This window comes from Salvelinus fontinalis, chromosome 2 (genome assembly GCF_029448725.1).
Source record: "Salvelinus fontinalis isolate EN_2023a chromosome 2, ASM2944872v1, whole genome shotgun sequence".
NCBI classification, from domain to species: domain Eukaryota; kingdom Metazoa; phylum Chordata; class Actinopteri; order Salmoniformes; family Salmonidae; genus Salvelinus; species Salvelinus fontinalis.
In genome coordinates this window covers 47,513,560-47,574,507 of record NC_074666.1, presented here as the reverse complement: position 1 = coordinate 47,574,507, position 60,948 = coordinate 47,513,560, and the positions used below count along the sequence as shown (strand labels likewise).

General features: G+C 42.1%; 2 protein-coding genes across 3 annotated transcripts; both read right to left on the bottom strand.

The window, feature by feature from the left end:
- Window positions 1-336: 336 nt before the first annotated feature.
- Window positions 337-24,034, bottom strand: LOC129820001 (glucose-6-phosphate exchanger SLC37A2-like). Its single transcript, XM_055876787.1, has 18 exons — window positions 23,320-24,034; window positions 19,378-19,459; window positions 18,974-19,064; window positions 18,694-18,772; window positions 18,456-18,591; window positions 17,720-17,796; window positions 17,121-17,287; window positions 16,631-16,668; window positions 16,162-16,308; window positions 14,089-14,179; window positions 13,863-13,925; window positions 13,396-13,481; window positions 12,533-12,581; window positions 12,185-12,258; window positions 11,770-11,848; window positions 9,499-9,596; window positions 8,216-8,280; window positions 337-6,574 (listed from the first exon to the last, which is right to left on the bottom strand). The coding sequence occupies exons 1-18, from the start codon at window positions 23,376-23,378 to the stop codon at window positions 6,559-6,561; spliced, it is 1,497 nt and encodes a 498-aa protein (XP_055732762.1). The 5' UTR covers window positions 23,379-24,034; the 3' UTR covers window positions 337-6,558.
- Window positions 24,035-47,333: 23,299 nt separating this feature from the next.
- Window positions 47,334-56,651, bottom strand: LOC129819991 (hepatocyte cell adhesion molecule-like). Of its 2 annotated transcripts, none has more exons than XM_055876766.1 (7): window positions 56,426-56,651; window positions 52,992-53,336; window positions 52,015-52,311; window positions 51,175-51,268; window positions 49,039-49,133; window positions 48,848-48,918; window positions 47,334-48,432 (listed from the first exon to the last, which is right to left on the bottom strand). In XM_055876766.1, the coding sequence occupies exons 1-7, from the start codon at window positions 56,511-56,513 to the stop codon at window positions 48,097-48,099; spliced, it is 1,326 nt and encodes a 441-aa protein (XP_055732741.1). In that variant the 5' UTR covers window positions 56,514-56,651; the 3' UTR covers window positions 47,334-48,096. The 2 variants fall into 2 exon arrangements, with proteins under 2 accessions (XP_055732741.1, XP_055732749.1); XM_055876774.1 differs by having other exon boundaries at window positions 52,030-52,311; window positions 56,426-56,650.
- Window positions 56,652-60,948: the final 4,297 nt, after the last annotated feature.

Genomic DNA, 60,948 nt, shown 5'->3' with positions numbered 1-60,948 from the left:
CCCTGGTCAAAAGTTGTGCACTATAAAAGGGAGTAGTGCACATTTGTGATGGACACATGGGTGCTGTGGTACCAGAATATATGTTCATGAGTGTTTTTATATTTAGATAACTGAGTATAGTTTCTGTGTAGCCATTTCCTATCTTCTACATTATATAAAATATGAGATAAAAACATCCTAGAACAAGTTTACACCAGTTATCCTAACTGTTATGGTGAGGAGTTGCATTTTACATATTAGGTAGACTTCCCCTGTAATCAATCATTCCCATTGAATATAAATGTTATATGAAGCAAAACATGCCCTTTAAATGAAATAAAGTTGCCCAAACTCATATTCATCTGATGTTCATACACTAAATTCACATATTTATTTTTTTACATTTTAGTCATTTTTTGGAGACGCTCTTATCCAGGGTGACTTACAGTAGTAGTGCATACATTTTCGTACTGGTTCCCCATGGGAATCAAACCCTCAACCCTGGCGTTGCAAACGCCATCCTCTACTTACTGAGCCACACATGTAAATCATATAAAAAAATACATCTACTTTGAATAAACACTGAACAAAAATAAACAACATGTAAAGTGTTGGTCCCATGTTTGATTTGAAATAAAAGACCCCAGACATTTTCCATACGCAAAAAAGCTTATTTCTCTGAACTTTCGTGCACAAATTATTGAACAAAAATATAAAATGCAACAGTTTCCAAGATTTACAGTTCATATAAGGAAAGTCAATTGAAAAAAAATCCTTAGGCCCTAATCTATGGATTTCCCATGACTGCGAATAGAGATTACACATCTGTTGGTAACAGATAGCTTAAATAAAATAAATAAAAAGTAGGGGTGTGGATCAGAAAACCAGTCAGTATCTGGTGTGACCACCATTTGCCACATATAGCGCGACATCTCCTTCACATAGAGTTGGTCAGGCTGTTGATTGTGGCCTGTGGAATGTTGTTCTACTCCAGTTGAACGGCTTTTATTTCAGCTCTTTAAATGTTGCGTTTATATTTTTGTTCAGTAAAGAAGAGTGTACCTCAAACTGAGTGTACAGTGCATTCGGAAAGTATTCAGACCCCTTCACTTTTTCCACATTGTTACGTTACAGCCTTATTTTAAAATGGATTAAATAAAACATGTTCTATATCAATCTACACACAATACCCCATAATGACAAAGTGAAAACAGGTTAAGAAATGTTTGCAAATGTATTACAAATAAAAAACAGAAATTATTTTTTTACATAAGTATTTCAGACACTTTGCTATGAGACTCGAAATTGAGCTCAGGTGCATCCTGTTTCCATTGATCATATTTGAGATGTTTCTACAACTTGTAGTCCACCTGTGGTAAATTAAATTGTTTGGACATGATTTGGAAAGGCACAACCCAGTCTATATAAGGGCCCACAGTTGACAGTGCATGTCAGAGCAAAAACTAAGCCATGAGGTCGAAGGAATTCTCCGTAGAGCGCCGAGGCAGGATTGTGTCGAGGCACAGATCTGGTGAAGGGTACCCCCAAAAAATCTGCAGCATTGAAGGTCCACAAGAACACAGTAGCCTCCCTCGTTCTTAAATGGAAGAAATTTGGAGCCACCAAGACTCTTCCTAGAGCTGGCCGCCCAGCCAAACTGAGCAATTGGGGGAGAAGGGCCTTGGTCAGGAAGGTGACAAAGAACCCAATGGTCACTCAGAGAGCTCCAGAGTTCCTCTGTGGAGATGGGAGAACCTTCCAGAAGGACGACCATCTCTGCATCTCTGGAAGCCACTCCTCAGTAAAAAGGCACATAACAGCCAGTTTGGAGTTTGCCAAAAGGCAGCTAAAGGACTCAGACCATGAGAAACAAAATTCTCTGGTCTGATGAAACCAAGATTGAACTCTTTGGTATGAATGCCAAGCATCATGTCTGGAGAAAACCAGTCACCGCTTATCACCTGGCCAATACCACCCCTACGGTGAAGCATGGTGGTGGCAGCATTATGGGGATGTTGGGGGATGTTCTTCAGCGACCGGGACTGGGAGACTAGTCAGGATCGAGGGAAAGATGAACGGAGCAAAGTAAAGTGAGATCCTTTATGAAAACCTGCTTCAGACCTGACTGGGGCGAAGGTTCAACTTCCAAAAGGACAACGACCCTAAGCACATAGCCAAGACCACGCAGGAGTGGCTTCGGGACAAGTCTCTGAATGTCCTTGAGTGGTCCTGCCAGAACCCAGACTTGAACACGATCAAACATCTCTGGAGAGACCTGAAAATAGCTGTGCAGCGACACTCCCCATCCAACCTAACAGAGCTATAGAAGATCTGCAGACTAGCTTTAGCCACGGCAGGAGCAGGCCTGCCTAGGCAAGTGCAGGGGGGTGGCCTAGCAATACGTGCCTCGGAGGGAGACAACGTCTGCATAGCATGACAATTTCCAATGATTTGTGAATCTGTTCAGACCAAACTAGCGCAACAGCTAAAATGGCTTTGAAAAAATATTATTTCAGCTACTAGGGAGAAGTATCTTACCAAGTAACTACACTATGGCATTCACTAATCAAACTGTTTACGTTTTATAGAAATGTGGGTATATTTGTGGATTTTTTTGTTTGTTTACTAACTCAACCTTAAATGTTTACTATATTTTGCTACTTCACTCAAGTAAACCTTTTTTAAAGTCAACTAACTATTTTTTTTAACACTAATGAAATTCTAAATTTCTTGCACCCGATGCACCATAATATTTCTCTCCCCAAATGATAAAACTTTTTCTAATTTATTATGAGTGTATTAGTCTGAGTGTAGTTATTTCTGATTAAATATGTGCTCTAACTTCCCCATAGTCCAAAGTAATAAGGTTAATATAGTCAAAGTAATCAGACCAGATATTTTTACATTTTGAACTGACTACATTTCACCACTTCACTTAAGTAAAACGATTTAAACTTCTTCCACTTCCACAAACATACTGGAAGAGCTGACGCAAGTCCTGACATTTATCTTCATGGAACCCCCCCCCCCCCCACCAAAAAAAAATCGATCTTAAGGGGGTTAGCCATCCGTGACAGACTTGACAAGCCACTGATGGAGTTAAAAACAAATACTAGAAATGTGAGCCATATTAAAAGTAACATATTTTAACCAAAATGTATATTCTATCAGGCAGATGGAGTTGACAGTTTACGGTTGTGACCATGGTGATTCCAATATTGTTTGTTTAAATCTATCAAAAGTGCAGCACTTTACAGACCATGAGTGGTCTTGTTGCACTACATGTGCATGTAATGAGGACACAAATGTTAAAACGGCGCCAGAGTAGAAGGCAGACGTTTTACATGCCGCCAACCGATTGTTTTTTTGTTTGTTAATAACTTATTTTTTGAACTATTTTTGTACATAATGTTGCTGCTGCTGTCTCTTATGACCGAACATAACTTCTAGACATCAGGACTGCGATTACTCACCATGGACTAGCAGAATCCTTTTTCTTCCTTCACGACTCTGACAAGCCCAGGGCGGAGGATATACGGCTCCCTCGGGAACAGGCCCGACCCAAATGATCTGCGTGAAGAGAAGGCGGTGAAAGAGAGGCCGGAGGGTGGGCTGCCTTCTGAGGAGTAGGCGGCGATCAAATCGAGGACCGAGCATGCCCCCATTCTCATCGACGGAGCTGCAGTGGAGCAGGTTGAGAGCTTCAGGTTCCTTGGTGTCCACATCACCAACAAACTAACATGGTCCAAGCACACCATGACAATCGTGAAGCGGGCACGACAAAACCTATTCCCCCTCAGGAGACTGAAAAGGTTTAGAATGGGTCCTCAGATCCTCAAAAGGTTCTACAGCTGCACCATCGAGAGCATCCAGACTGGTTATATCACTGTCTGGTATGGCAACTGCTCGGCCTCCGACCGCAAGGCACTACAGAGGGTAGTGCGAATGGCCCAGTACATCACTGGGGCCAAGCTTCCAGCCACCCAGGACCTCTATACCAGGCGGTGTCAGAGGAAGGCCCTGAAAATTGAAAAGACTCCAGCAACCCTAGTCATAGACTGTTCTCTCTGCTCCCACACGGCAAGCGGTACCGGAGCACCAAGTCTAGGTCCAAGAGGCTTCTAAACAGCTTCTACCCCCAAGCCATAAGACTCCTGAACATATAGTCAAATGGCTACCCAGACTATTCACATTGCCACGCCCCCCCCCCCCCCCCTCACCACAGCCACTCTGTCATCCATGCATAGTCACTTTAATTAACTCTACCTACTTGTACATACTACAACAACTAACCAGTGCCGGCGCACATTGACTCTGTACCAACACCCCCCTGTATATATTGTTATTTTTTACTGCTCCTCTTTAATTACTTGTTACTTTTATCTCTTATTCTTATCTGTATTTATTTTTTAAACTGCATTGTCGGTTAGGGGCTCGTAAGTAAGCATTCACTGTAAGGTCTTTACCTGTTGTATTTGGCGCATGTGACTAATACAATTTGATTTGACATGAGGGTTCTTAATGGTATAGCTGACACAGAGCATTCCTGATTAATTTAGGATTTTAGACAAATCTGACAGAGTTGACCAAATCTCTGGATTGTTTAGGAATCACAGTTGAGAGAAGTATTCTTTAAAGTCAGAGGGCTATAGCAAGAAACTATATAAAGATAATTTCAGTTAATATCCAATATTGCCACACTTTTTGGAGCGCTTGAAATTGGGATCCTTAGCTTCGGACAAGAACATTTTCAGGCACAGAGCCGACATGGAAATGAACAAATATTTAAAGTATTTTCAAAAATTCCCAAAACTAATCTTTTCCCTTATAAAATTCCGCTAAGTGTCATTGTTATGCTCAAATAACAACATCAAAATAATTTCTACTCTAAAATTTATGTTGGGGGGGATTGTCCCAACTTTCAAAAATCCCTCTACAACATAATACAGCCTGCCCTCTGCATACACTTATGCATGTCATCATCTGGGGAATTACAACTACCGGTAACTGCATCCCTCCCCCTCAATTCAAAATTTATTTTCTGCCACCTATAGCAACGCCTCTCACTACAACAAAGCAGAGGGTCCACAAAGTAAAATGATCACCTTAATAACATGGGCCACTAGCGAGGATGGGACCAATGTGTGAAATGTAGATCAAAAGGAATGGAAGACCAATTCATTGAAAAAAATAAAATATTAAAAAAAACGTGTCAAAAATGTGTGACCTGCCTGTTGTTGGTCAGAGGGCATAGTTGTCATGTGCCATTGAAATGTTTACAAATCAAAGTCACGTGAAAACATTGAGTGAGCTTGTTTTGCATGGCCCAAAGTTCTACTATAACAGGGTGATCAGATTAAGAGCTTACATCTGTAGAACTCAACTTGCAATTTGGGAGCCCGGGGACAAAAGTCAAATCCCCCTGTTATGATACTAATGGGTGGCAGGAAGCCTAGTGGTTAGAGCATTGGGCTAGTAACCCAAAAGTTGCTGGATCGAATCCCCAAGCTGACAAGGTAAAAATCTGTTGTTCTTCCCCTGATCAAGGTGGTTAACCCATTATTCCCCAGGCGCTGAAGATGTGGATGTCAATTAAGGTAGCCCCCTGCGCCTCTCTGATTCAAAAGGGGTTGGGTTAAATGTGGAAGACACATTTCAGTTGAAGGCATCCAGTTGTACAACTAGGTATTTCCCTTTCCCTAATGGTTTGTCAGGTCTGGTGGTTTCTACGGTTGTGGCTAGATGGAGTTATTGCATCTGGGAAAATAGTTGTTTTAACCTAGCCTAATCCTTTTCCTAACCTTAACCTCATTCTCCTATGTTAATACTTCTAACCTGCGATGTAAAGTCACTTCTGGCCACAGCCGTAGAAACCATCAGTATCGTCAAAAACAAAACAACAACAAAATGCATGTGGTGGATACAAACACATTTCTAATAATTGATCAACAAACATTTCCATCAGAGACAAATGGAAGGATGTGATGGTACTGTCTGAGAAATGATTATTTTGATCGGTCAGACAATTTATCCTTATCTGTACTGGTTTAGTTAGTGACAACATTTGCCCCCACAGCACTTGATTACAACTGCAAATTCCTCCTTCGCTGCATATGTAGTTCGGCGTTCTCCAGGCTGTGCAAAACATGCGCGCCCAATGTAGCTTGCCCAATACTAGCATGTGATTTTAACTGTTAGTAACCATTGAGGAGAGATTGGGGAAATGCAGTGTGCACATCATTTTAATAATAAGATGAGATGCACACAGCCCCGAGAGGGGCTAACAGAGAAGAAAATAAACATACAAAATAATCATAAAAAAGGTATAAGAGAGAAAGTGCTTTGCGACCATTTGAAGAAAGGACATGTTCTCTCTCGCCGTCAGATTGTCCCAAAATATCAATGGCCCCTTCCTCCTTTTCCAGATCCTTTCACCCGCTGGTGACAGGGTCTGGGTCCATTAAGGATGAAAGGATCGGCACCCTATAAATCGTCATGCACCTCAGGGGTTAGTCCTTGGTCCTTTTTCCTGCGTCCTTCCTTGCATGTGTGATATGGTCTCTTGTCCCAGGCACCCACTCATATTTCTTTGAACCTGACAACACAAGGCGAGATTAGCCCGTTTCAGAATGGACGAAATACAAACCTATTCTGGTCATTAACATAGGTACCAGATCATTGGATCTGATTCATTCAATGTCATTTTATATTTGAGGACTAGAGGAGAAGCAACCACCACATAATCTTCAACTGAGTATCCTCCCTGAAACTTTTGCAAGTAAACACGGTCCCTAGCACTTTCTCAACCTTGCTGGAGAGAGGCTAATGCTATGGAGGCAGTTTGGGAAGTGGAATAAATGAGGGGCAGTATAGAGCCATGAGGTGCACAATTGTTGTTGGGGATGGAGCATTGCTTTATTTGGCAGCATTATTTGACAGGATGTGAGGTTTATTTTGGGACTTGGAATAAACGGGACGGTGTGAGAGTGGCCGGTGCCTTGCACAGTTGTGGATATTGGGGTGGATACAGCTTCCTTTTAGCTTTGACACTTACGTAGCTCAAAGAAAGACACCTTGGACTGTAGTGTAACTCCATTATGACAAACCAGACATGTTACATGGTGAATTATGGGTAATGTAGTACTGCTATAGTTTCCAAAACAGCCTACAATGACATGTTAAACTTGATGTCACAATGGCTCTTAAATCGCAGTTGCCCAGTGTATATAGATTTGCAGAACATGGAAAGGTGCTTGTAATCAAGAAACCGTTACTTGATGCTGTGAAAGAATAAAGAAGCCTGAGTGCTCAGTGAACAGAGAAGATTCCGTGTCACATTTGATTGAGCGTCTAAGACCGAACTCAAGTCATCCATTCAAAGACAATCATGTCTCGAATTCTATGGGAACCTGTTGGAAATATAGAATTCTCAAGATGCAGGTTGTCCCAGGTTGATAGTGATTGATTACCTATGATGCCTAAAAATAGCCTGAGGTGTAACTGCAATTTTTCTCATAAACTGTCCAATGAAAATCTCACTTTTAAAAGTTAATATTCTGTTAACGCATACCCAAATATTATTGTCAATTCATTCTATACTCGTATAAATTGGGGGGGAAAAAATGAAGTAAAAGAAAACATTTTAAAAAACGAAACTTGTATTAAACAGAATGTTTAAAATAATGCTTGATATTTCCTCATAGAGGATGAGCTGGCCAATCAGAGGTCTACTCGCATGAATATTTTTTATGGACGGAATATGCCCACACCATTCCAAAACAGAAAATATACTTTTTAACATACTTAATTACCATGTTTTGGAAGAAAACTATTTCACTGATATTATAATTAATTTCAGGTAATATTTCATAGAAATGTGGAAATACTGGACAGTTACTTTAAAGCTGGCCAATTAATAAGCAGCCTGGAGGCCCCTTTGGAGTAGAATAATGGGCACCCTTAACCTCCAGGGAGAGGCTAATGTACAACAGCCCTACGGAGTAGCTATTTGTGGCTTTGACCTGTATTTCAAGGAAGAGCCATTTTTGTGCACATGCAAGTTCAATTGCAAAAAAAAAGGTAACCTTAAGGAGCCAGTATTTTTTTCACTCATTAGATACACAAATGTATGATTTTATGACTTATTGCACTTAGAAGCCTCTTCATCTTAAGAAAATGAAACCAGCTTTTGGTTTCCTGATTGGTGATATAAGTGGTGTATTCATGAGTGGCTCACCCTCTTTGTCTGGGGCTGTGTCCACACCAGCCCCTCACCTCCTTATACACCAGCCTGGACAGCAGCTGGAAAACAGGAAGACAGCACATTCAACAGTTTACCAATCACCCGACTTCAACCCAATTGAGATGGCTTGGGATGAGTTGGACCGCAGCGTGAAGGAAAAGCAGCCAACAAATGCTCAGCATACGTGTGAACTCCTTCAAGACTGTTGGAAAAGCATTCCTCATGAAGCTGGTTGAGAGAATGCCAAGCGTGTGCAAAGCTGTCATCAAGGCAAAGGGTGGCTACTTTGAAGAATCTCAAATAGAAAATAGATTATGATTTGTTTAACACTTTTATTATTATTCCATATGCTTTATTTCATAGTTTTTAGGTCTTCACTATTATTCTACAATGTAGAAAATAAAGCAACACCCTGGAATGAGTAGGTGTGTCCAAACTTTTGACTGGTACTGTATATCTATATGTTTTTATATATATATAAAAAACCATTTTCCACATATTTATAACACAAATGTTTTTATAAGAAAGTATTCAGACCACTTCCCTTTTTCCACATTGTTACTTTAACAGCCTTATTCTAAAATGGATTAAATAAAAAAAATCCTCATCAATCTACACACAATAACCCATAATGACAAAGCAAAAAAACAGGTTTAGACATTTGCAGAAATGTTTTGGTACCGCTCTCCAGATCTGTGTCTCAACACAATCCTGTCTCAGAGCTCTACGGACAATTCCTTCGCCTATCATGGCTTGGTTTTTGCTCTGACAAGCACTATCAACTGTGTATATAGACAGGTGTGTGCCTTTCCAAATCATGTCCAATCAATTGACTTTACCACAGGTGGACTCCAAGTTGTAGAAACATCTCAAATATGATCAATTGAAACAGGATGCACCTGAGCTCAATTTCGAGTCTCATAACAAAGGGTCTGAATACTTATGTAAATAAGTTTTTTCTGTTTTTCTTTCTAAAAAACAGATTTATGCTTTGTCTTTATGGGGTATTGTGTGCAGATTGATGAGGGAAAAAACTATTGAATCAATTTTAGAATAAGGCTTTAACGGGGTCTGAATACTTTCCAAATGCACTGTACAAGCTCCCAGTAATGTATTGGGTAAATTAGTAGCTTGCGACATAAATATATTTTTTAAAGTAGCTCTCATGGTAGAAAAGGTTGGAGACCGCTGTTGTACCCAATCCACAGGTATAGCACCTTCTTTGTACATGTGGCTCAAATATTGCAGTGATTTATAAAACAAGACTAAAAACTAACCAAACAGGCGAGGATATCAGCAGTGATCAGCATGAAGAAGACATTGTTCCACCCCGTCGGAGAGAGCAGTCCTGCTAACAGAGGACCTAGGGCAGCACCTACAGGACAGTCAGAATAACAGTCAAACACTTGAGCAGGGGAAACCAAGCACCTGAAACCAGGGGCCACATTTATCAACCGTGCGTAAATGTCTCACTAAATTCTGTCGATTCTAGGATTTGCATGAAACAACAAATTGGGATTTATCAAACTGGCGCACGTAACATATGTTTTCATTGATAAATCAGAGCCATATTATATTTGTGCGCTCGTGAACGAGCGTTACAAACCCGCCTGGAAAACACCCCCCATTCACCTTATGGTAACAAAAACACCCTCATTTGCTGTATGATTTGGAGATGTTGGAACTGGGCCATGACAGTTTGTAAAGTAAAGCGCAATGGCACATTTGATCACATTTATGTAGAGATATGCACAGAATGTTTTGTAGTGACTTTTTCAAAACAAATGCACGCCGCCTATAGCGAGTGCCCAACACTAGCAGCACATTCTGGAAGTATGATTTTCTATTCGAACAATGTAAAAGTAGGACTAAATGCTATAGCACACTTCTATTGAAAATATAACCATTTTCAATATTTTGTTTATCAATAGATGATTGTGTTTCTATCTGCTGCCTTGGTATAGGATCTGAATTTATATATTAGCTATGATGTTGTGCTCCTATCGCACAGCTATACTGTAGCCTAATATATACCCATACTATCAAATATATTAAATTGGCTACCGGTCTATTTAATTTCTAGCATGTTGGCTATTAAATGAGCGATGAATAAATGGTACACTAATATATGTTGTGTAGCGGGAATAAACCAGTCATGTCAGAAAAGGACAGTCATGTCCTGCAATATGATCATGATTTAGGCCTATATACCATAAAACCTCAATTAAAAGCTCAGTCTCAAATAGTCACCTGCCCCTTTAAATAGCTGGGCAACGGCACACATTTCAGCAAATAAACGCTGGGTTTGAATTGTTTACAAGGTTACCATGGTTTACCAGGAACTGTTTACAAGGTTTAATGTTTGATTTGTTACATTAAATAATTCAGTAATGACTCAAAAAAAAATCTTCCGCTTTTTATCACCAGTAAGAAACTGCACGCCACTGGCTGCTAACAGCTGAGAACTGCTAGCTAACGATCAAGCGCAAAAACAGTCAACAACTTTGGGGGTACAGACCCCTAGAAATCATCTGAAAGTAAGAACTGCTGAAAATGCAGTCAGAGGAGAATAATTATTCCGTAAAGGAATGTTTTTTTCTTTCTAAATTGAGACATACTACGACAATTGAAATGTGACAGAATGTGTAAATGATAACACAGTGTATGAAATTAATAAATAGCTTAAAATGTTGGAAGTGAATGCTGGATCCAAGCAATTGACTATGCAAATGAGAAAAAAGCTGTGTGCATTAAGGAAATAGATGCCTGGTTCAAATAGAAACCTGGCTCTAATAAGCGCCTGTTGTGTTCAGTGATTTAAGCAAATAAATGCCAAAGTTATTAATTCAAGTTTTACGGTAACAAAAGAAACACATTAGGCTACATGCTACCATGCGATCTCCTTACCCACGGCAAATGCATCCGTTTTATCATTAGGCCTAAGTTGTGTTTTTATTAGTCTACTATTATTCAAATTCTGATGTATCAAACACCCACATTTCCCTCAAAAGAACAATATTTGCTTGCAATACAATTGATCAACCACTAGAAGTGAGATATGCGTGGAGATACCCCCACTTTCACATCATGTTCAACATGGATAAATACCAACCTTTGGGGTAAAACTGGCGCACGCAATGTTTAAGAGGCTTTTTTTGTGCGCATGCAGCTTTGATAAATAAGGCCCCAGGTCTGGATATACAATTTGATTTGGGACAACAATCATGAAAAGTCTGCCTTTAGAACACTACAAGATTTACAATGGAAAATAATTATGCATGGCAATTAGCAATGGACCTTGTACATAAACTGTATAAAACAGTTTGTAAATTGCCACATTACACTGCAATAGGTGAGCATTGAAGTGAATCTCAAAACATAGGTGACCTCAAATAAATAAATAAAAACCTCCCTTCATGCATTGACACAGGCGCACATAAATGCACCATAGCCCCACTAACCCATTACTAGTCACCATTACAAGCGTCAAAACTAAAACAACAAAATCAGCACCAATACCCCATGTGACCCAGACATTCCCCACATACCTATTGACCCTGTGCCGTCAATTATGGCCGTGACCGTTGACAACGCTCTAGAGTTTCCCCTCAGGCTCTCATGTGTCCCCTATGAAAGGAAAAACACTTATTATGAACCAACATTCAATCCTATTTCCCAATTTGTCTCCTCGATTCCTTGCGTCCTCTCTCCTCACCTCTCTCCTCAAAATGCATTGAAGGTGATTGTCTGACGGGAGGCACCTTGAATCGGTTTGAGAAAGAGGCAAGGGAGACAGAATGCAGGGAATCGAGGAAAGACGCATTAAGACAGAGCCGTGGGCTAACAGGGGATGTGGGGGGAGTTAGGGCAATGAGGAGCTTATCTCCTCCTTGTGACTTCGGGAGAGCTGAGGACCTCATGTTAGAGGCATGAAGTGGTCTATTCTGGAATGGATATGCTTACCAGGTCAGCAGACACAGCGGTGGTGATGAGGGCATAGGGTCCATTCACCAGGGCTCCACACACCAACAGCATCCCTACGGTGCAGAGGTACACAACAACACAGTGAGAGAATCAGGCATGCACAGTACGCTAGCTAGCAGATAGCAAGGGTCTTTTTTAGGGAGATTTTCATTGTGATATGTGGTTATGTTGATTGCCTACTTCAGTTGAATGCACCGATTGTAACTCGCCCTACAATGTGTTAAAATGGAGCATTGATGTAGTTGTTAGCAGGAGGGGTTGAGACTAAAAATGGCTCTATGTTTTGAAAGTCAAATGCCATACAAAAAAAACAAATGTATCTCTTACCGATTGTGGTTGCTAGGCTATGCTGTCCAATGTGGTTGTACAGGAACAGCTAGGAAAGCAAAACAAACATTTGGACTGGATTTTGGATAAAAGGTGGCACTTTTGAAGGATTTGCTCATGATTTAATAGCCCACATGTAAACCCAAAGGAAAACATTTAGCTATGCTGAAAAACAGATTGACACAATAGTGTCAAGGACCTTGCAACCTATCACGAAATGTTTCTTGGGCAGCGGGTGAAATTCACTGCCAATTCCAGAGCTACAAAGCACAGCCAAATTCCTTTTTTCAGAGTCCATCAGGCAGTAATATTTACATGACATATACAGTACCAGTCAAAAGTTTGGAAACACCTACTCATTCAAGGGTTTTTCTTTATTTGTACTATTTTCGACATTGTAGAATAAAACATCAAAACTATGAAATAACACATATGGAATCATATAGTAAGCAAAAACGTGTTAAACAAATCAAAATATATTTTATATTTGAGATTCTTCAAAGTAGCCACCCTTTGCCTTGATGACAGCTTTGCACAATGAGTAGGTGCATCCAAACTTTTGACTCGTACTGTACGTGATCAATACATTTACTGAGAGAATTTCCTCTTGTCATTAGTGAATATAAAGTGTCCAGTCAACATTTGCAATTCAGGCCTTTGTGCAGGCCTTTCCTTTCATGATATACAGTATATTTTTGCCCAGCACCGGTTTTCTAAAGAATGGAATGTGCATATTACTCTCAAATGCCACATTTACAATTCAAAGAGGAGTCATAAGTGTACTATAATAAAAACACTAGAAATGTCCATGGTGTTACACATGGTAAAAGCCAGTGATGTCTTTTGTGTGAATGCACACTCACCATAGGAGCAGCCACGATTAACATGACACAGCAGGTTGAGGCTCTGCCCCCAGTTTGGTCCGACACCAGACCAGCCACGACGCCCCCTGCAGACACACAACACACGCTTAACATACACGCTTAACACAGACTTAACACGTAGGGGAAGATAGCAGTCCTACAACATCTGAAAATATTCAGCCTTTGAGGAGCTGCATTGAAGATCAATAGTAAGTGCTCAGACACCAATACAGTAGGAGCCAATCATTGGCCAATTCTAATGAGAACTCTTCTGACTGCAGACATCACTTGGTATGTCTATGTTCGGTTTTGTTATGACTGCAGAAACACCTTGTTATGTCTATGACTTGTTATAACTACAGTGTAGACAAAACATCCAGGTCAATCAGAGAAGAGCTTCCTCATATGATCTCTATAAAGGTTACATAATTCCATATAAAGTCAGTCACATGACAGTTAAGGCTTACCCACAATTCCTCCTACATCAAATAGTGTTGACATGTCCCCAGCTTCTTTGGGGTCAAAATGGGCTGAGGAAATAAACATTAGGAATTTTAAGCGACACAGTATATGCCAAATTAACTAATGGCGCATCTCACAATGCAAAGCAAATCATTATTAGCTTATAAGCATTGTTAGCATTTGAACCCTCAGGTGAACTGTCAACAAATAGGAACTAAACTGAGTACGTACCAACATTAGAGATGTAGAGAGGAAGCCAGTAGAGAAAGGTGTAGCTAACAAGCTTAGCGAACAGCAGACAGAGGGAGAACTCCATTACACCCTGTAAGATAATATATCACACAAACTCAGCAAAAAAAGAAACATCCCCTTTTCAGGACCCTGTCTTTCAAAGATAATTTGTAAAAATCCCAATAACTTCACAGATCTTAATTGTAAAGGGTTTAAACATGGTGTCCAGTGCTTGTTCAATGAACCACAAACAATTACTGAACATGCACCTGTGGAACAGTCGGTTAAGTCACTAACAGCTTACAGACGGTAGGCAATTAAGGTCACAGTTATGAAAACTTAGGACACTAAAGAGGCCTTTCTACTGACTCTGAAAAACACCAAAAGAAAGATGCCCAGGGTCCCTGCTCATCTGCGTGAACGTGCCTTAGGCATTCTGCAAGGAGGCATGAGGACTGCAGATGTGGCCAGGGCAATAAATTGCAATGTTCGTACTGTGAGACGCCTAAGACATCGATACAGGGAGACAGGACGGACAGCTGATCGTCCTCGCAGCGGCAGACCACGTGTAACAACACCTGCACAGGATCGGTATATCTGAACATCACACCTGCGGGACAGGTACAGGATGGCAACAACTGCCCGAGTTACACCAGGAACGCACAATCCCTCCATCAGTGCTCAGACTGTCCGCAATAGGCTGAGAGAGGCTGGACTGAGGGCTTGTAGGCCTGTTGTAAGGCAGGTCCTCACCAGACATCACCGGCAACAACGGGCATACGTTGTTATGGGCCTAAACCCAGCGTCGCTGGACCAGACAGGCCTGATAAAAAGTGCTCTTCATTGAAGGAATGAGCGTTACACCGAGGCCTGTACTCTGGAGCGGGATCGATTTGGAGGTGGAGGGTCCATCATGGTCTGGGGCTGTGTGTCACAGCATCAACGGACTGAGCTTATTGTCATTGCAGGCAATCTCAACGCTGTGCGTTACAGGGAAGACACCCTCCTCCCTCATGTGGTAGCCATCCTGCAGGCTTATCCTGACATGACCCTCCAGCATGACAATGCCACCAGCCATACTGCTCTTTCTGTGCATGATTACCTACAAAACAGGAATGTCAGTGTTCTGCCATCGCCAGCGAAGAGCCAGGATCTCAATCCCATTGAGCACGTCTAGGACCTGTTGGATCGGAGGGCTAGAGCCATTCCCCCCAGAAATGTCTGGGAACTTGCAGGTGCCTTGTTGGAAGAGTGGGGTAACATCTCATAGCAATAACTTTCAAATCTGGTGCAGTCCATGAGGAGGAGATGCACTGCAGTACTTAATGCAGCGGGTGGCCACACCAAATACTGACTGTTACTTTTGATTTTGACCAACCCTTTATTCAGGGACACATTACTCAATTTATGTTAGTCACATGTCTGTGGAACTTGTTCAGTTTATGTCACAGTTGTTGAATCTTATGTTCATACAAATATTTACACATGTTACGTTTGCTGAAAATAAACGCAGTTGACAGTGAGAGGGCTTTTCTTTTTTTGCTGAGTTTATAACACACTAGTCATAGAGCAGTCATAGCAACTGTCATAACAATAAATCAAAACTGAATGGTCTTCAGAGATATATGGAAGGGGTTGAGGGTAGCTGAAGGCTGGGACTAAAAACAAACAAAAGATAACAAATGTAAAATATACTGTACATGAAATATATGCAATATGTTTATAATGGACGTGGAAGCCTAAGTATTGTTGTCTATTAGTTTACTCCAATTAGGGGAGGGGTGGTAGGGTTAAGGGGAAAAAATTAAGGAAAATGTATTTAAAATAATATACATATTTACCCCAAAAATATATATGAGGGATTGGAAATGATGCAGACAATTACAGTGATAGATTGTGGCTTCTATCTGCAACACTAAACCTGGTCTACCACCTTTTAGAAATAAAATAAAATGTCATTACAACAGTCTACAGCATTTCCAGTTTATAAATATAATAAATGATCAACCATGAGTCACAACAGAAGACAAATGAAACAGCTTGGAATTAAAGTAGATAGTGATCCGCACTCACAGGTATCCTGAGGGCCCCACAGAAGCTGATGGCCTCGGTGTGCTCCTCTGTCGACTCGGAGGAGATAGAGTTCGACAGGCCAGGACTGCTGAAGATCTCCTCGTTAGTAGATGAGTTTTGTAAGAGAGGCTCCTTCTCGTTGTCCTCCTGCTCATACACAGCAATTAGCAGTGTTCTAACCAGGGCTACAACTATGGACTATGTTTTATGTATAGTTTAACATGTCTTCTATTACTCTACAATATCAAGTCTTTCCAAAGAAAGGGAAATAATAGAATGACAAAACATTGGTCAAAACAAAACAAAAATCAGGCCATAATCTAGGGGTAGCTGGTAGCCTAGAGGTTACAAAAGCAGGGCTGATATCATATCTCAGGTGCCACCGACATCGACTGCCCTTGAGCAAGGCAGCCCTTCTCTATAATACTAAGGGCACCCATTACTTCATATGTTCTTTGGTTATACTTACATGGTGCTGCGGAGGGCTGCAGCCGACATCTTCTGGTTCTGTGACAACAACAAAAAAGAAGGTTGTGCTCACAAATCCATTTTCATGTCAAAATACAGTCTTGGGACGAGCCATTTACATGTCTAAATGAAAACAGTCTAGGTTGAATATGAAATGCTTGCAGAGTAAAAACTCTCGGATAAATCCTGTCGGGGGAACGCAACATGATCCATTTTCAAACTAGGTTAATAAAAATAACTTTCTAATGGCAATGAATATTGTATACCATTTCATTTGGATTCTATGATCTACTGTATCAAGCTTCAATAGGTTGCAGTGGTTTATGCAGTCAGCACTGTGGTCCTGTTGACAATCTCAAAAGTAAGAACAGTGATCTAGGATCAGGCCCCCTCTGTCCATTCATTATAATCTAAAAAGGCAAAACTGATCCTAGATTAGCACTCCTACTTTCTCTATGAATACAGACCCAGAGGTCAAAGGTCACACTCACTCTCCACCAGGAAGAAGAAGCAGAGTATGCCCGTGGATGCGATAATGATGCCGGGCACGATGAAGGACATGCCCCAAGCCGAGGATACAAAGATGCCGGCGATGAGCGAACCCAGGATGTTGCCTACCGAGGTGTGTGAGTTCCACACGCCCATGATGAACCCTCGTCTGGAGGGAAAAGGACAGACACACACAGATGGGATGGACACGAAAGAAGTGGGTTTAGAAACATTGTATAGCGAGACATTGAGCCTGTTTACATTAACTTATAGGGACACTTGAACATAGGGAATTTATTGGAGTGAATTCAATATATACTTAAAACATTCAACATACCGGTACTAAATACAGAGGACAGCTTTCGGCAGTAAAATGCTGAATTGGAAACTGGATATCTGTAAATTGTTCCTATTTTGAATTTCCAAACACTCATTACACTCAAACAAAGGAACTGACCAGAGAGTTCTGTTTTTAATTTCACATAATGTGACTGACCTTGAACAAACAAAAAAAATACCCTACACAATATGGAAAAGAGGTACTGATACTGTGCACTCAGCATTGCTGAACCAGTCAAGAGTAAGAATATGTCTCACTCACTTCCCCTTTCCAAACCAGTTCCCAACGCAGGCCACCACTGCAGGCCAGCCCGTTGTCTGCACTAGTCCATTCATTGCCTAGGGAAGTAAGAGAGGGAGATTTAGATTTTTTTAGATGCTTTTAAATTTCAACATTAAATATGCCCCTATACCCAACACGATGAGAGAGGGGAAAAAAGAGAGATGTTTTGTATCCCCATGAGAGAGATACAAACAAAGACACAGAAAAGAGAAGGGGGCTGGGCCAGTTACCCACACCATTATATTATCACACACATAGCCTTGAGAAAAGGCATGGAAACAACTGGCATGGAAACAATCCCTCAGCCTCGCTCACACACTCTACATCATATGATACTGCTGGTCTGTCATGTGATAGTGCCTAAAGCCCCCATGCCAACGTTTACCTGACTTTCCTTTTACAACCCAAGTTGTTTTGTTGCTGAGTATGCTCTGATAGGGAAAACTCATGATTGTGCATGCATACACAAGGCCCTGTATACACAGTGTGGACAAAAATTTACTTTAAACTGTTGTTTTTCAGTACCAGGCTGTGTTCATTAGGCACGAAACACAAGACAACTGACTGAAACAGAGGGACTCCCAGGACGTCCCGTTGCAAAGGTTTACGCTGCAAACTCTTATGAACATGCCCCAGGTCGGGCCTGAACTCAAAGGTAACTATGGGGCGGGGTGTGAGCGAGTGACAATGGTTTTAGAGGAGATTTAACCCTTACCTGGACGAAGGCGTAGTACCAGATGGAGTGGATGTTCCAGTAGAAGCCCAGGCCAAACAGACATGTGAAGAGACCACTGAGAAGCATCCCGGTGGTCAGGTAGTAGCGCAAGGGTACACGCTCACCAAATATCCCACTGTCAAAAACACACAACACATCATCTGGTTAACTCCTTGTAGTGAGGTTTAACACACACACAAAAACAAAACAATCATAGAATTTACATCGTTCTGCCTACCTGAAAAACATGCCAATGGCATAAGCAACGAGGAAAGAGTTGTCCACGGCTCCAAACAGTGTCTGGTAGTTGTCCCGGTCTGGAGAAAACGAGTTGGCACAGAAAATGTCCGAATGAAATCTGCTGGCGTAATGCTTAAACAGCAACATAAAAACTGATTCATTCTACTGACATGGTGTGCTTTCTATATTCTCAGAAACACTTTGGAAATGTTTTGGAAGCATTTTTATTATTTTTTTAAAAAAATGAACGAAGAAGTCAAGTCAAACAGAGGACTCACCAAATGGCGCCCAATCACACCAGGTTCCATTGTCAGTTCCGTTGAGGTTTGGTGGCCGAATGAGGGTGGAACAATTTTTGTGCAGCTCACTCTGTATATACATGGGGCAATAACCAGAGATTACACACATGGACACAAAACACTAGGCCTTCAAGACGCAACCAGCTTAAACGTCTCAAAAATAAAAACAGCCATTACCATATAACTATCTAAAAAATGACTATGTTAACTATTGTAGTGCAACTTGAGTGTTCTAGGGCTTTTGTGGCCTAGAACACTTAGATATGTTAGTATATAGAGCTGAACAGTGTGGCCTTACATTAAGATGCCTGGTTAAATAAAGGTTACATTTAAAAAATAAATAAGATAACGTTTCATACAGGTTTGTGAAGTCAGTGTATCACCTTGACGATGCTGATGGGTTTCCGGGAGAGATGGTAGCTGGTATAGAAGAGAAAGGTGAGGAAGAGGGTGAAACCTCTGTACCTGCACAGAGAGTAGAAAAAGAGCTCATTCTAATGTTGTCCAAAGCAAATACCATTTTTTGGACAGTCTCTTATACATTATCTAGAGGTCTACAGGGTTTGGGTATTATGGGATGTTAGTCTCATAAGACCGGGAGGGGGAGAGGGAAAAAGATAAAGAGAGAGAGCGAGAGGGGAGAGAAGGAGAGAGAATGGCTTCAAACTACCATCCTGGAGAGGGATCTGAGGAGAAGAGAAAACAAAACAATTGTTCACATGGTCTTGTCTGTACAGTAGGCAGTACACATAGGCCTGTTTTTTAGTGTGAACCAAACAGGATATTCAGAAGAGTTCATCACTGCTGAGAGCAGTAGAGGAACTTAGCTGACACGAGGTGTACACTGCACAGGAAGGCAGCTAGCTACACCACACACGCTCTGTATTGACCTGTTTACATTTCCTGGAGTGGAAAGGAAGGTTTAACCACATTTAGATTTTAGTAACAGTTAACACCTCACTCAGAACCTGGTGTAAACTCCTCATCCTCAAGCTAATTGCACACAACACATAAGATGCATCCAAAAAGACACCCTATTACTGCACTACTTTTGTCCATAGCGCTATGGACCCTGGTCAAAAGCAGTACACTAGGGCCTTGGTCAAATGTAGTGAATACTGGGATGCCATTTCGGACACAAACATTCAGGAGAAAGTGTTGTGCACAAGACTCAACCTGCAGTGACCTTTACAGTTTGACTGACTAAATCTAGGACAAAGTGTGACTATTTCGTCAGGTTTATGGAACAACCTGGATCAGTGACAGCAATAATCCAGAAAGTATTGTGGATTGATGAAATGTTGTAGAAATCCAACAGTGTAGATGGCCTTCACCTGGGATGTTTTCACGTAAAATTCGATGCTTCTATTTGCACAAGACATCTTTGAATATGTGGTTTGAAGTGAAAATAACGCAATTGTGGCCCACAATTCGTGGCGTTCCAACATGTGGGCATCCCGGCATCTGCAGGAACCCCTCTTTATACCTCTACTGGTCCATTTTTAAGATAGGACTCCAGTACACAGGCGGGAATAGGTGGCGGTAATGAACCATAACATTGGATACCAAAGACAGATAAACCCCACAGAAGAAGAATAGGCGGGGGAGACAACGCTAGCTAGTACACCGGTAGACAGTGTTCTTCACCCCCGCCCTAGCGCACATAGAACAGATATATCGCTTCTTATACTTCCTTTCAATGAGAAAACAGATCTATAACTAACATTTCTATGTGATTTTGGTCGGGTCGCCCAAAAATCTACATATTGCCAGCCTAATCTCAGGAGTTGATAGGCTTGAAGTCATAAACAGTGCTGTGAAGCAAGCATTGCTAATAGCTGCTGGCAAATGCAGTAACGTTTGAATGAATGCTTACGAGCCTGCTGCCGCCTACCACCGCTCAAACTGCTTTATCAAATCATAGACTTAATTATAATAAACACAGAAATACGAGCCGTTGGTCATTAATATGGTTAAATCCGGAAACTATCATTTTGAAAACAAAACGTTTATTCTTTCAGTGAAATACGGAACCGTTCCGTATTTTATTGAACGGGTGGCATCCATAAGTCTAAATATTCCTGTTACATTGCACAACCTTCAATGTTATGTAAAAATTATGTAAAATTCTGGCAAATTAGTTCGCAATGAGCCAGGTGGCCCAAACTGTTGCATATACCCTGACTCTGCGTGCAATGAATGCAAGAGAAGTGACACAATTTCCCGAGTTAATATTGCCTGTTAACATGAATTTTTTTAAACTAAATATGCAAGTTTAAAAATATATACTTCTGTGTATTGATTTTAAGACTGGCATTGATGTTTATGGTTAGGTACATTCGTGCAACAATTGTGCTTTTTTCACAAATGCGCTTTTGTTAAATCCTCCCCCGTTTTGCGAAGTAGGCTGTGATTCGATGATAAATTAACAGGCACCACATTGATTATATGCAACGCAGGACAAGCTAGTTAACCTAGTAATATCATCAACCATGTGTAGTTAACTAGTGATTATGTTAAGATTGATTGTTTTTTATAGATAAGTTTAATGCTAGCTAGCAACTTACCTTGGCTCCTTGCTGCACTTGCGTAACAGCTGGTCAGCCTGCCACGCAGTTTCCTTTTGGAATGCAAGGTAATTGGCATCCAAAAATGACGATTACCGATTGTATTAAAAAACGGCCCTAATAAATCGGCCATTGAGATTAAATCGGTCGACCTCAACTATACGTAATGAATAGTTGCGATTTTAGCATGTAAATCTTGGTGGGGCAAACACCCCAAAAAATAGCAAATATGCATGCCAGCAAAGGCACTACACAACACTAAACAATACATTAATTGCACTATAACAGTAACAAACGGTGCCCACAAACTGTTAGGGCCTACATAAAGCTGTTCCAACCCCTTACCACTGCTACACCTGGCTATCAGCGGAGCCTTGTCTGGCAGAGAAACAGTTCATTCAGCCTCATTTACTGCCTTTAAAAAAAGGTTGACTTGCTTAAACAAAATGTGGTTTCTCCTGACAATTGAGATGTACAAACTGTGGCATAAGGGGATGACGATAAGGGCAATCTGTCATTTCAATTAAGACATTAATGAGCGAGCTAGGACAGACGCAGTCAATATAACTATTTGTTCAGCACTTTTGAAATGTAGAGCGACAGAATTCAGAATATGGGCCGTTCTTACCCCGAGGTCCCGACTTGGAATTCCGAGATGGATGACAGTTCAAAACGTCCCCCCCCCCCCCCCAGAGTTCCCAGTTGCTTTGAACTCACTGAAGTCTGAGATTTCCCAGTTCTGAGTCTCCAGTTGTTTTGAACGAGGCAGAAGTCATGCTGGATTGACAACATGGCTAATGTGTATCTTTTAAGCTTGGGAAAGAGACCCTTAAACCTAGACTTGGACCACACACCCATTCCACTGAATAACAGGCTAGTGTAGTTAGCCACTGATTCCTTCCACACCACTCATTGTTGGATTTGTGATTTCCAACATAAACTAATGTTTTTGTCCAATGGCCGATGAGCACCGATACATTTTATCTATAATTTATCTTCATATGACAAGGATTGAAAATGATTTGCCAGTAGATTGTCAACTTGATTCATGATGATGACTGCTAGGTAAGATTTTGAAAGTATGATGTTGACATTATCAGTCCAATAAAAGCTACGGTAGATATAACGTGATTTTACGTCATTTTATCTGTGTCCAATGACCTTGTGCTTTCTTGGATGGGCACTTCTAATGTAACTTTTTGCCATGATGCTCCTGAACCCTAACCTAGCTAACGTTAGCCACAACAAATTAGAATCTGTAACATATCATACGTTTCGCAAATTCGTTACATATTGCATGTTTGCAAATTCGTAACATATTGTGGATATGTCCACAAATTATGACATATCATAGAAAACGTAACATGTCATACTAAATGGAGTGTCTCAAATGTATGTACAGAATAATACAACATGCTTTGAAACCAGGTTACAGCCTCATGTCTAGCCAATAATTGACTTCTATCTGATTAGGGACAAAACAGCTGCCCCCCCCCCATCATCAACCTACATACTATAAAATGCAATAGTTGTGTTTGCATAAAGGGTGTCACACACACACACACACACACACACACACACACACACACACACACACACACACACACACACACACACACACACACACACACCACACACCACACACACACACACACACACTCGCTCTCCCTCACACACCTCCCCACAAAACAGCATTTGTCTCTCTTCATTCCTTCTCTTTTCTCCTCTGAATAGAATTCAAAGATAGTAGAAGCTTACCCGCTATCTCTTGAGAAGGAATTGATCAGTCTAATGCCGGGAGCCAAAGACGACCTCATATTGGGTGGAGGTCTTCTACCTTCGAATAACTTGTTAAAACCGCTTACACTTTTCTCTCAGACATGGCATCAAAAGTTAGTTCGTTCGTCTTGTATACATCCAATTGATATTGTCTGTTAAAAAAATAGGACTACAAAAATATCTAAAAACAGCACAAAAGCAAGCTGAATGTCTATACATGGGACTTCAAAACAGCTTCACACACAGGTTCGAGCTCCGGTGACTTTGAATTTTTAGTTACAATATTCCATCGATATTTTTCCCACTTTCATTATAAAACACTGGTTTATTTCTTAGATTTTTTGTTTAAAGTGTAATAATTTAAAAGATAAACAAAACAAAAAAACAGCGCACTAATCAAAACAGCTTCAGTCGCTTGGCTATTCCTACTTCCTGTTAATGGGTGAATCTCCGCCAACAATGAATTCCCATAGATTTCCATGCATGCTTGAGCAAGCTGATAGCGTTATAAAAGCCGGTTCCTATAAATACTCTATGCACTTCTCTACCGTGTCACATGCACATTAGTCCACATGTTTACGGATTCTGTCCATAATAGTTTAAGGGTAGCCATTTCCCAATATTTTCCAAGCCCAAACGCCGTACAAAAACAAATCTTCCCGAAGTGTGTGGACATGTGATTCCCGTATCTGACGTCACGGCATTAAAGGAGCAATGACTAATTTACTCTTCAAGTACTATACCACCACCACACAAAATTATGCTTTGTCTTCTGTCAATCAAATGTGGTACAGCCTACCTACAGCAGAAAATGAAAAGACATCAATGTGTTTGAAATGTAAATTATGCTCCTCTAAAATTACAGATTGAAAAGTTTCTAGGGTCATGAGTGGAGCAAGCCACAGCAGCTCCTGAGTGGTGTGGTGGTCTGAGGCACTGCAGCTCAATGCAAGACTGTAGTCTCTGGTTCAAATCCAAGTATCACTGTAGTCCCTGATTTAAATCCAGGCTGAGTTGCATCTGGCTGTGATTGGGAGACCTATAGTGTGGTGCACAATTAGCCCAGCATCATCTGGGTTAGGCTGTCATTGAAAATAAGATTTTATTCTTAATTAACTGACTTGCCTAGTTACAGTGAGAGTGGGAAAGCACACCAGAATTTCAAATAAAGCATTGAGAAAATCTGTCATTATTAGGTATCTTAAATTAGAACTACACACAAGCAATTTGTAAAAAAAATATGTGCACTCATAGTAATAGTTAATTACGGTAGGTGCTCTCGTTTCTCAGGATTGTGGCATTGATTCATTTGTTTTAATGTTACTACATGGATGCAAACTCAAAGGCTTTTTAAGTGCGCTTTTCTGATAAGAGTGCCTTGGTATTTTTGGATGGTCTTTATCAGGGTTCCTCAATAAGCGGCAAGCAGGTGATTATATTTGTCCCCCAAGATGAGAATTTTGATATAAAAATATATATATAATTAATTTTTGCACATAAGACAAAAACGACCCGGAAATCAGTTCAAAGTGATTTAAATTTAGGATATCTGTTCCCAAATACTCCCATGCATTACTAGAGGCATATGTGCTAACTATTCCCACACACAACTAGAGGCATATGTGCTCATATCCAGTGCTGTAAAGTACTTAGGTAGAAATACTTTAAAGTACTACTTAAGTAGTTTTTTTTAGTATCTGTACTTTACTACTCATATTTTTGACTACTTTTACTTAGACTTCACTACATTTTTAAAGAAAATAATGTACTTTATACTCCATACATTTCCCCTGACACCCAAAATTGTATATTTATATTGCTTAGCAGGACTGAAAAATGGTCAGATTCACACACTTATCAAGAGAACATCCCTGGTCATCCCTACTGCCTCTGATCTGGCGGACTCGCTAAACACAAACACTTTATTTGTAAATGATGTCTGAGTGTTGGAGCAGTGGCGGTTCTATCTTGTGTGGATCCCCCCCCCCCCCCCCCCCCCTGGTAGCATTTCGTAGTGTGACTGATTTTACTAATTGCATTAGTACTGTACAAAGTTGGAGGTGCGCTATTTGATAGATTCCCCCCCCACACACCTCGGGCTTCCAGTGGGGAGGCCTGAGGTCAACCTACCCCTGCCCCCCTCCCCATCTCGTACTTCTGAATGGGACACCATCTCAAGCAGTAGCCTGTCAAGCTCACAAACTAGAATCAGAGAGCCCACTCCGACAAGGTTAATTGACCCACAGTCGCACACGGTGACATGATATCATTGACATGACGTACAAATGAGAGATAGAAACCCGATCGCACAAATGTCACCATTCTGATTTATTCTTGGGCAGGCGCCCCATGCCTAAATCCGCCACTGTGTTGGAGTGTGCCCCTGGCTATCCATAAATAAATAAAAACAAGATAATTGTACCATCAGGTTGGCTTAATATGAGGATGATTTATACTTTTACTTGTGCTTTTGATACCCAAGTATACAGTGGCAAGAAAAAGTATTTGAACACTTTGGAGTTAACTGGATTTCTGCTAAAATTAGTGTTCACATTTCATCTGATCTTCATCTAGGTCACAACAATAGACAAACATAGTGTGCTTAAACTAATAACACACAAATTATTCTATTTTCTTGTCTATATTGAATACATAATTTAAACATTCACAGTGTAGGTTGGAAAAATATGTGAATCCCTAGGCTAATGGCTTCTCCAAAAGCTAATTGGAGTCAGGAGTCAGCTAACCTGGAGTTTAATCAATGAGACGAGATTGGCGATGTTGGTTAGAGCTGCCTTGCCCTATAAAAAACAGTTTGCTATTCACAAGAAGCATTGCCTGATGTGAACCATGCCTCGAACAAAATACATCTCAGAAGACCTAAGATTAAGAATTGTTGACTTGCATAAAGCTGGAAAGGGTTACAAAAGCATCTCTAAAAGCCTTGATGTTCATCAGTCTATGGTAAGACAAATTGTCTATAAATGGAGAAAGTTCAGCACTGTTGCTACTCTCCCTAGGAGTGGCCGTCCTGCAAAGATGACTGCAAGAGCACAGCGCAGAATGCCCAATTAAGTTAAGAAGAATCCTAGACTGCTAGCTAAAGACTTACAGAAATCTCTGGAACATGCTAACATCTCTGTTGATGAGTTTACGATACGTAAAACACTAAACAATAAGGGTGTTCATGGGAGGACACCACGGAAGAAGCCACTGCTTCATATCTGAAGTTATTGCTGCATATCTGAAGTTTGCAAAAGTGCACCTGGATGTTCCACAGCGCTACTGGCAAAATATGCTGTGGACAGATGAAACTACAGTTGAGTTGTTCGGAAGGAACACACAACACTATGTGTGGACAAAAAAAGCCACAGCACACCAACATCAAAACTTCATCCCAAATGTAAAGTATGGTGGAAGGAGCATCATGGTTTGGGGCTGCTTTGCTGCCTCAGGGCCTGGAAAGCTTGCTATCAACGACGGACAAATTAATTCCAAGTTTATCAAGACATTTTGCAGAAGATTGTTAGGCTATCTGTCCGCCAACTGAAGCTCAACAGAAGTTGGGGGATGCAACAGGACAGCGACCCAAAACACAGAAGTAAATCAACAACAGAATGGCTTCAACAGAAGAAAATACGCCTTCTAGCGTGGCCCAGTCAAAGTCCTGACCTCAACCTGATTGAGATGCTGTGGCATGATCTGAAGAGAGCAGTTCACACCAGACATGCCAAGAATATTGCTGAACTGAAAGAGTTTTTAAAGAGGAATGGTCCAAAATTCCTCCTGACCGTCGTGCAGGTCTGATCCGCAACTACAGAAAACGTTTGGTTGAGGTTATTGCTGCCACAGGAGGGTCAACCAGTTAGTAAACTCAAGGGTTCGCATTCTTTTTCCACCCTGCACTGTGAATGTTTACACGGTGTGTTCAATAAAGACATGAAAACTTATAATTGTCTATGTGTTATTGGTTTAGGCAGACTGTGTTTGTCTATTGTTGTGACCTAGATGAAGATCCGATCAAATGTTATGACCAATTTATGAAGAAATCCAGGTATTTTCAAAGGGTACTTTTTCTTGCCACAGTATTTTAGCAATTACATTTACTTTTGATACTTAAGTATATTTAAAACCAAATACTTTTACTCAAGTAGTATTTTACTCGGTGACTTTCACTTTTAGTTGAGTCATTTTCTATTATCTTTACTTTTACTCAAATATGACAATTGAGTACTTTTTCCACCACTGCTCATATCCCAATGTCATGAAGGTTTGAAATGATTGTTTTTGTCTGTTTTGGCTTTTTGCAGTACATTTTCTATACAAATTCTTTATAACTATGTTCCGGCCGCCCAACCATCTGCTCAAGAAAGAAATTGTACCGCGGCTGAATGTTATTGGGGACCTCTGGTCTATATCCTACAAGTATAGCCTCCAATGTGGCTTTTCATATTCTGTTTTGGTTCAAACTAAAACATACATTCACTCATCTGACTACAATAGGAAACATTGTGACCAATCTACCTCACAATGCAATGAGTAACACATTAATAATACATTGACATAAAAAAATATCAATTCAATCATAGGTCTGTGGTCTAGGACAAAAGTCACTCTTTCCCCATTTTATAGGAAATTAAACCCGCAGACAACATTTTCAGCCCACTCTTTTTCCATAGGAATGGAATAATATACACTGAGTGTACCAGACATTATGAACAGCTTCCTAATATTAAATTGCACCGCTTTTGCCCTTGGAACAGCCTCAATTTGTCAGGGCACAACATATACAAGATGTTGAAAGCATTCCACAGGGATGCTGGCCCATGTTGACTCCAATGATTCACATAGTTGTGTCAAGATGGCTGGATGTCCTTTGGGTGGTGGACCATTCTTGATACACATGGGAAACTGTTGAGCATGAAAAACCCAGTAGTGTTGCAGTTCTCGACACAAACCGGTGCGCCTGGCACCTACTACAATACACCGTTCAAAGGCACTTAAATATTTGATCTTGCCCATTCACCCTCTGAATGGCACACATACACAATCCATGTCTCCACTGTCTCAAGGTTTAAAAATACTTATTCAACCTGACTCCTCTCCTTCATCATCACTGAACAAAGTGGATTTAACAAGTGATATCAATAAGGGATCATGGCTTTCATCTGGATTCACCCGGTGAGTCTGTCGTGGAAAGAGCGGGGGTTTCAAAATGTTCTACACTGTGTATACTGTAATAGGAAGGATTAGGAGACCATCAGTGATTATGCCCACTGCTGCCCACATCCAAAATACATTAGAGGACAAACACCAATGAAGCATCATCCTGAGGTTCAAAGATAAATTGTCAGGTGTTTTTAAATCAGCAAATTGTCTTTAATTAAGGACAGACTAAAACCAAGTGTACATCTCTGACAAAGCGAATGACTGATTATTAAATTAAAACCACATTTAAGGAATTACAACTGATAAGTATCCAAGGGAGAGACGGCAAGGTTTGATTTAAAATCAGTCGCACATCAAAATGACATGTAAAGGAAAGGGAGATACCTAGTCGGTTGTACAACGGAATGCATTCAACTGAAATGTGTCTTCTGCATTTAACCCAACCCCTCTGAATCAGAACGGTGAGGGGGGCTGCCTTAATCAACATCCACGTCATTGGCGGCCGGGAAGCAGTTGTTGTTGCGGGTTAACTGACTTGCTCAGGGGTGGAACAAGCCATTTGTACCTTGTCGGCTCGGGGATTCAAGCAACCTTACCAACTGTTCATGGTACAGAATAAAGGTCATTATTGATTTGATAAAACAAAGAGGGCAGAAATTCAAATGTATTTTATTTTTGTTCCTTTGCAAGGTGTCTAAGTTCCTGTGAGTTGTGGTTTGATTCTTGGATTACTTCCTGGGTTAAAGGGCGTGCATGGAGGCAATCCGGCGAGTCGAGGCCTGCTGGTAAGTGGAGTGGCTCCCATCCTTCAGATCATAGCTCAACGGCGCAGACTGCAGAGCCTGGACATAGGCTGGATGAAAGACAAAGAAAAAATTATCCATCCCAGTCCAAGCACATCATACTGAACCTCAATACCATGTTCATCAGGGACCCAACATAAGAGAACGGACTGTAGCAGGGAGGGACTACACTACCGTCCAACAAGAAACTCTAATTTGATCATTTTAGGTTGCAACGCTTAAAAAATATATTTGTTGCGTACCCTAATAAACACGATCCAGATAGGCTTGAAAAGAGACAAATCTACATAGGGAAGAATCCAAATAGGGAAATATGGAAGGAAGTTGATACTTTATATGAACAGGAAGTCACTAATGGGTAACTGGTACACATTAGTGGGTTCATGTTGCGGGACTTTGAAATACTTGTGTTAATTACTCCTCGAGGCATGTTACTAACAGGAACTGAAAAATGAACGTGTTAGGAAATACTGAATTCAATCTAATTTTCCCACAACATCGAACGCCCCTTAACTTCGGACACTCTCTAGCGGTTGGAGGATTAAACCACTTGGAGCTCAACATTTAAATGGCCTGGAAAATAACGGTACGTTCTGCGACGAATGACTCTCTTCTATCTAGCTGACCACTGATTTTCATTGCAGTTTATGTAAGTTAGGTTTTGAGAGTTTTCAAAAAAGTAGCATATACAGTTGAAGTTGGAAGTTTACATACACCTTAGCCAAATACATTTAAACTCAGTTTGTCACAACTCCTGACATTTAAGCCAAGTAAAAATTCCCTGTGTTAGGTCAGTTAGGATCACCACTTTATTTTAAGAATGTGAAATGTCAGAATAATAGTAGAGAGAATGATTTATTTCAGCTTTTATTTATTTCATCACATTCCCAGTAGGTCAGAAGTTTACATACACTCAATTAGTATTTGGTAGCATTGCCTTTAAATTGTTTAACTTGGGTCAAACATTTCGGGTAGCCTTCCACAAGCTTCCAAAAATATGTTGGGTGAATTTTGGCCCATTCCTCCTGACAGAGCTGGTGTAACTGAGACAGGTTTGTAGGCCTCCTTGCTCGCACACGCTTTTTCAGTTCTGCCCGAAACTGTTCTGTTGGATTGAACTCAGGGATTTGTGATGGCCTCTCCAATACATTGACTTTGTTGTCCTTAAGCCATTTTGCCACAACTTTGGAAATATGCATGGAGTCATTGTCCATTTGGAAGACCCATTTGCGACCAAGCTTTAACTTCCTGACTGATGTCTTGAGATGTTGCTTCAATATATCCACATAATTTTCGTTCCCTATGATGCCATCTATTTTGTGAAGTGCACTAGTCCCTCCTGCAGCTAGCACCCCCACAACATGATGCTGCCACCCCGTGCTTCATGGTTTGGATGGTGTTTTTCGGCTTGCAAGTCTCCCCCTTTTTCCTCCAAACATAACGATGGTCATTATGGCCAAACAGTTCTATTTTTGTTTCATCAGACCAGAGGACATTTATCCAAAAAGTACGATCTTTGTCCACATGTGCAGTTGCAAACCGTAGTCTGGCTTTTTTATATATATACACACACATTTTGTGGGACACACTGTATATTGTAAAATTTGACTGCGTGACAGACCACACATCATTTAATATCCAACTTTTTCCCTAAATTATTCATACTCATTCATATGTTACTTTTAAACTGTTATCTACGTTCTCAAAACTTAAGATTCATCTGTAAAAGAAATAATGACACATTATTTGGTTACAACACTGAAGATGATGTTGGTGAAGAACCATTTGTAAGAGTCAGCAGGAGGGCGCGCCGGGCTACGCAATGAAAAGTTGACAGGCAAGTCATTTTTATACTGAAAGGCTAGCCAACTAGTCAACTATCTACTAAACATTTCAGATACAAGGTTGGTGTCTCTTTTTTGAACAAAATTAAACCGATATATCTTGTAATTGAACAAAATAGTAAGGTGGCCAATAACTGGGGACAGTATGCCGATAACACGGGACCTATTTTTTTGCTAAATGGCTTATCAAAAAAGCTGATTGTAGTAGTTTTTCCACTGAAATGTCAAACATGCTAATTTCTAACCCGTTTGCTAACATTTTTACGACACCAATAATCACAAAACATTGATAGTTTGATCACAAGATAACACTGGTGAAGGTCATTTAAACGCTGTTGAATATGCCGATAATACGGGGTGCTAATCTATGTGGAAATGATACATACTTCATATGAAAACATACAGCAAGGGTGCAAGTCACCTATCTTGGCTTGCAGCAGGTCAAAGAATAACCATAACTTTAACCTTACTGTTCTATTGGAGATAGCCAATTGGCTTGTGGTTGAGACATTTAGTGCTGATTGTACACTCTTACTGACAGTTGTGGCTGCTTTGCGTGATATATTGTTGTCTCTACCTTTTTGCCCTTTGTGCTGTTGTCTGTGCCCAGTAATGTTTGTACCATGTTTTGTGCTGCTACCATGTTATGCTGCTGCCATGTTGTGTTGCTACCATGTTGTTGTCATGTGTTGCTGCCTTGCTATGTTGTTGTCTTAGGTTACTCTTTATGTAGTGTCGTGGTGTCTCTCTTATCGTGATGTGTGTTTTGTCCTTATTTTTAAGCCCCCGTCCCCGCAGGAGGTCTTTTGCTTTTTGGTAGGCCGTCATTGTAAATTTGTTCTTAACTGACTTGCCTGTTAAATAAATGTAATAAAAAAATTAAAAAACACATTTAGAGTTGTGGTAGAAGACACAGTTTGCGCAGGTGTCAGGATGGGAGTCCCAAAAACTGTCTCCGCAGCAACAGAGAGGGGGGAGCTCTGTCTTCTCCAGAGCTATCCTCTTCTTCTGACCTCTCAGAACCTTGATGTACCTGCCACAGAACACAGTACAATCTTTATTGGTCCATTGGCTGTCACATGGCCCAACTTGTTACACAATTAACATGCACAACATAGGCTGGGACACAGGGCCTTATTTTCTAGGTTCACCAGCACAAACACATTTAGGTCCAGTTTCCTGGAGTCATATTATTCCTGGACTAAAAAGTACTTTCAATGGAGATTATATACGGAACAAAAATATAAAACACAACATGTAAAGTGTTGGTCCCATGTTTCATGTGCTGAAATAAAAGATCCCAGAAATGTTCCATACGCACCAAAAGCTTTCTCTCAAAAGTGCACACATTTGTTTACATCCCTATGGTGTGACGTATCAAGAAGCTGATTGAACTGCATGATCATTACACAGGTGCACCTTGTGTTTGGGACAATAGAACGCCACTAAAATGTTCAGTTGTGTTACAACATAATGCCACAGATGGCTCAAGTTTTGAGGGAGCATGCAATTGGCAATGCTGGCTACAGGAATGTCCACTAGAGCTGTTGCCAGAGAATTTAATGTTCATTTCTATACCATAAGCTGCCTCCAACTTTGTTTTAGAGAATTTGTCAGTACATCCAACTGGCCTCACAACCGCAGACCACGTGTAACCACACAAGCCTAGGACGTCCACATCTGACTTCTTCACCTGCGGGATCATCTGAGACCAGCCACCTGGACAGCTGATGAAATTGGCTATGTGTAAATATGGTCACTAATGAAGGTTATTTGGTAGCCATCTTGGAAGGGCCTGGTTGTATATTCATAAACACTAGAACCCTATAATGTAGTTCTAACGGGCCTTTATCACCTGTCTCTCTCAGTTCCTCCTGGTCTTCTTGGGGCCAGAGCAATTGAGTAGCTCTATAGTCAGTACCAAACCGAAAACTATGACCTGCAGGATAAGGCTCTGTAACTAGCCTCTCACACACCTGCAGCACACACAGGTATGTAAGATTGATTATCAGCGGTCACAATAGATGCGTTTTAGCATTAAAGCAGTCTTTTTCATAAAAGTCAGATGACTCCTGGGCAACAGCACCCAAATACTAATTTACAGAAGAGTTAAGCACCTCTTGTTGTGCATTATGAAAGATTCAATCTTTAGGGTCATTTAGCTGGAGTTACAAAGAAAACTATATAGACTGATAAACAAACACAAATCGCTATAGCTTGACTAAAGTAATGTTAGAATAAGCATGTGTCTCACAGGACTGTATGTGGTTTGGGGAAATGGGAGTGTTAGCAAATTGGAGAAGTGTTAAAAAGAGAACACTTGTGGTGACCCGACCGGATTGTTGTCAAAGGTGACAGCCTTGCTCCCGTGACCTTCGTGAGGATCAAAGTTCTGAAGAGGGGAGTCATGTTGCCCAATCAAAGGAATATCTTCCTCCTCCTGTTCTTCTTCTTCTTCATGATCCTCCTCTGCTCTTGTCACCTGAGATACAGGTTTTTGTTTTGAGTTAGAAAGCAAAATAGTTATTTGTACTCACATTTCCAGAAAAATCTTGTAGTAAATACAGTATTCCTATAATTGGGAGCTAAGAATTATAAAGTTATATCAATTAAAAAAATTATGAGAAATTCATAGAGGTACAAAACATTTACTCGAATTCTATGGTTATCTGAATTTTTTTTCAAAACTGACTTTGGCCAGTTAGAAAGGAGCAGTGTAAACGCACATCTCTGGTTGGAGACACTTTCCATATTCCACCGGGAGCTATGACATCACTTCCCCATCTCGGAACATTTGACAGGCTACCAGTCTGTGTCTGACCTGCCTCATGACTTTGCTGAGCTGAAAAACCAGAACCAGCCCGTATGAATATCTATTTTATCTATAGAGCTAATGACAGCCCTAATGGTAATGTCACTGAATTAGTATGTTCAGCCAGCTTGGCTGCAACATCTGTGTAAATAATCCATCTGCATCACTGAGGATAAAAAGTAAGTCGCCTAGGTCTATAAGGTGCAGAGATCAATGATGGGTATAGATGCACATTAGATATAGACGCAAAAAGTTACATTGAGTCATGGAGGGAACAGAGGGCTAAATACACATAGTAATGATGATGAGATGAAAACCAGGTGTGCAAGAAAACAAGACAAAACAAATGGAAAATGAAAAGTGGATCGGCGATGGCTAGAAGCCTGGTGACGTCGACCGCCAAACGCCGCCCGAACAAGGAGAGGAACCGACTTCGGCGGAAGTTGTGACAGATAGTATAAGCTACATTTTGACACTGTGGCCAACAGGAGGGCCTCTAAAATGTTCGGTCAGCAACCACACCATTGGCCAAGCCCCCGCCACGCCCACCACCTAAGCCACACTTTGATCCAGAAAAAACCCTGGAGGGGACTAAGCACACACCTCTATGGATCCCCCATGTTGAGGGTCATCGTGCCAGCGGTAATGTTGCCTTCCCTCACCACCAGGGGACGGCCCATCAAGAAGTCCAAGATCTAGTTGCAGAGGAAGGTGTTCAGTCCCAGTGACCCAAGCTTGGTGACGAGATTGGAGGGGACTGTCGTAGCGTTTGCTGTCATTAAACGTGAAGACTTATATTATCAAATAAATTCTCTATGTGTAATTATTCCTTACGTGATTAATCTAAACATGTAACTTTAATTAACTAGGAAGTAGGGGCACCACGGGAGAATGTTTATAGTCTCTATTTTATTGAATTAACTCTACAGATATGTTCATATCTTATCAATTACGGTCTTCTATTAATGAATTATTACCTCATCAGTCATATTTTGAATGTCGCAATCCCTTGGATATCGGCACGAACCCTAGCATAGATCATGAATCAGCGATATACAAATTGGCTTAATTATTTACTAACTAAATCAATCACCGAATTACATACATTTGAAAAACTTATCTTCCTCTATCTTTTCTTACAACAAAACCAAGAAACGCACCATTTTCGCATATGTTGATGTTGGGTGTGGTGCTGGAGCTGATGAATGAGTTGAAAAATGGAGAAGTTTCCCTTTAAGTTAAAATGTAATCGTTTTTAACTTCTGGCTTCCTGCAGACTGTTTTTGTGTAACTCATTACAATAGGGATAAACGCTAGTGTTTGTAAATACCCCTGCGTTACTAAAAGCAACTATGGCAATACAATAATGTCCATTATCCACATAATATAGGCTAGTCACCATTTCGCATGATTTCTGAAGCTGCCGCCTCATGCGGACTTGTTTGCACCACGTGGCGGCACACTTCGTCCTGAAACCGGCAAAGAGTATCCTCTTTCTCCCGTTGCCTTTCCACCTGTAGCCCCTCAGTTAGCAGGGTACTAATCTGGCCCATACGAGAATAAGTCACCAGATAAATATGCTCCAGCTACCTACCTATTCCAGTACAATAATTGATGTTGCTAACTACTAACGACTATTAACTACGTGAGTTGCAGTTGGATGCTCATTATCGTGGTAGTCTTGTCCACTCTCCGCCCAGGCGCCTGCAGGTGCAACTGCCTGATTCCTCTCAGCCAATACTTCATTTTGACGACCATGTTTGCTTTGAACATGTGTCCCACTAATTGAAACGTTGGTTGTGCCCTTTACTTTAAGATTTCTAGGGGCCATTTTGCTAGCCAGATTGCTAACATTTACATGCAACGTTAGCTAGCTACTTCTTCAACCAACCTAGTAGCTAAGATTCACTAACTACAACAGGCTGTTGAAATGAGTATTACTTGTATTAGTTTGTTTGGCTTCTCAACTGCCGCAGTAGACTCATGTTGTTGGATGACATATAACATGACATATAACAGTGCGACCATTTTTGCTCCACCTACTTAATTTATTCTTCTTAGATTAGGTTTAACGACAGTTGGCATTAAATATGTTGCATTACCGCCACCAACTGCACTAGAGTATAAATCCATTATACTTTCTGACACGGAAAGGAAAAAGGTAAAAAATTACCCTGCCATCTAAGGCTACACTCATTAAAAACCCACCACCCTATTACACTATTTTAACCCCATCAGTTCCTACACCCGGCGAACGGCCTGGGAGGATGGAACACTACGACTCAACACTCCCTGTAAACTCTTCTGCAATAATATCTCGTAGTCTCAAGTACTTCTCTGCAGCTGCCACCACAACACCTATTTTCTGTAACTTACGTTCCATTCCTGCGGTACAGTTGATAACCATGGAGCCAACATCACTGAAGCACAATTCATTTGTAGTCCTATCACTCTGAACTGGCAAAAGTATGCTACTCACTGGGAGCCTCTTAGGATCCCTACCCCTTGACCTCTCTTTTTCTACTTTCTTCACTGCTTCAGCAAACGACACCTTCTGTACAACTCCTAACCCTGGCAACCTCAAGCTGCTTCTGTCTCACCGGACACTTCTGATCTCCAGCACCATGGGAACCCCTACAATGAACACATACCGCTTCTTTCACCAATACTACACATTCCTTTGTCTCATGACCTTCTGTACACTTCTCACATAGGAACCTCCCTCCTGCACACTGCTGCCACATGCCCATAAGCTTGGTACCTGAAACACCTACTTGAGTGATTTTGGTTCCCGCTAGAGAATCTGTGAATGCAATCTGAATGGTCGTACCAGATGCCAGTCAATGTGGTTTGAGTTAACCAGGCCCATTCTAGCCCATTCAAAATGTCCTCTCGGCTCAGAAGCACAGAGCAAACGTTAGGCATAGAAGTGAGTTGATTAAAAATATATTTTGGCTGTTAGAATTCAATAAACAGATAATCAACCTGCCTCTGTGTTTTCCTTGCCCTGGGCAATTATTTGATACATGGTAAAAAAAAGCAGCAATAAGTGGTGGAGAGTTTACTTTCTGTACCCAATAAGGCCAGGCTTTTCTTTAGGTTGTGGACCTGACCGCATTGACAACACTTGGACACATATAAAGACACACACATTCCCAGTCCTGGTGTTCACCTCTGCACCTGTGGTCCAGTGATTGAGTCCCCCTTCTGCTGTTTTCACTGTCTAAATTGGTCTACTACTGGGGTGTGATAATTCCCAGGCTTTTGTTGGAAGTGTCCTCCTTTCGCAGCTGGCTATGTGCGTGAGGATAAGAACCAAATAGACCTGAGATCGTTCCACTTCATGATATAAGTATCAAACTTAGTATACTAATACTGGATACCTTATGGAAGTCTGGGAAGCATGTCAGTCAACCAGAGCAGCCATTGGATTTCCTCTTAGAAAAAAATAGGGTCAAATCAATGACCTAGTAATGTTATATACCCACTAAATAAACCCCACAGATAATATAGACAATAAATAATAATAGGCGTCATATTGAGGTCCTTTTAACCATAGTGTCACGGATCCCTCTGGAACTTTCATTGCGCACACCTGGCCCCTATTCCCACAAATTGTATTTGTATATATGTGCCCTTTGTTCACCATGGTTCTGTCGATTATTGTTACAATGTCCGTTGGTGTGTGTGTGAGTACCTTTGCTGTGTGTTTTGGGCTTTCGTGCCCTTGTGGATAGCGCAGATGATTACGGGTCTCGTCCCGTGTGTTAATTATTGTGCGCGTGTGTATTTATTCGAGCTACTCCTCACTCTTTAATTTGGGTTTCAACCCTGTGTTTTGTGTACGTGTGTGTTTGGTCTTTGTCCCCGTGCCTTTACATGGCACGCCGTAATTTGGGCTGAATAAAAAACCCTATTACGCATTCCTGCGCCTGTCTCCTGAGTCATTTATAACCAACGTGACACATAGTCCAGCGGCTACAGGAAAAAATTGCTGATAGCACCACCAAATTTCACACACAGCTGGGGCATGTCTAAATAAGTATTTTTGGCTATAGTACAATCACAGATTGTGTCCATTACCCGCCGGGTCGACCATTTCCAATATGGCCACCAACCAACTGCATGGGGCCATATTGGACAAGATTCATTTGGCCATATCTCCATAAATAATTGATATTTACAGCCCAATTATGGCTTAAAATGTTTGAAAGGGTCTGGAAAAAGACAATAAAATGCCACAAAATGCCATATATACAGTGCATTCGGGAAAATATTCACTCCCCTTGACTTTTTCCACATTTTGATACGTTGCAGCCTTATTCTGAAATGGATTAAATAAAATGATTTCCTCATCAATCTACAGACAATACGCCATAATGAGAAAGGGAAAACAGTTTTTTAGAAGTGTTTGCAAATGTAATTTAAAAAACACTGATACCTTATTTACTTAAGTATTTAGCCCCTTTGCTATGAGACTCGGAATTGAGCTCAGGTGCAGCCTGTTTCCATTGATTATCCTTGAGATGCTTCTACAACTTCATTGGAGTCCACCTGTGGTAATGTAAGGGGTGCGTACTGGCGGCAGGGAAGTCAGGTGCAGAAGAGCAAAAACTGGGTTTACAACGGAGCAGTTTAATACATAAAACCACCGGCATCCAGAACAAACAATAAATGGTTACAAAACCCGTCGCACACCAGAATAACATGCACTTACAATAAATAATTCCGGACAAGGACATGGGAGGAACAGAGGGTTAAATACACAACATGTAATGAGGGAATTGAAACCAGGTGTGTGGGAAGACAAGACAAAACAAATGGAAAATGAAAAGTGAATCGATGATGGCTAGAAGACCGGCAACGCCGATCGCCAAATGCCGCCCGAACACGGAGAGGAACCGACTTCGGCGGAAGTCGTGACAGGCAAATTCAATTGATGGGACATGATTTGGAAAGGCACACACCTGTCTATATAAGGTCCCACATTTGACAGTGCAAGTCAGAGCAAAAACAAAGCCATGAGGTCGAAGGAATTGTCCATAGAGCTCCGAGACAGTATTGTGTCAAGGCACAGATCTGGGAAAGACAATAAAAAAACGTCTGCAGCATTGAGGGTCCCCAAGAACACAGTGTCCTCCATCAATCTTAAATGGAAGAAGTTTGGAACCACCAAGTCTCTTCCTAGAGCTGTCCGCCTGGCCAAACTGAGCTATCTGGGGAGAAGCGCCTTGGTCAGGGAGGTGACCAAGAACCTGATGGTCACTCTGACAGAGCTCTCAAGTTTCTCTGTGGAGATGGGAGAACATTCCAGAAGGACAACCATTTCTGAAGCACTCCACCAATCAGGCCTTTATGGTATAGTGTCCAGACGGAAGTCACTCCTCAGTAAAAGGAGTGGCTTGGTCACTTATACATGACAGCCCACTTGGAGTTTGCCAAAAAGCACCTAAAGACTATCAGACCATGAGAAACAAGATTCTCTGGTCTGATGAAACCAAAATTGAACTCTTTGGCCTGAATGCCAAGCGTCACATCTGGAAGAAACCCCTCATGCTGTGGGGATGCTTTTCAGCGACAGGGACTGGGAGACTAGTCAGGATCCAGGGAAAGATGAACAGAGCAAATTACAGAGAGATCATTGATGAAAACCTGCTCCAGAGTGCTCAGGACCTCAGATTGGGCTGAAGGTTCACCTTCCAACAGGACACCGACCCTAAGCACACAGCCAAGACAGTGCAGGAATGGCTTCAGGACAAGTCTCTGAATGTCCTTAAGTGGCCCAGCCAGAGCCTGGACATGCAGCTGAACGAACATCTCTGGAGAGACCTGAAAATAGCTGTATAGCGACTCTTCCCACCCAACCTGACAGAGCTTGAGAGGATCTGAGAGAAGAATGGGAGAAATTCCCCAAATACAGGTGTGCCAAGCTTCTACCGTCATACCCAAAAAGACTCAAGGTTGTAATCGCTGCCAAAGTTACTTCAACAAAGTACTGAGTAAAGGCTCTGAATACTTATGTAAATGTCATATTTCCATTTTTTTTAGCAAAAATATCTAAAAACCTGTGTCTGCTTTGTCATTATGGGGTATTGTGTGTAGATTGATGAGGGGGAAAAAACAATTTAATACATGTTAGAATAAGATAGTAACGTAACAAAATGTGGAAAAAGTCAAGAGGTCTGAATTCTCTCTCTCAGGCTGTTATGCAGAATACTAATTAATGAATGAATCATTAATTAAGTGATCTTGCGAGACATTGATTAGTCACCCCGGTCCACTCCTGCAGCACTGCACCCTATTTATACTCAGTTTTCCAAAATGACCACCAACCAGCTCCAAGGGGGCCTTTTGGACAGGATGCACATGGCCATATCTCCATAAATAATTGGTATATAGAGCGCAATTATGGCTTAAAATGTTTGAGGTGGTCTGGGAACACAATAAAATGGCCCAAGTATGCCATACCATATGTCTCCAAAAAAATGACTAAAATGACTGATTCTTGAACATAATTTCATCCTCATTTTCAGTATTTTAGGTTTAAACACTCTGATGAAGGTACACTGACCAAATGCTCAGCTATAATTCAAATATCGTTGCATCTGACTGGAGACCTTTTTAGAAGTAATTTAATCACTAAGTGCTTCCAGCTTCATAAATGCCCTGAGAAGATAATTCTCAATCAGAGGCATGGCAAAGCAGATACATTCAGATTGCGATACAAACTTTGTTGGTGTTTGCCGAGACCTGAGGATGGATGGATCAAGCTCCAGTTCAGAGAGTGTGGAGAGGTACAGTTGAAGTCGGAAGTTTACATACACCTTAGCCAAATACATTTAAACTCAGTTTTTCAACATTCCTGACATTTAATCCTAGTAAAAATTCCCTGGCTTAGCTCAGTTAGGATCACCACTTATTTTAAGAATGTAAAATGTCAGAATAATAGTAGAGAATTATTTATTTCAACTTTTATTTCTTTCATCACATTCCCAGTGGGTCATAAGTTTACATACACTCAATTAGTAATCGGTAGCATTGCCTTTAAATTGTTCAACCTGGGTCAAACGTTTAGGGTAGCCTTCCACAAGCTTCCCACAATAAGACGAGTGAATTTTGGCCCATTCTTCCCGACAGAGCTGGTATAACTCAGATTTGTAGGTCTCCTTGCTCGCACACACTTTTACAGTTCTGCCCACACATTTTCGAAAGGATTGAGGTTAGGGCATTGTGATGGCCACTCCAATACCTTGTCTTTGTTGTCCTTAAGCCATTTTGCCACAACTTTGGAAGTATGCTTGGGGTCATTGTCCATTTGGAAGACCCATTTGCAACCAAGCTTTACTTCCTGACTGATGTCTTGAGATGTTGCTTCAATATATCCACATAATTTTCCTGCCTCATGATGCCATCTATTTTGTGAAGTGCACCAGTCCGTCCTGCAGCTAACAACCCCAACAACATGATGCTGCCACCCCTGTGCTTCATGGTTGGGTTGGTGTTCTTTGGCTTTCAAGCGTCCCCGTTTCTCTTCTAAACATAACGATGGTCATTATGGCCAAACAGTTCTATTTTTGTTTCCCCAGACAAGAGGACATTTCTCCAAAAAGTACGATCTTTGTCCCCATGTGCAGTTGCAAACCGTAGTCTTTTTTTATGGCGGTTTTGGAGCAGTGGCATCTTCCTTGCTGAGCAGCCTTTCAGGTTATGTCGATATTATCACGTTCCTGACCTGTTTTTTGTTGATTTGTATGTGTTTAGTTGGTCAGGACGTGAGCTGGGTGGGAATTCTATGTTGTGTGTCTAGTTTGTCTGTTTCTATGTCAGCCTAGTGTGGGTTCTCAATCAGAGACAGATGGTAGTCGTTGTCTCTGATTGAGACTCATATATAGGAGGCTTGTTTTGTGTTGGGATTTTGTGGGTGTTTGTTTCCTGTCTCTGTGTTTGTTCTGCACCAGATAGGACTGTCTCGGTTTTCACGGTTTGTTGTTTTGTAATGTTGTAAGTGTTCACTGTTTACCGTCAAATTAAACATGTTGAACACTAACCGCGCTGCACTTTGGTCCTCTCCTTCACCCCTGGAAGAAAACCTTTACAGATATAGGACTTGTTTTACTGTGGATATAGATACTTTTGTACCTGTTTCCTCCAGCATCTTCACAAGGTCCTTTGCTGTTGTTCTGTGATTGATTTGCACTTTTTGCACCAAATTACGTTCATCTCTAGGAGACAGAACACGTCTCCTTCCTAAGCGGTATTGTCAGCGATTAGGTGCAGAGATGTAGCGGAGTCAGGCGCAGGACACAGGATTTTGAGCAACACAACGGAGTTTACTCAAAAAATCAAGCAAAACTCCAAATAGGAACATACATACACACTAGCACATACAACAACCACTAAAGACACCAACAATCACAGACAGAACAGAAATGAATGCCAGAGGGTTAAATAAGGAACATGATATGGGAATTGAAACCAGGTGTGTGTAATACAGACAAAACAAAACGAAACTGAAACATGGATCGGTGGTGACTAGAAAGCCGGTGACGTCGACCGCCGAACACCACCCGAACAAGGAGAAGGGCCGACTTCGGCGGAAGTCGTGACAGGTATGATGGCTGCGTGGTCCCATGGTGTTTATACTTTCGTACTATTGTTTGTACAGATGAACGTGGTACCTTCAGGCGTTTGGAAATTGCTCCCAAGGATGAACCAGACTTGTGGAGGTCTACAATTTTTTTTCTGAGGTCTTGGCTGATTTCTTTTGATTTTCCCATGATGTCAAGCAAAGAGGCACTGAGTTTGAAGGTAGGCCTTGAAATACATCCACAGCTACCCCTCCAATTGACTCAAATTAGATCAATTAGCAGATCAGAAGCTTCTAAAGCCATGACATCATTTTCTGGAATTTTCCAAGCTGTTTAAAGGCACACTGGAATTGTGATACAGTGAATTATTGTCACGCCCTGACCGTAGAGAGCTTTTTATGTCTCTATTTTGGTTTGGTCAGGGTGTGATTTGGGTGGGCATTCTATGTTCTTTTTTCTATGATTTGTATTTCTGTGTGTTTGGCCGGTTGTGGTTCTCAGAGGCAGCTGTCTATCGTTGTCTCTGATTGAGAATCATACTTAGGTTGCCCTTTCCCACCTGTATTTGTGGGTAGTTGTCTATGTGTAGTGGCCTGCGAGCACTACGTAGCTTTATGTTTGTTTGTTATTTTCTTGTTTTTTTTGGCGACATTAAATAAACTAAAATGTACGCTCACAACGCTGCGCCTTGGTCCATTCCTTTTGACGAGCGTGACAATTCTAAGTGAAATAATCTGTCTGTAAACAATTGTTGGAATATTGAGTTGTGTCATGCACAAAGTAGATATCCTAACCGACTTGGCAAAACTATTGTTTGTTAACAAGACATTTGTGGAGTGGTTGAAAAATGAGTTTTAATGACTCCAACATAAGTGTACGTAAAGTTCCAACTTCAACTATATATGGCGACAACAGGGGACGGGCTATTGCCGAAGACATGGACACGCATTATGTAGTCCACAATTGTTGCGATACCACAGGAAGCAAAGGAAGTCTCTGTGATCCTCCCTCATCCCGAAGCAATGGAACATGTGCTTGATATCAGCAGTGATGTCCACAGGTTCTTTTCTGAACCTCATGAGTACCCCAGCAGGCTGTCGTTGAGATCAGGGCCTGTGGGGAGTACATAATTGAGGGAGACTCCTTTTGAATGGTGCAAATGAGTTGAACAGCACACGGATCTGGTCTGGCTTTTTAGGGTGATAGACTCCAAATGAAAGGAGGTACCAGCATTCTTGACCTTCCTGGTGGAGCTACCTCTGCATAGTCGTTGATGAGCATTTTCTGTAAGAACTCTAGGAAGTGGTCCTTCATCTGAGCCTGCTTTGCTAGAGTACGACGGAGTGAGGTGAGACGACTGTAAGCGTACTCCATATTGTTTGGCAGCCATCATCTGGGTTTCTGAAAGGGCAAGGGCGTGACGCAGCTGTTGGAGGGGTCTTGGCAGACCTCGTTGTCTGTGATCTGAAGGAATCTCGTGTCGTCAATCAAAGGTGCAAGTTTGTGATAGCTAGTGGTGCGACAGAAGATTGGCTGACCCAGATTCTCTCCGGTAGGTGTCAGTGAGTTGTCGTGAAGGTTTGGCTCGTCTGCGGTGCTCCGTAACTGAGCTTCTCTTTCACCCTAACCTGACTGTTGCATGGTCTGAAGTAGGTTGGACGACCATTTTCCAAGATGGATGTCTTGAACAAACTCACTTGAGATGGTTTGTGGGCATCTCTGAGACACACGTCCCCAACAACAACCCAACCTAGGTCGAGCTTCTGGGCAAATGGAGCATCGTCTGGACCGTTGATTTGGTTCCTGACTTTATGTACTCTCAAGACATCTCTGCCTAAGAGGAGAAGTATGTCTGCGTCGTAATCCAGAGGTGGGATCTCGTCTGCGATGCGTCTCAGGTGACTGTGGTGGCGAGCTGCGTTTGGAGTGGGAATTTCTGAGTGGTTGTTAGGGACTTGGTTACATTCGATGAGCGTGAGACTGCGGAGACTCATCTTCTCGTCGACTGACTTCACAACGTAACCATGGGCCCTCCTGCCAGCTGTCTCTGTGAGTACCACGCACATCTTGAGTGTGTATGGTGATGAAAACTACCTTTGACCTTGAAGATGTTGAAGAACGCTGAACTTGCTAGAGACCGATTTGCTTTGTTCATCCAGTTTAGCGTACATCCTATTTGATTCTTCACGGCGTCCTTCTGGAACACATTTACGAGGCATATCTTGGAGCATGCTCTCGCGCTCATTCCTTCTCCACATACCGCGGTGCACTTAGATGTGACCTCCTGATTTGCTGGTTCCTCTTCCTCCCCGCTATGATCTGAAGAGGTAAGGGGATGAGCTTAACTTCCATGGAGCTGGACCAGGATGGAGTGCTGAGAGGTGCCGGCCGCTTTCACATTCGTTGCATTTCACCGTTACCTTACAGTTCTTGGCGAGATTTGTAAGTCGCTCTGGATAAGAGCGTCTGCTAAATTACTTAAATGTAATGTAAATGAGATGATTTGTGGAAGAGCAGCACTGAAAACATACATAGTTCTCTTTGAGGAACTGTTTACGGTCTTCCAGGGACTTCTCTCTGAAACCTCCACACTTCTTTAATGGATGAGGTATGGTGACTGTACGTAATCTACTTTTGCAGATTTAATGGCTGGTTTCTTCTGATCCCCCGTGTTCTCTGTTGAAGATACTTGTTTTTTGTGGACAGATATTGTCTTCCCATGTCTGTCTTGCTCGTCTTATCTGACAGGTGCCGCATGGGAGGAGAAGAGGTTGAAGCAGGGGTCTGCCCTGACTTTGGCTTCTCTACGGATGAAGTTGGCGAACACCCAGAATGGAAGGTGACGTTGTTTTCTAGCTTGAATTTTGACCAATATGATGTCCATGTTTCCTGCAGGCCATATGGGAGCTTCTCTACGATAGGGCTCACCCCTCTGGATGTCTCCAGGTACGATAGGCCAGGTAGGTAGCCATCTTGCTTTGCAGCTTCGAGGTCCAATAGTAGATCTCCAAGGTCACAGAGTCTCTGGGATTCTTTATTTGTCACCTTGGGGAAGTTCTCCAACTTGGCATAGAGTGCCCTTTCAATTGCTTCGGGTGAGCTGTAGCTTTCCTCAAGTCTCTCAACAGGGCTGTAGTGGAGCGGGTCGAGAGTTTCAAGTTCCTTGGTGTACACATCTCCAACAAACTATCATGGTCCAAACACACCAAGACAGTTGTGAAGAGGGCACAACAACACATTTTCCCCCTCAGGAGACTGAAAAGATTTGGCATGGGTCCTCAGATCCTCAAAAAGTTCTACAGCTGCAACATCGAGAGCATCCTGACTCCTGACATCACCGCCTGGTATGGCAACTGCTCGGCATCTGACTGTAAGGCGCTACAGAGGGTAGTGCTCATGGCCTGGTACATCACTGGGGCCAAGCTTCCTGCCATCAAGGACCTGTATACTAGGTGGTGTCAGAGGAAGGCGCAAAAAATTGTCAAAGACTCCAGTCAACCAAGTCATAGACTGTTCTCTCTGCTACCAATAGGCAAGCGGTACAGGAGCCCCAAGTCTAGTTCAAAAAGGATCCTTAAAAGCTACTACCCCCAAGCCATGAGACTGCTGAACAATTAGTCAAATGGCCGCCCAGACTATTTACATTGCCCCCCCCCCCCCCCCCCCCACCCCTTTTGTTTTTACACTGCTGCTGCTCACTGTTTATTATCTATGCATAGGCATAGTCTCTTTACCACTACCGACATTTACAAATTACCTCCGTACCCCCGCATACTGACTCGGTACCGATACCGGTACCACCTGTATATAGCCTCGTTATTGTTATTTTATTGTGTTAATTCTTTTATTTTTTACTTTAGTTTATTTAGTAAATATTTTCTTAACTCTATTTCTTGAATTGCATTGTTGGTTAAGGGCTTGTAAGTAAGCATTTCATGGTAAGGTCTATACCTGTAGTTTTTTGCAGTTCAGGTCATGACCATAGGACTGTGATGCTTTGCTCTGCACTACAGTTCCCCATTTCAGCGGTTGTCACTCTCTCTACACTGGTCGGCTACAAATGCATGTTTGTCAAACTCTTCTCCAGTAGCTGAATCAAGCTAGTATGGCTTGTAATACTTTTGCAGATAAATTGCTAATTTACATCTATGGAAATAGGCTGTTTGATTTAGACCCACTGAAAAGTCCAAGTACAGCGAGTGACATAGTTTTCTAGTGAGAAAACATTGTAACAACACCTAATTGTTATCCAGGCATCCCTGTTCCGTGGAGAAATTGTGTAATGTCTCCACTCTCCAATTTATTCATTCATGTATATGTTGGGATGGGCAGATGAATTGCTTTCTTTCTTCTCCACGCCTCAACCACACAGCCATAGTCGTCACTGAACAGGCATGCTTTTGTCCTCTTGGTGAAACTGTGAATCAGCAAACAGATTCTCTCTGTGTGTTTGAGAACAGAATGATGAGCATTAGACAAAAAGGAACAAGTTACATAAAGCTTGTACTGTACCGTGTTGAAAGTGTGTCCCCTCTGTTTTATTGCAGGGCACAAACATTCCCTGTGAACAGAGATGAAGAGATGGCATTGACGTCGACCACGATGACTGTCTGAAGAAACCCAATGTAAGCTGCGTGGATAAATGACAGAAATGCATGCTCGCCTCGCGTCGCCTGAACATACAAACCAACAATAGTGAGGACAAAGTGTCTGAAACCCTAACCCTTTCCCTAAAGCTTAACTTTAAGTGAAACAAATTTAGAAATGACAACAAATATTTCTTCCTCGTACCTTTATTGAACATCTCTACTTATATGTACAATGCATCCTTTGATTTTCTTAACAATTCTGTGAATCTAGACAAAGGAAAACAAATATTGAATGATTATTCAACTATGATACCAAGTACACAGACAATTAGTAGTTCAATTACAAACATCCACTCCATACAAAATGTACTCACAAGAAACTGGTACCTTTAAAGAGAGGTTTTATACATTGTACAGTTTAGGTCTTAAGAATGGGACATAATGAAATGTAACATAAACAAATTGACTAACGTGTCAGAACTTAAAAACTCAACTGACCCATACAGTTGTGGAGGATGACAGTGTATTTACAAACCCATTGTGGAGAGAATATTAAAGTGCTGTGTTGGGTTCTGAGACAAACATTACTGCACTATCACGTCATAAAAACATATTTACATACTATATCACCATGTGACCATACAGAAATATACACATCTCTCTGCAGCTCCAAGGCATGGACCACAGGGGCCACAGTGTGTGGAAGCTTTTTTTCCTGGCCCAGCTTCAACACACCAGGGTCATATTCATTAGGGCACTGAAAATAAACAGTTTTAAATCATTTTGCAACGAAAAAAGACATTTCATGTCCAGTTTGTTCCCTTTGGTGCCTAATGAATACGATCCAGTTTCAATTAATCATGGTCTAAAAATCTAGGCCAGATGTTTTAGTGCTGGGCTGAAACAAAGGCTTGCACACACTGCATCTCTCAGGGACTTGCATATAGACAATCAGGGCTGAGTGGTGGCGTTGCTCTCCAGTATGGGGGTGGGCTCTTCCAACTGAGGGGCAGGCAGTATGCCCACTGGGGTGCGGAACATGCGCCTGGAGCTTCGAGTGAAGGGTGGGGAGGGGGTGGAGGTTTTGCTCTGCACCTTGTTGTTGTGATGTGAAGGGGGGGAGCTGACTGGGGTGCGAGGGTACCTGCGAGAAGAGCGGGCAGGGGGGTCAGGGGAGTGTGAGGAGGGGGGCAGGGAGCTGCTGTAGCTGGGAGGGCTTCTAGGTGGTACAGAGGGGAGGCCCAGGCCTATGATGCTGGGTGAGTCATGGTCTTCCTGAGGGGAATCCTACAAAGAGGGAAACCAAGTCAATACTCACACACACACACACACACACACACACACACACACACACACACACACACACACACACACACACACACACACACACACACGCGTAGCATCACAAGGGGTAATGGCAGGATATGAATGGGTCAAACTCATTAGCATAATGCTCTCTAAACAGGTCCAAACAATACCTAAGGTGTAGTGGCTGTATTATATTCTAAATTGAGATATTGTAGTCATCCTAACAGCTGAATGAGGGTTGAGAAATAAAAATGTACAAACCCCCACAGTATCTCATGGCATTTTATCGATTTAATAAATGAACATGTATTCAGACAAGGGTTTATTTAGTTATGTTTTGAGTCAGATACTGATGGTGACAGCTTTGCATCTTTTTTGTTATTTAGAGAGTTACCTTTTTGAGGATGTAGAGTGCCACTGGATTCTTGCATTCATGTTCAGTCGTAAGTTTTGGTAAAACTCTAACTGAACAGGATGAAAAAGACATTGGATGAACACCTTTGGTGCAGCACACATTAAAAAAATAAATAATAATCTTATGAATATATTGGAAATATAAATAAAAGTTATTATTAGTTTTCTTACCTGCATGATTGATTTGGGAATAATCAGAGTGTTCTATTAAATGCCTTGGCAGCCCTGCCAAACCTCTGGGCTTCATTTGCCGTTTCTGACGTTCTCTGCATAATAAACATACAATATGTGTGAGATTAAACTGTGTGCTAAAATGATACAGTATACAACTGTTAAACCCTTTAGAGTCTAAGCCCTGTCTAAGCCAGGGGGTGTGGGGGGGGGTACATCAAAAAATATATATACAAAAATGATTAGATAAACATGTTATTAGGCATTACTGCTATTAGCCAATAGAAACACATTGAATAACAGATTCAGTACATGGAACAACAGATAGTCCCCCCCCACAAAAACTAAAGGAACTTTGTTTTGTAGTGTCTGTCCTATATCTGAGAGATATAAGAAAGATCAGGATTTTTTAAAACATGTATTTATTCCCTTATTTTAGGCACTGAACTATCTCCATATATACTTCCATAGGTTTTTTAAACTGGTACCGGGGACCTTCAAATGAGTCTTTTGAGGCTTGTGGGCCTTAAAGAAATTGACTATCAATATGCTTCTGCCTTTTTACCACTCTTCTCACTGTATTCCCCCGACCATAGGACCGTGAGAATGCTATTCATTGACTACAGATCAGCGTTCAACACCATAGTACCCTCAAAGCTCATCAATAAGCTAAGGATCCTGGGACTAAACACCTCCCTCTGCAACTGGATCCTGGACTTCCTGACGGGCCGCCCCCAGGTGGTGATGGTAGGTAGCAACACATCTGCCACGCTGATCCTCAACACTGGAGCTCCCTAGGGGTGCGTGCTCAGTCCCCTCCTCTAATCCCTGTTCACTCACGACTGCATGGCCAGGCACGACTCCAACACCATCATTAAGTTTGCAGACGAAACAACAGTGGTAGGCCTGATCACCGACAACGACGAGACAGCCTATAGGGAGGAGGCCAGAGACTGGGCCGGGTGGTGCCAGAAAAACAACCTATCCCTCAACGTAACCAAGACTAAGGAGATGATTGTGGACTACAGGAAAAGGAGAACCGAGCACGCACCCATTCTCATCGACGGGGCTGTAGTGGAGCAAGTTGAGAGCTTCAAGTTCCTTGGTGTCCACATCAATAACAAACTCGAATGGTCCAAACACACCATGACAGCCGTGAAGAGTGCACGACAAAGCCTATTCCCCCTCAGGAAACTAAAACGATTTGGCATGGGTCCTGAGATCCTCAAAGGGTTCTACAGCTGCAACATCGAGAGCATCCTGACTGGTTGCATCACTGCCTGGTACGGTAATTGCTCGGCCTCTGACTGTAAGGCACTACAGAGGGTAGTGCGTACGGCCCAGTACATCACTGGGGCTAAGCTGCCTGCCATCCAGGACCTCTACACCAGGCGATGTCAGAGGAAGGCCCTAAAAATTGTCAAAGACCCCAGCCACCTCAGTCATAGACTGTTCTCTCTACTACCGCATGGCAAGCGGTACCGGAGTGCCAAGTCTAGGACAAAAAGACTTCTCAACAGTTTTTACCCCCGAGCCATAAGACTCCTGAACAGGTAATCAAATGGCTACCCGGACTATTTGCATTGTGTGCCCCCCCCCCCCAACCCCCCCAACCCCTCTGTTGCTACTCTCTGTTTATCATATATGCATAGTCACTTTAACTATACATTCATGTACATACTACCTCAATTGGGCCGACCAACCAGTGCTCCCACACATTGGCTAACCGGGATATCTGCATTGTGTCCCACCTACCACCTGCAAACCCCTCTTTTACGCTACTTCTACTCTCTGTTCATCATATATGCATAGTCACTTTAACCATATCTACATGTACATTCTACCTCAATAAGCTTGACTAACCGGTGTCTGTATTTAGCCTCGCTACTTTTATAACCTCGCCACTGTATATAGCCTGTCTTTTTACTGTTGTTTTATTTCTTTACCTACCTATTGTTCACCTAAAATATTTTATGTACTATTGGTTAGAGCCTGTAAGTAAGCATTTCACTGTAAGGTCTACTCTACCTGTTGTATTCGGCGCACGTGACAAATAAACTTTGATTTGATGTACAGACAGAGAAGCATCCAGAAACATGTAGCGAGTGAGACAACCATCAATAAGCCAGTTCTTACTTCTTGGACGGCCCCCAGCAGGCGCATACTGTAACCAAGGTGATGAGGAGAAAAATACCCCCGGTGGAGAGAATGATGTAGAGGGAACTCCTCCCTGTGGGGGGAACATAGGAGGGTCAGGAGGATAGCAGTGTCACAGTCTGTGTCCCAAATGGCACCTGTATCCCTATTCAGTGCACTACTTCTGACCAGGGCCCATAGGGCTCTGGTTAAAAGTAGTGCACTATATAGGGAATACGGTACTATTTGGGTGGTAACCACACAGGAAGATAAATGTCACAGGAGAGGTACTTAACGGTATGTTCAAGCAGAATTACAGTATGTACTTTCTCCCCCGTCCTCCCACGTACACACTCATGTCTCTGTGATGTAGTCATGTACTGTATGTATAGCCAGTGATCGACTTCCCTCCCACGCATTGTCTGTTTGCTAATGGTACGTTACAATGATGTTTTTTTCCCCTCTAGCGTGAGGGCTTTGGGTTTATTTTCTTTTACAGAAGCTATCTATGATTTGCATTTGCCTTTATTCACCCCTTCCCTAAAGTACAAGGACTTGCTTTTTAGTGAAGTATCTGTTTCATGCCCTAGGCTTGAACCACTGACTGGTACGCCTAAGAAAGCGCTCTGAAATGAAATTCTGAAAATAACTTCAATTTTACTTAGTGAGTACATTCTAAAGAAGCCTATTTCATGGGTTAGAGAGTGCGAGAGTATTACAGGAGTTAGCTAAATTTCATCCCTCAACTTTATAGCAAAGCAAGTGGTGGGGCTGCCATTTTACAGAAAACCAGATTGCAGATTGTGGCTTTAAATTGCCACTGGTTCAAGCCAATAGTACCACTGTTAAGCCTACTGTAGATAGTGAGTTTAATGGGCAGGCTCTTCATGCTGCCAATAGGGTTCTCCACCACGCAGCCGTAGATGTCATCATCCACCATCAGCACCCGCACGATTGTCAAGAGCTTCTGGTCAGGTGACAACTGCAGGCGCGTCTCATTGGTCAGCGGTTTACCGCCTTTCTGCCAGCTGTACTTGGCATTGGTTCCATTGTCGTGGGAGCAGTTGAGGGTAAAGTGCTCGCTGAGCTCCAGCACTGAGGAGGCCTCCATGTGGACATAAGGCCTGGATATGGGCTCTATGGAGAAGAAGCATAGTGGTCACACATGTTTCTGAAATACCCCAATGAAAAGATTAGGATCTCTTGTTCGTTCAGGGTCAAAGGTTATGCTGATACGATGGTACAAAAAAAATGTGTCACGCGTGAGCTAATGTACATAGACAACTTTTCAGGTGACCCTTCTCAGGAACAACACTGTTTGGGCTACTGTCCCTTGCACTTTCCTTGACAATTCAGCCTATTCACACAAATTCAACAAATTCGTGCAATTCAGCCCAGTCATATAAACGAGAAATATAAACAAAAATGGCAAAAAGCTTTTGGTTGTATCACAGACAATGTCAGAAGTCCCTGTAAGCAGTGCCTCTTTAATGCAAATCATGTCATAGAGGACTATTCACCAACCAACTTAGTGACCTTAGTGTCCACCCTGAAATTGGTAGAGTCATACCAAAGACTCCAAAAATGGTACTCAATGCCTCTGCTTGACACTCAGCATTAAAGAGATGGATTAGGGATAAGGTGCAGGACCTAATAGACTAGCATCCTGTCCAGTGGGTGTACTTGTATATCAAACTGCCTCACGCTACAGAATAAGGACATAGGCTACTACCCGAGGCTACTACCCTATGGTCCATTCTGGCATGGACAAGGCTTACTTTTCCAAGGCTTACTTACTTACACTATGAACCACCTACCATCCACAGTTAGGTCGATACTCCCTTCTCCAGTGAATGTATCATCCGTGATTGAAATCTCCACTTCGTAGGTGCCCTCGTCCGAGAGCTTGAGGTTGTGGAGCAGGAGGGTGCCATTCTCAAACACCAGGATGCGGTCCCGGTACTCGGGCCTCAGGTTCCCAATGATCTCGGTGCCAATGGACTGGACCACGGTGACGGGCTTGTCGTCCCTCTTCAGCTGCCACTTGATGACAGGCGCGTCGGGGCTGGAGCTGCTGTAGCGGACGGAGAGGAGTGCCTCCCCGCCCAACGTCCCCCGGATCAGGGAGCCAGGGCTGGTGATGTTGACCCCCTCGACACTTCCTAGTCATAGAGGAGATGGAACAGACTGGATGTATGAGATCCACCTTATTGTATCTAGTCAATTTATTCAGGTTATAGTCTCCTGGAACATGTGTAAGCACCACCACACCATATTATATTTAGCATATTTATATTCATATTTGTATTCTTTATCTTATCAGATTGGAGTCTCAGTTTACACGAATGTAACTAACATGCATGTGAGACATAGATTAACTGACACATTACACCGCAATAGGGCACAGGTGTATCCTAGCTGCAATGCCACTTCAGGTTGCTAGAAGTGCCTTTTAAATAGGCCTAGTAGCAAACCATCCAACAATAAGCTTTACCCAAGGAGACTTGGCCCACTTCTTAATGGAAACGTACTGCCTTTCCTATGTCATTACTCTGTGAATGTTAGTGTTCTGAAGAATATTGGACTGTCCACAATCTCCACACCAGTACCACCACCCCAGCCATAACTAGACGGTCTTCGATTGAGTGGCATGCTTCTATTCATCGTTAACAGGTCATTGTCCAGGTATATGCTAAGCTTCCTCCTCTCAGCCCCTTAGCTATTTCAACAGCATATCTCAAACAGTCTAATTTATGTTCAACAGATTTTGCAGCAATACTTTCTGAGTTCATTGACCAGAGGTTTATTCTCTGTGAGGGAAATAGCCTGCAGTATGTGTTCAGAGTGGGCTAATAAAGTGAGAGCCAAATGACTGTATCTAGCTCTGCTGGCTGTTGTTGTGGGCGGTAGGCTGCTGATGACTCGACTGTGGGCACCGGGCCCCCTCCTCCATTGGGGCAGAGTGTGCTGAAGCGAGCCTGCGTGGCAGCACTGCATCACCGTGGTAACGGCTCACAGTTCTCTTGGACCGCTGGGATGAGCTGACAAAAGTGGCGATTGTTTGGACCAACTTCCTCCCTGGCAGTCCATGAAAAGAGCCCTCAGAGCAAAATGAGATCCCCGATTGGCTGAGCCCGGAGACAGAGGACCCCAGTGATTCTGCTGATGACAACACAATCGCACCTCTTTCTATGCTTGTGTCTTCACACCTTTTTTATATATCTCATGTAAAGTTAGAATTATATATTTACAAAAGTATAGATTCTTCGTATATCTTCCCTTTTATGTTTCTAGGTTGTACCTCAATACCCTGAGCTCAGGTCCTTCACCAACCAACATCTGCCCTTTCCCCATGATCCTCTCTGCTTGGAGGATCCTCTGATTGTGCCATTCTCACAGAGCGGTTTGGCTCCATGACATCACCATTCATACTGGTGGAGGACTTTGGCTAACCTGCTAAACCAACCGGAAGACATTTGAGTAATGTAGTGCCCACATGGGCTCTACAGAGGTCAAATACAAACACTTAAACTCGTTAAAGTCTAAACCTTGTGGGCCGGTTTCCCAAACCCAGATTAAGCTATCCTGGACCAAAAATATAATTCTCAGTGGAGAATGTCCATTGAAAGTACATTTTCCTCCAGGACTTTTTCTGGGTCCTATTGTGACTGCTTTCTGACAAATAATATATCTTCATCCATTTTTAAATCCACAGATTGTTGTTTTTTCAGTGTCATCAGCTTGACTACAAAATGTTTTTCTAGTCATTTAGGATTAATAATATAATGCCACACAATGTACTGTGTGGCATTGTGCAGTCAGATTGAATGAGAATGCACAGAGTGTACAAACATTATGAACACCTTCCTAATATTGTGTCGCACCCCCTTTGGCCCTCAGGGGGGCATGGACTCTACAAGGTGTCAAAAGCGTTCCACATGGATGCTGGCCCATGTTGACTCCAATGCTTCCCACATTTGTGTCAAGTTGGCTGGATGTCCTTTGGGTGATGGACCATTCTTGATACACATGGGAAACTGTTGAGTGTGAAAAACCCAGAAGCTTTGCAGTTCTTGACACACTCAAACCTGTGTGCCTGGCACCTACATGCATACCACAGGAGGTTGGTGGCACCTTAATTGTGGAGAATGGGCTCATGGTAACGACTGGAGAGGAATTAGTGGAATGGTTCTGTGTGACTCAGTTGGTAGAGTATTGCACTTGCAATGCCAGGGTTGCGGGTTTGATTCCCATTGGGGACCACTACAAACAAATATGAACATGTATGCACTCTACTGTAAGTTGTTCTGGATAAGAGTGTCTACTAAAATGTAAATGTCACAAATGCATCAAACACATGGTTTCCAGGTATTTGATGCCGTTCTCCCTTCAGCAGCCTTCTGTGCTGCATACCCCATTCAAAGGCACTTCATTCTTTTGCCTTGCCCATTCCCCCTCTGAATGGCACACATACACAATCCATGTCTCAATTGTTTCAAGGCTTAAACATATTTTTTAATCCTGCCCCCTCCCCTTCATCTACACTGATTGAAGTGGATTTCACAAGTGACATCGGTAAGGGATCATAGCTTTCAACTGGATTCATCTGGTCAGTCTCTGTCATGGAAAAAGCAGGGGTTCCTATTTTTTATTTTTTTTATCTTTATTTTATCATACTGAGACCGAGGTCTCTTTTACAGATGAACCCTACAGTTCATAAATTACAGAAAATACACACATCAAAATATAAATACAAAATGCAAGTAGAAAGAAAAACACGTTCATAAAAAAAAAAACACATTCATCAGTAATAAGGTCCTCAATCAGCTTTCTGAATTCCTCTAGAGGCACCAAAACATCACATTTAAGAACATTTTGAAGATTGTTCCACAGATAACGTGCAAAAAAACTAAAAGCTGATTTACCCAACTCAGTAGAGACCAAAGGAAACCAAAGGAATGTTATGTACACTCAGTGTAAGCTAATATATAATAAGGAAACGTATATTTGCTTGTTTGACGTGGAAAAAGTAGGCATAATTGAACATGTTCTTGCAAGTAGAATATGAAAAACACAAAATGTATGTGTCCAACCTATCAGACAAACAAATCTCTCAGTTAGAAACTGTTTACTTGTCCACTCGATTCTAAATACCTCCCACCCACATTGCCTTGCCTTGCAAGTGTACACTACACATTGCTTTAAGTCAGCACAGATGTGTTTCCCAAAAACAGGGGAAAGTTTCCCTTACCTGACTGGGACAAAACAAGGAGACACCAGAGCAGCAAAAGTTGAGGAGCGGCTATGGCTTCTGAGAGAGCCTCTCTCTCTGCCTTCATCTTGGGTTTAGCACTCCGTTTCTGTCCCAGACAATTAGCATGATTTGTCCACTCTGGCCACGTCCCCCAGAGAGCGCACAGCCATTCCTCCAAGGCAGGGCTCCACTAGGACTGGGTGCACTGGACAACAAAGCAACACACCAGCAGGCAAGACAGAGTGATGTGTGTGTGTGTGTGTGTGTGTGTGTGTGTGTGTGTGTGTGTGTGTGTGTGTGTGTGTGTGTGTGGGGATTGGTTGGTTGGTTCTCCTATCCTTGTGGGGACCTAGAATCCCCAAAAGGATAGAAAACAAGGAACATTTGCCACATCCCCATATGGACAAAGGCTATTTTAAGCTTAGGGTTACAATTAGGGAAAGGGGGATACCTAGTCAGTTGAACAACTGACTGCATTCAACTGAAATGTGTCTTCCGCATTTAACCCAACCCCTCTGAATCAGAGAGGTGTGGGGGGCTGCCGTAATCGACATCCACATCTTTGGCGCCCGAGGAACTGTTGTTCTGCTCTGGAGCAGAAACAGATTTTTACCTTCAGCTGAGGTATTTGGTCCAGCAACCTTTCAGTTAATGGTCCAACACTCTAACCAATAGACTACCAGGGTAAGGGGTTAGTGGTTAGGGTTAGGTAGTGGGTTAGTGTTAGGGTTAAGGTTAGGATTAGGGTTAGGGCATGGGTGGCAAACTTTTTGTCTTGAGGGCCACATCGGGATTTTGAAATTCAACGGAGGGACGCATTTTTTGGGGGACCAATTGTTTTTTAAAATCAATTTGCAGCGGCCTCCCGAGTGGCACAGTGGTCTAAGACACTGCATCGAAGTGCTTGAGGGGTCACTACAGACCCGGGTTCGATCCCAGGCTGTGTCACATTGGCCGTGCATGGGAGACCCATGAGGCGGCGCACCATTGGTCCAGTGATGCCCGGGTTAGCAGAGGGTTTGGGAGGCCAAGATTTCCTTGTCCCATCACGCTCTAGCGACTCCTGTGGTGGGCCGGGTGCATTGCACGCAGACACGGTCGGCAGGTGTACGATGTTTCCTCCGTCACATTGGTGCGGCTGGCTTTTGGGTTAAGCAGGCATTGTGTCAAGAAGCCACTTCAATCCGGCACACGAGACATAAAAAAATATGTCTTGCGGGCCTATTTCCTCCCCAATTTCATGGTATCCAATTGGTAGTTACAGTCTTGTCCCATCGCTGCAACTCCCTTACGGACTCGGGAGAGGCGAAGGTCAAGAGCCGTGCGTCCTCCGAAAAATTACCCAACCAAGCCGCGGCCACTGCGACCTGTATGCTCTTGTTGGCTGGCCCTCGCTTCATATTTGTCGACAAACCCACTGGCTCCAGGTCATCTATAAGTCTTTGCTAGGTAAAGCTCCGGCTTATCTCAGCTAACTGGTCACCATAGCAACACCCACCCGTAGCACGCGCTCCAGCAGGTTTATTTCACTGGTCATCCCAAAAGCCAACACCTCCTTTGGTCGCATTTCCGTCCAGTTCTCTGCTGCCAATGACTGGAACGAATTGCAAAAATCACTGAAGCTGGAGACTTATATCTCCCTCTCTAACTTTAAGCATCAGCTGAAAGAGCAGCTTACCAATCACTGTACTTGTACACAGCCAATCTGTAAATAGCACACCCAACTATCTCATCCCACATTGTTATTTATCTTTTTGCTCTTTTGCACCCAAGTATCTCTACTTGCACATCATCATCTGCACATCTATCACTCCAGTGTTAATGCTAAATTGTAATTATTTTGCCTCAATGGCCTATTTATTGCCTTACCTCCCTAATCTTCTACATTTGCACACACTGTACATAGATTTTTCTATTGTGTTATTGACTGTGTGATTGTTTATGTGTAACTCTGTTGTTGTTTGTGTCGCACTGCTTTGCTTTATCTTGGCCAGGTCGCAGTTGTAAATTAGAACTTGTTCTCAACTGGCCTACCTGTCAAGGCACAAGGCGAGACCTAATGCAGGAGGCAGATAGTTGGAGTCTTACAATGTTTATTAATCAAAAGGGGTAGGCAAGAGAATGGTCGTGGACAGGCAAAAAGGTCAAAACCAGATCAGAGTCCAGGAGGTACAGAGTGGCAGACAGGCTCGTGGTCAAGGCAGGCAGAATGGTCAGGCAGGCGGGTACAAAGTCCAGAAACAGGCAAGGGTCAAAACCGGGAAGACTAGAAAAAGGAGAATACAAAAAGCAGGAGAACGGGGAAAACCACTGGTTGACTTGAAACAAACAAGACGAACTGACACAGAGAGACCGGAAACACAGGGATAAATACACTGGGGAAAACAAGCGACACCTGGAGGGGGTGGAGACAATAACGAGGAACTGAAACTGATCAGGGTTTGACACTACCTGGTTAAATAAAGGTGAAATAAAAAATAAAAAAATAAGGAAATCAGTCAATTGAAATAAATTCATTAGGCCCTAATTTTTGGATTTCACATGACTGGGCAGGGGTGCAGCCATGGGTGGGCCTGGGCGGCCCTGGGCCTACCCGCTAGGGAGCTTGGCTCAGCCAATCAGAATTAGTTTTCCCCCACAAAAGGTATTTCTTACAGACAGAAATAATCCATCATTTGTGAGGCCGGTTGGACATACTGTCAAATTCTCTAAAACAACGTTGGAGGCAGTTTATGGTAGAGAAATTAACATTAAATTATCTTCAAACAGCTCTATTGGACAATCCTGCAGTCTGCATGCCAACTGCACGCTCAAATTGGAGAAATCGGTGGCATTGTGTTGTGTGACAACACTCCACATTTTAAAGTGGCCTTTTATGGTCCCCAGCACAAGGTGCACCTGTGTAATGATCATGCTATTTAAATCAGCTTTTTGATATGCTACACCTATCATGGTGGATGGATTATCTTGGCAAATAACAAATGCTCAATAGGAATGTAAACTAATTTGTGCACTACATTTGAGAGAAATACTTTTTTTGTGCGTATGGAAGATTTCTGGGATTTTTATTTCAGGTCATGAAACATTTTACATGTTGCGTTTATATTTTTGGTCAGTGTAGTTCACTACTTTTGACCAGGGCCCATGGTCAAAAGAACACTATATAGGAAATATGGTGCCATTTGGGACACAGCCAGGGTATATGGGCCAAATACAGTTCTTGATGAATGGAAGGTGGGTTGATAAAATTGCATTTATTTGCAGAATATTCTAGGTATGTGAGAGAGAGGAAAGAAAAATACTGTTTTATTTGGTTGCCTTAAAGGAACATTTCACTCATAAATGGAAATTTGATGGATCTTTTCAGACATCAAAAGTAGAGTAAATGTCAAGTTGAAACCACATCCCACAACATGAGAATACTTTAGGGGTCAATAAACATCTGACAAACTTGTAATGTCCCTTTACGTAACCTACTCATTAAATTAAGTACTTATCAAATAAACTATGATTACAATAGAACATATTAACTCTCCTGTTGTGTTCGTTTCATGTTAATTTTATTCTGTGTTCCCCTTCCCAAACGACCGCCCTATTATAGCTGATTATAAATTCATAATAATACATATATTATCACCTAATGTTGTGTTAGATCTTTGCATCAACTTAAGTTCTTGTGAACATTGCAAGTTTTGAACTTCAATGTTCTATTTATGGCCTGTAGGAATCATTGACCTGAGCTCATACAACTCATTTTTGAGCAAAAAAAAGCACAATGTATGGATTATTTTGACTATAACAAATACTCACATGAAACATATTGTGCTATTTATCACAGACTACTTTGTGTCAAAGTTTAACAAGGACATTTGTTTTGAAACCAGTTCAAATGTTTAAATACTGGCAGGATTTGATGTCATCAACCCGGGATATGGCTTATCTCGTTGGCCCTGGGGTCATCCTGTTAACCAATCAATCAATCAAATGTATTTATAAAGCCCTTCTTACATCAGCTGATGTCACAAAGTGCTGTAAAGAAACCCAGCCTAAAACCCAAAACAGCAAGCAATGCAGGTGTAGAAGCACGGTGGCTAGGAAAAACTCCCGAGAAAGGCCAGAACCTAGGAAGAAACCTAGAGAGGAACCAGGCTCTGAGGGGTGGCCAGTCCTCTTCTGGCTGTGCCGGGTGGAGATTATAACAGAACATGGGCAAGATGTTCAAATGTTCATAGATGACCAGCAGGGCCAAATAATAATAATCACAGTGGTTGTCGAGGGTGCAACAGGTCAGCACCTCAGGAGTAAATGTCAGTTGGCTTTTCATAGCGATCATTCAGATTCCTCCTGAAGCGCCTTCTACCAGACTGCATTGCTGTATGGTGCACTCAAAATGTCTTGTATTTGGGTAGCCAGCCTAGGCTACTGCTCAAATTCTGCTGTAATATACCTTCATGTTTATCCTTTGCATGGTGTTTTGTTGCAGGTTTCGTTTTTTGGTTATTCATTATCAAGCTTTAAAA

Bases quoted from the DNA above. Each gene is read 5' to 3' on its own strand.
- LOC129820001 (XM_055876787.1), bottom strand. From the start codon at position 23,378: ATGAGGTCGTCTTTGGCTCCCGGCATTAGACTGATCAATTCCTTCTCA. The intron at 19,460-23,319 runs GTAAGCTTCTAC...CTCTCTGTGCAG, and splicing joins TCCTTCTCAAGAGATAGCGG to GTACAGAGGTTTCACCCTCT. The intron at 9,597-11,769 runs GTATGTGGGGAA...ACTGTCCTGTAG, and splicing joins TGACGGCACAGGGTCAATAG to GTGCTGCCCTAGGTCCTCTG.
- LOC129819991 (XM_055876766.1), bottom strand. From the start codon at position 56,513: ATGAAGGCAGAGAGAGAGGCTCTCTCAGAAGCCATAGCCGCTCCTCAA. The intron at 52,312-52,991 runs GTAGGTGGTTCA...TCTTCTCCATAG, and splicing joins TATCGACCTAACTGTGGATG to AGCCCATATCCAGGCCTTAT. The intron at 48,919-49,038 runs GTAAGAAAACTA...CATCCTGTTCAG, and splicing joins TTCCCAAATCAATCATGCAG to TTAGAGTTTTACCAAAACTT.